General features: G+C 42.6%; 1 long non-coding RNA gene across 1 annotated transcript; it reads left to right on the top strand.

The window, feature by feature from the left end:
• Positions 1-12,939: 12,939 nt before the first annotated feature.
• On the top strand, positions 12,940-31,124 carry LOC309344082. Its single transcript, XR_014157611.1, has 3 exons — positions 12,940-13,028; positions 15,539-15,782; positions 31,055-31,124. It is a non-coding gene; the product is annotated as an uncharacterized lncRNA (long non-coding RNA).
• Positions 31,125-72,089: the final 40,965 nt, after the last annotated feature.

The following is a 72,089-nucleotide window of genomic DNA, read 5'->3' on the forward strand; positions in this document are numbered from 1 at the left end:
TGGTCAGGAAACCAGGCAAGCAAATATGAGCAGTATTTGCCAAGATTTATTTAGTCCACAAACATTATGTAAATGATTATATTATTTTCTGCATGATTTTTGATGTGTCTCTTCCATTTAAACGTATGGAAATGAACTGTGTAATTAATGCCATTAGTTTTGGCTCTGGCAGATGACATGACAAACAAGGTACGTAGGTTTTAGCAGAAGCCGAACTGCAGGAGAATTAAAAGAGTGCTGGTTGATATGAGCACATGATGGGATGGGAATCGCTGCTGCCTCCCTACACCCCTGTCAGAAACCCAGGAGAAGTACTGCCAGTCACTGTATACTACACATTACTGAGTAAGATGGATTAAGGGTCTAACTTTGTAAAGGCAGCTTCCCATGTTCCCCTATAGATGACATTTCATGCACCTGGCCTAAATATGTCTTAAAATTTCACAATAGTCCTTTTTAAATAGAAGAAGAAGAAAAAGAAGGTAAGATGTGCCTCACGTTTTAGTGTTGTTGGTAGCAGGTGAATTCACCTTCATCCAGGCTGTTTTATGAACATGTAATTCAGAGAAGGCTGGCTGCCTTCATGAATATTTCTGTGAGGTTTGGCTGAGTTTCAAGTGATACAAGGCCAGGCACCAAGTGAGAAGATTTATGGTTTCCAGGAGTAAGTAAGCAAACCTTGCTGCTTTCAGCTGACTCTTATTTTGAGGACTTTCGGTTCCAAACCCTATCAAAACAAAGCTTAGGGGGACAGTTTTCACCGCTGCAAAAACAACAAAAACCCATAATCCAACCTACAGGATGCAGAGCTTGGGCAAAATAATGAATAAAATAAAATGTGCCACAGAACACACAGGGCTGAATTAGCAGGGATTTACACAGCACTAATGATTATCATTGCACTGCAGGCTAATGATTATTTTAACAGAACAGATCATATGAAATATGCAGAAATATTGTGCATGTGAGGGTCCATTACAAAGAATACAAAATAATATTTGCTTCAGGAATAATATCAATGAATTAGAATCCAACTAGAATGAAGAGAGAGATACAGACAACTGCATAAAATAGGGAATAATATGCTTCCTGGAAGAAAAACTGGCTAATGTTTTTTGGTTTTGTTTTTCCCCCTTGTGCTGTCAACAACAGGACAGATTCCCCCCCCCCCCCCGTTGTTCTTACTGCAAGCAGGCCCCAATTAGAGTCAACAAGGCAGTGCCGGAATAAATGCTTTTAGCTTTCACAGTCCAAAAAGGCAGTGGACCTTTTCGCATGCTTTGAATCTCACCTATAGGGCACATGTCAAACACTAAAATGCCTCCATTAAGGTGGGAAATATGTGCATGTGCACACACATAATTTAAAGCCTTGAATAAAAATCCTATCCAAAAGTACCCCCAAGTATCTGCAGCTCACTACATTATTGTACCTGTCTTTTGGGGCAGGTCCCTTAATTTTGAAACCACTGCTTTCAACTTAAAGACATTCTCACCTCCATTTTCACAGTGTTCATAGCCCTGTGTTGTTCATCTAATCTGCATTGCAAAAGAGTGCAAAAAGGATTGTTTTCCAAATTCCCTTTCTGTATACAAATGATCCATCAATATTATTACCGTATTTTTTGCCCTATAAGGCGCATCAGCCCATAGGACGCACCTAGTTTTCAGGGAGGGGGGAATCAAGGGGGAAAAAATGATCCCCCCCCCGCAGCTCTGGGAGCAGCGGACAATTCCCCCACCTCATAGAAAAGCCCGCAGAAGCCGCGCACCTTTTAAAGAGTGTGTGGCTCCTGCGGGCTTTTTGAACCAGCTTGTGGTCTTGGCGATGGGGGGAAGCGCCGCTTTTCCCCACCACCAGCCTCAAAGCGGGGTCAGGGAGCAGCACGAAGGCGTCGTGCGCCTTCCCGCTGCCCCCTGATCCTCTGTGGCTTGCGATGGGGGGAAGCGCTGCTTTCCCCCACCACCAGCCTCAAAGAGCAGACTCTCCTGGCTTCAGCGAAAGCAACGCGAAGCCTCCGGAGCATGGGGGGAGCTCTCCCTCTGCGCTTCGGAAGCTTTGCGTTGCTATCGCTGAAGCCAAGTAGCCTGCATTCGCCCCATAGGACGCACACACATTTCCCCTTCATTTTTGGAGGGGAAAAAGTGTGTCCTATAGGGCAAAAAATACGGTAGTTAAAATGTTCAATTTTTACAGTTGTGGTAGCTTTCTTAATTGAGCAGGCATGAGATATATCTAACTTGTTCAGCAAATAATATATCATTATCTGTCTCTTGCTATATATGTTTATACTGCTACTGAAATTGGCATATAATTGTAGGATAGCAATACATTTATATTGATGCTCTTATTGTAGCACCATTTTTTTCATGATCTACAGTGCCTTGTTATTTTTCTGTGAATGCAAATAAATAAATATAATGAAATCTGAGCTAGTGGACTCATTACTGTATATCTTGGAAGCTATAAGAATGGGAAGACTGGAAGATGCCTATAACCTAACATTTTCAGGGAGATACATTTGCACAGTAAGGAGTCAGAACTGGTTGAAATGTGGCCACCTTTGTTGGTATCTCCAAAATCACAGAAAGTATTGTACTATAGGCTAGAGCACCAAACAAGGGGAGCCATCTTAAGAGAAAGAATGTGAGATCATTAGGAAACAGCAGCTCTATGAATGTCAGAATCTAAAAAAATGGAGTCTGCTGACGGGAGAGGGATGGAGGTTCCAGGCCTTTCATTTTTAGGAATAGTATAATACAGACACATGCTATGACATAATATTGTGTGCTTAATTTCATTTGAACTTTTGGAAGGGATAGTGACTGAAGCCATGACTCTCGTAGCCATATCCATCACGAATTCTTATGGCTTTATGCACTAACATTCTCTTAGTCGAAAGTACTGCCTCTGGCTTATAAAGCTCAACACCTCTTTTGCCATTTCCAAAGAAGCATCTATTATTTTAATCTACTAGGAATTCAAGAGAAAGCAAACAACAACAAAAAGTATGGATCTTTAATGGGATTGAAACTGGTGGCTATTTTTCTGGGATTGATTGAATGGGATCATTAAATCTCTTTTGTTGGCTTTAATAGAGAATGATTGAAAAATCAATGGATACATACTTCAGATCACAGAAACGATGACATGTCAAAATGTCACCAGGGATGAAGAGCTAATGATAGAGCTCTGAAGAAAATGGATAAGGTCTCCCTTTGACTGCAGCACTTGCCAAGTTGAAAACATGAAAGTTACTCACTGAACAGCCTTTTACTTTTTGAAAGCCTTCGACAATCATTGTGACTCGATGTATATCTGTCTCTTTTTCTTGAAGGAATAAAAATCATAAAGAAATCTCAGGAATGATGCTTCCTTGCCAATATGATGGTTTTTTGGGGAAGGGGGAAAGACAACATCTCAGTAGATGCTCTAAGCATCTTCCAACTTACACATGGAACTAAATGCAATAGGCAACAACAATAAATTCAGTGATGGGGGGAAAACAGACACATCAATTGATAGTTGATGTTTAATGTCCCCTTTCTTACAGTGTATTGTTGCTTGTGGCAGACATTCTCAACACATTATAAAGCAAGGTGAATGACGTAAATTTTGCAATACAGTTTTCTTTGTAAACACTCAAAGAAGCTGTTATTGTTGTTGCTATTATAATAATCAAGCCATGGACTGAAGATTTTGTTACTGGATACTTGGATGTTTCTCTTAGTGTGTGTGTGAATCACAGATATTTTATCTTATAATGAAGAAAAAGAAGAGCCATGGGGAGAAGGAGGAGGCCACCAGGTGGTAGCTAGGGTTTCCTGCAGGTTATCAGGATCTTGGGCCCTCCTGTCAAAATACTGTGCTCCAGGGAGGAAAAGACCTCTACGCTTCCATTTTGGGGGCTAGGGCACTACTGTGACTCCCGTCCATCAGGCCAAGTAAATACGGTATTAAGTAAATGGAATATGGGGATCAAAGGACTGGGTATATAGGAAGGGATTAGCAGTATATTCCATCGGCTGGGTGAGGACTGCAGGGCCTGCTCCCTTCCAGGGCCTTTTCCAACTGGCCCAGGGGGCGTGGCCCAGGCCCTCTCTCCTGGCTATAAAGGGACTCCTGCTGCAGTGAGGCCTCGGACCATCGGCTGGGTGAGAACTGCAGGGCCTGCTCCCTTCCAGGGCCTTTTCCAACTGGCCCAGGGGGCGTGGCCCAGGCCCTCTCTCCTGGCTATAAAGGGACTCCTGCTGCAGTGAGGCCTCGGACCATCGGCTGGGTGAGGACTGCAGGGCCTGCTCCCTTCCAGGGCCTTTTCCAACTGGCCCAGGGGGCGTGGCCCAGGCCCTCTCTCCTGGCTATAAAGGGACTCCTGCTGCAGTGAGGCCTCGGACCATCGGCTGGGTGAGAACTGCAGGGCCTGCTCCCTTCCAGGGCCTTTTCCAACTGGCCCAGGGGGCGTGGCCCAGGCCCTCTCTCCTGGCTATAAAGGGACTCCTGCTGCAGTGAGGCCTCGGACCATCGGCTGGGTGAGGACTGCAGGGCCTGCTCCCTTCCAGGGCCTTTTCCAACTGGCCCAGGGGGCGTGGCCCAGGCCCTCTCTCCTGGCTATAAAGGGACTCCTGCTGCGGGGAAGCCTCGGACCATCGGCTGGGTGAGAACTGCAGGGCCTGCTCCCTTCCAGGGCCTTTTCCAGCTGGCCCAGGGGGCGTGGCCCAGGCCCTCTCTCCTGGCTATAAAGGGACTCCTGCTGCAGTGAGGCCTCGGACCATCGGCTGGGTGAGGACTGCAGGGCCTGCTCCCTCCCAGGGCCTTTTCCAGCTGGCCCAGGGGGCGTGGCCCAGGCCCTCTCTCCTGGCTATAAAGGGACTCCTGCTGCGGGGAAGCCTCGGACCATCGGCTGGGTGAGAACTGCAGGGCCTGCTCCCTTCCAGGGCCTTTTCCAACTGGCCCAGGGGGCGTGGCCCAGGAACAAACTTTTGGAACAAACTCTTGGGAAGGGTGGGAAGTGTTCTGCCATTGCTTCCCGTTCCAGGGGCTTAATGTGCTTTAAAATGTCCTCAAGCAGTCGGTGGCAATTTAAATTTTTATTTCTTTTTTTCTATTGCTGGGGGTGGGTGGGATGGATATTTGGTTGGGGATTAATTTTATTATAATTGTTCTGTTCTTTTTTGTTGTTGTTGTTTTATTGGTTCTGTATAGTTTATGTTTTGTTTTGAAGGGGCTAGATCAGGGCTGCCTGGGAGTGGGGCCCCAGTCATCACGATGGCTTGGACAAGTTCCACAGGGGGGGAAGCACTGGGACATCCGATCTCGGTGATCATGGGCAGGAGGCGGAGTTACGCTAAGACCAGACCATGTCATTACCGAGGAGGCAGGTTTAGTCGTTGTTTGAAGACTATCCCTGCCTCCGGGTCTGGCCTTGACCGGATGGATACTGGAATCAACAGGGGAAACCTACATGACCTGAAGGTGTTGCTGTGTAATGCCAGGTCAATGAGGAATAAAACCACTGCCATCCACGACCTGATTGTGGATGGAGGACTTGACCTGGCATGTGTGACAGAGACCTGGTTGGAGGAAGCAGATGGGCCTGTCCTTGCCGCTGCTTGCCCACCAGGTTTCTCTTACGCACAGCAACCCAGGTCATGTGGGCGGGGAGGGGGGGTTGCAGTGATTTTTAGGAAGTCACTAGCTTGCACCAGGCGTCCTACTGGGAAGATCCAGTTTTCTGAGTGCATGTTCTGGAAGTTGGGCAATAGGGGCAGTACAGGATTCCTTTTGGTGTACCGACCTCCCCGCTGCACCAAGGATTCCCTGTCTGAGCTGCTTCAGGTCGTGGCGGATTTTCTCCTGGAGACACCTAGTTTGGTTGTCCTAGGGGATTTTAACATCCATGCCGACACGACCTTACAAGGGGCTGCTCTGGACTTCGTGGAAAGCATGGCCTCCATGGGGCTGTCCCTGAATAAGTTTGGCCCAACTCATAGTCATGGACATGCCTTAGACCTGGTGTTCACCTCTAGTGACGTGGGTGATCTGACACTAAGTAAAAGTGAAACAAAAGAAGTGCCATGGTCAGATCACTTCCTGGTGCAACTGGACTTCTCCGCGACCCTTCCCCTCTGCAGGGAGGTGGGACCAATTCGGATGGTCCGCCCCCGCCACTTAATGGATCCAAATGGTTTCCAGAGAGTGGTAGGGGATGCCTTATTCCATGTTGATGGCCTTTCAGCTGATTCCCTGGTGGCCCGCTGGAATGCGGAGTTAACCAGGGCTATCGACTGTCTGGCTCCGAAGCGCCCTCTCCGATTGCATGGAGCCCGGACAGCTCCGTGGTTTTCTTCGGAGCTGAGGGCGATGAAACAATCGCTGAGACGGCTAGAGCGTCGGTGGCAAAAAACTCACTCCGAATCTGACCGGACACAGGTTAGAGCTCAACGTCGAGCCTACCAAGTGGCGATAGCGACGGCGAAGAAGACTTTCTTCACCGCCTCTATTGCATCTGCAGAAAATAGTAGCAGGAGACTTTTTCAGGTGGTTCGTAATTTAACGGAACCACCTTTACCACCGGGGCTTTGTAAAGACCCCAAGATCTCCTGCAACGATTTTGCAAAGTTTTTTGCAGATAAAATCACTCATATTCGGAAGGAGCTAGACACCACCGTGGGAGCAGGGCTGGGGCGGGAGAGTGCTAGAGCTCTGTCTGGTCAAGTTGCATGGAATCGATTTCAATCCATTACCCCCGAGGATGTGGACAGGCTGCTTGGACGCGTGAAACCAACCACCTGTCCCCTGGATCCTTGCCCATCCTGGCTAATAAAAGCAAGCCGGGAAGGGCTGGGCGATGGGCTCTGTGGGGTGGTGAATGCTTCCCTCTGTGAGGGAGCATTCCCAGATCCGCTGAAAGAGGCGGTCATCAAACCGCTTCTTAAAAAACCATCTTTAGACCCGGCCAGTATGGCCAACTATCGCCCAGTCTCAAATCTTCCATTCTTGGGCAAGGTGATTGAGCGCGTGGTTGCTGAACAACTCCAGGCACGCCTGGAGGATGCGGACCATTTGGATCCCTTCCAATCGGGATTCAGGCCTCATCATGGGACTGAAACTGCCTTGGTCGCGCTGGTTGATGATCTCCGGCGAGCTAGGGACAAAGGTGAGAGCTGTTTCCTAGTTCTGCTGGATCTCTCAGCGGCCTTTGATACAATCGACCATAACATCCTTCTGGACCGTCTAGAGGGGCTGGGAGCTGGGGGCACTGTTATACAGTGGTTTCGCTCCTTCCTCCTGGGCCGTGTTCAGAAAGTGGTGGTGGGGGATGAGTGTTCAGACCCCTGGGCCCTCACTTGTGGGGTGCCTCAGGGTTCCGTCCTCTCCCCCATGCTTTTTAACATCTATATGAAGCCGCTGGGAGAGATCATCAGGGGGTTTGGACTGGGTGTCCATCAATATGCAGATGATACCCAGCTCTACCTCTCTTTCAAATCAGAACCAGTGAAGGCGGTGAAGGTCCTGTGTGAGTGCCTGGAGGCGGTTGGAGGATGGATGGCGGCTAATGGATTGAGGTTGAATCCTGACAAGACAGAAGTACTGTTTTTGGGGGACAGGGGGCGGGCTGGTGTGGAGGACTCCCTGGTCCTGAATGGGGTAACTGTGCCCCTGAAGGACCAGGTGCGCAGCCTGGGAGTCATTTTGGACTCACAGCTGTCCATGGAGGCGCAGGTCAATTCTGTATCCAGGGCAGCTGTCTACCAACTCCACCTGGTACGCAGGCTGAGACCCTACCTGCCCGCGGACTGTCTCACCAGAGTGGTGCATGCTCTAGTTATCTCCCGCTTGGACTACTGCAATGCGCTCTACGTGGGGCTACCTTTGAAGGTGACTCGGAAACTACAACTAATCCAGAATGCGGCAGCTAGACTGGTGACTGGGGGCAGCCGCCGAGACCACATAACACCGGTCTTGAAAGACCTACATTGGCTCCCAGTACGTTTCCGAGCACAATTCAAAGTGCTGGTGTTGACCTTTAAAGCCCTAAACGGCCTCGGCCCAGTATACCTGAAGGAGCGTCTCCACCCCCATCGTTCTGCCCGGACGCTGAGGTCCAGCGCCGAGGGCCTTCTGGCGGTTCCCTCATTACGAGAAGCAAAGCTACAGGGAACAAGGCAGAGGGCCTTCTCGGTAGTGGCACCCGCCTTGTGGAACGCCCTCCCATCAGATGTCAAAGCGATAAATAACTACCTGACATTCAGAAGACATCTTAAGGCAGCCCTGTTCAGGGAAGTTTTTAATCTGTGATATTTTAGTGTATTTCTGGTTTTTGTGGAAGCCGCCCAGAGTGGCTGGGGAAGCCCAGCCAGATGGGCGGGGTACAAATAATAAATTATTATTATTATTATTATTCCCCAACTCAGATTACAATCCAAGAATAATTCAGGGCTCTCAGTTGTCCATCCTTTGACACAAGCATTATTAGTTTCCATAGTTCCCAGGTGAACATCACCGTCATCTTTATATGATGACTATCCATAAAGTGAACTAGATTGTGCTAAGAAATATATTGTCTTTTTTCAGTTCTATGGCTACTGAAAGTGTACTTCATAGGCTGAACCCAAATTCCAAAGAGAGAGAGAAGGCTCCCTTCTGTTCAGTCTTTTCATACCCCACAATACATCAACTTTCAAGGAGAATTCTGCTTGTTTGGATTTTTGCAATTGAGCGACCTGGTCTGACACTTTTGAACTTTCTTGCAGATTGGAACACAAGTCACAATTGGATTACACATTTTTCTGAATTCATGTTCTGTGTGCAAAAACTACAAGCATATGTGTATTTTTACATATTTTACATATTTTATATTTTACATGAATGTTGCATGTAGTATACTTATTTTACTGGAGAATGCACTAAAAAGCACTGAAAAGTGTTTCTTTTACAGTAAAGACGTGCTACAGAGACATGCCAGTAAGACTGAAATGGAAGAAAATTAGTTGCTCAGCCCATCCTTGAATACTGTCTTTAAAATTTCCATCTGTGCACCAGTAGAGTGTTCTTTGGGAAAACATGAAAGACACAGAAAGATGGCCAGTGTAAAGTGAAGCAAGTCTCATTGAAACAATTCCAGTAGAAAAGAAAATGCAAAGTTAAGCCTTCCAGCACCTTTCATACCTGCCTGACCAAGTCCAATTTGTAGAGAGTCTCAACAGTAATAAAATCCAGGCTGGCCCTAATCCAGATACTGGCACATTAGAGCTACTGCAAAAGATGAAATCAAGTGTCTTTGATCTAACTTCTGAACAACACAGAAAAAGAGTCTTTAATAACTACATCATAAACTTGGCACATCTTTCTCTGGAAGACCTTCCAAAGCTCGAGAATGAATATCTTTTGAAATTATTGTTAAGATCTCTTTTGTATGTGCTAGTTTCTTGTTGCTAAAGGTTATGCTGTAGGAGGCATAAATACCTGCTATGTTTTATGTATCTGACTTGTTATTTGATATAAATTCTTTCCAAGGTATTTTTACCTACACAAAATCTTGAGGATGGATAGACTCACACTTTAAATAAATAAAATAGTTAGATCATTTTTAAAATGCAGAAACATTTCAAAAATCAATTGTAGAAGATTCTATGACATTCCCGGTGATAGTTTAGTAAGCATGAAACAAACATAATTGCTTGGCTCCTAACTAGGTGCTTGGAAATAGAACTATTCATTCCATTCATGGAGGAACTGTGATCCAGTGGAAGATCCTCCAACAGAAAGGAGATAGGCATTTTTTGCCAGTTTCCCCCTTACCTCCACTGCATTGCTTCTCATCCTATTCTAGATGGTCCCCCAATCTCCCAGAGCTGATTGGTTGGGGCATGGAAAGACCCCATTCCACCAGGGGCAGTATTCCATGGCCAGAACTATGCTCAGGGAACAATTCCACCAGCAGAAGATTAGATAGGATTAATTGTGTGTGTTTTCAGATGGAACGTGTCAGAGTACAGTTCTGGTACCTCTCAGGTGGACGCCATTGTGGGCCAGAATTTCCCCCACCTGCTTCCTGTTTTTACATACTTCTGAGAAGACCAAAATGAATATTTCAAGTCAAAATGGAAGCTGGCTAGCGTGTGTGAGTCTATACTTTTTCTTTTTTCTTTAGATCTATCACTCCATCTAGCTCCTAGTTGCTCTTATCCACCATTGGTCAAGATACAGGGCAGGGCCAATTCATATTTCCTTTTCTTCAATTTGTCTCCAGTGTCATGGTGGGGTTCTTTAAGTTTTCCAGCCAAGCCTTTACCGTTGCATGTGCGCACGTTTGTGCAAGGGCCTTTATGAGCTGCCCTAGCCATCTACCTGAATCTAAGAGAATGCGGGATGCAGGGTGCATTTAATTGACCTGCCCCAGAACCAGGAGCAACCCTCAAACAAGCTAGGATAGGGAGACAGCTTGCCATAATTTTTAGCTGTGATGTTGTCAAACCGGCATCCATTCAGGGCTGCCTCAAGTAGCCCGGTGACTTAATGTAACAACTTCATGGTGAGTTCTGGCACCTATTTTTCTTGGGGGGAAAGCACTGGTTAGGATCCAACCACTGATGTTCTTAATAAAATAATAATATGATAAAGTTTCAGAACTGTGATGCAAAATTTTGTTTCTCTTGCACCAAATGTAACTTGGGCACCAGTTGTGGTGTACAAACGTATTCACCAGTAATTAGTATGGCCACAAAGCATGTGCTGGTAGTTGCAGTCCCAAACATCTGGAGGGCAGCAGGATGGTAAAAGCTGCTTTAAGTAGATTTTTGTGCTAGTGTACCTCCGTGTGTGTGTGTGTGTGTGTGAGAGAGAGAGAGAGAGAGAGAGAGAGAGAGAGAGAAGAGAGCAGTTTAATATACTACTCCTGAAAGCTTTCTTTGGGCACAGTCCCAAAAATATGCCTGTATTTGTGCTTCCCTAGTAATCAGTCAAGTCTCCCCATTGTCGGCATGTCTAAATATTTCCCGTTTATCTCATACTCTCCACTCAATGGCATGTCTTCACGAAAGACTTCAAGGGCTTCATATCTTCAGCAAACACGCTTGTAATCTGTGGTCCTAATTTGGCTGCAGGCTGTGACAATTAAGGAAAGTATGATTTATACATGGACACGAGCAAAGTTGGGGCCAGTTCTGTTTCAAATAATGGAGTGCTAATACCAGTCATTTACCGGTGGCTATAATAGTACCGGGTCCCTTAAAAAATAATAATTGAAGGATGAGTTTTATTCTACTTAAAAGCCAAAGTGCCTGAAGAGAATTTGTTTAACTCCAAGCTTCCTTTTGGGCAAGGAGCTACACTAGCTGCAGGTAGCTCAAGAAAACAGTGCTCATGACTACCCACATCTAATTCATGCTGCAGTGTGCAGCCCTAAGGTCACAATTATTTCTGAATTCCACAACAAATGGAGACTTGATATGATGGCTAAAGCAGAATAGCTGGAGATTTCCCTCCCCCCTCCCCTAGCTACAACCCAGAGAAGTCCTCTTGGCTGAAAACAATATGTCACCTCTAATCTTATTTCCTTTTCCTAGCCTGTATTTTCATTAACCCACTTTTAATTTCATAGCCTGCAATCTGACACAGTACTCGCTTTGTTTCCAGAATAATTGTGTGTGACTTTACAAGGGGCTAAATTGATGGAATGGATTAGACCAGTCTGCAAAAGATGTGTTCCCCTGCTGCCCTCCCCCCCAAACAGCTGTTTTCCAAACAACTTCATTTGGGAAGCAGAAAAGAAACAAGATTTATTGAGCACTCATTCATAGCTTTACTTTTAAATAAATCCAGTATATCATGGACAATCTGTGCCTTTTTGTTGTTGGTACCCACTGCAAAGTTTAGACCTATAAAATAGATAAATAAATTGCCATTAATATCTGCCTGCCATTTGGTAATTTGTATATCAACATGCCTCCCAACATTTTGCAAATGAAAATAGGATCATGCTTGTAATACCCTCAATTCTTAATCTGAAGATCATAGTCGGAGTGATTCCCCCTATTGTTGCTCATTTCTTGAAACTTTTCTTTGTGTTTCTTTTTTTTTAAAAAAAAAATATATGAAATTGCTTCTGTTCCTCTGATTTAACAGCTAGGACCATGCTAGTTCTAGAAAAAAAGGACAATGCTGACCTACAACCTTTTAAAATATGCCTCAGCTGCTAAAGGAGGAAATGGAAGACAGTGCACTGCATAGTGTCTTAATGTTTATTTATTTTATTATTGTTTATGAGAATTATTTATATTTCATCTATTGGGATAAATCCTATCAGGGTGGCTTACAAGATAGTCCATCTGGGGCAGGTTCTATGGTTATCTTTCAGAAGCATCTTGAAACTCAGGAGTCTGGCAGAATAAGTTTGTCCTTTTGATGGGACTTTCCCCAAAGCACCAAAAAGTAGTTATCTAGCTCACAGATGGCCAACATGGTTGCATCCAGATTTTGTGGACTACAACTACCATTTTTCTTAATACATTGACCATGCTGTCTGGGGCTGAGAGGGGGTGTAGTACAAAACACTAGGAGGGCACCATAATGACCAACCCTGATCTAAGAGTTATGTTTCTCCTTCTGCTCACCATCATGACATTACTTGGTTTGAAAGTTTAGAGGATGGAGAAATATTTAAGCTATGTGTTTCAGCCAATTGGTTTCATGAAATTTATGGGAGTGGGGTTTCCTTTGTGAACACAGGACTTTATTTTGCCTTGGCTTCTCTTATTTCTTAGTATCAGTGAGTTCATTCTACTCTGATCAGCGGCACAATTAGATGCATGGATGCCAAGCTGTAACTATAACCTATTAGGAACTTAAGGTTTGCTTGGGTTTTTGTAGCATCTATAGGAAACAATGGACTCACTTACTAAAGAAAAGCATTCACTGTTAACTCTTTTGCATTCACAATCCCTGTTGCAAAGCTCATATATTGTTGAACCAGAATTGAATCAAGAATGACAGGAAGAAACTCAAAGATAAACAAAATATAACTGTTGGTACGTGTGTGTTTTGTTTTTATTCCCTGTGTTCTAAATGATTTTTTAATTCAAATATTGCAACTTACATTTGTTGAATTTTTTTTATTTTTTTTTTTACAAAACAGAGAAGGCATTCAATCACTGCACCAAGGTAAGGCATGCACCAAGTACAAAGGCAATTGAAAATCAAGCATTTTCTTACTATGGAATTCACAGGGTTCAGATTAAAATGATATTTGAGGATATTGTATTTCCAAAAAGAAGTTGCCTAGAAATAAACCATTTAATGTTTATAGGCCACCCTCAGGACTCACACAGCATGTGAACATTAAATTAATGAAGCTTGTATCAGCAGAGCCATTGAAGAATCTTAGCTATAGCACAATCCTAATTCTGGTGAATCAATTGGGGGTTTCCTCATTGACTTTAATGAGTGAAAAATGCACCCTGCACTGGTCCATCTCTTCCTTGCTAACAGTGTCTTGCCATCTATGAGCAAGTGTGCAAGCAAGGGTTTTGTATAGGGTGGAACCCCTGGGCAATGATTATACTCGCACACTAACAATGCATCCTTGCTTGTCAGATACGGACAGAAAACCTTTGCAGCACTAACACTTGCCTTATTAAAAAAAATAGCACTGATCTGTGAACATTTTTTTTTAAGCATCAAATGGTGCCTCCCTTTTGGTCATTCTTCAGGGGTTGCTGAAAGTGTTGATCTGGTTAGGAAGCATTGCCAAGAATAGGCTTGCAGGAGTTGTAGTTCAGTGACATCTGGAGGGTCAGTGGTTCCCCACACCTCTTCTAAATAAACTTAACTTGCCAGAAAGTAGCCAATTCTAACTACATTATCAGATACATAGCCCACAATATAACCATGATCCCTGACTGCTCCATCGAGTATGCTGTATTTCTGCTGATAGTGCTTATAACCTTCTAGTGATCCAAATTCAGTAACTGAACATTCCTTGTTGATGCTTACTGATACAGCTGGAAACTGTGTAAGAGACTGTGTAAGAAAGCTAAAGGAGGAGATTAAACACAAGCAAACTCACACCTGACACCTCAAGAAAATATGATCTGTTTCTGAATAAAAAGGACCCACAAATATGAAAGGTGACAAGAATCTCTTCCATATGAATCGGAGGAAGTAGGTAAGGTTTCACAAAAGCTGTTCTGAACATTTTCCTTCTCCTATTTGTAATATGCATGCACATGCTGCAAAAAGACAACATGTTATTAAAACCAAGCCTTTTTTTGGAAGAGGGTTGTGTACATGGGCCTTCCTTTGTGTATGTGGGTCTTCCTTTGAGGCACGTCCTATGAACAGACATGTATATGGAGGCAATGAGAGTAAGTACTGCCATAGCATAGCTCAAGAATGGTCATCTAGATATTGCTGAACCACAACTTCTATCAGCCCCAACAAGTAGTTCAGCAAGATGCGGGAGACCAAAGACTATTCCCACCTGAATTAGCTAGTGGGGGGGGGGAGATGAGAATCAGTGTGCACACAAAGAGAAAAGTGGGATAGAAGAGGGGTGGGAAGAGGGGAAAGCAAGAGATGGAGAAACACAAAAGGAGTAAATATACTAAGAAAAGATGCGACAGAAGGGATGGGAATGAAGGGAATAAGAAGGGGTGGATGTATGGAAGAAAACAAGCTGAGGAAAAAGGATGGGAAGATGACTGAGAAAAGGGAGGGGACAGGAAGGCAACTAGAGGACCAATGGGAAGAAGGATGAAGGAAAAGACAGGAGGAGCTTATTATTCTCTCCTTCCTCTCTCTCATACACATGGCAGGGACCTCTATTCTCCATGGAAGAGGCAGTTAGTCATGGTAAGGATTTTTGGGGGTGGCAAAACAAACAGGCTTTTTATGGGAGAAGGGGAAACAGTGCAAAAAAAGCAAGAAGTATTACATTATTGTAGGTGAGATTAAGAGAGGGCACCTGATCACCCTTTGTCTCTGACTTAACATTAATAACGTGAATGTGTGTGTGGTGATCTGTGTTGCCTATTAGTAAAAAGAGAATGTGGTTTTCGAATGTCGTGAGAAGGCGAGCTCTTTTATCTTAATTAGTAGGTTAAATACAAGGAAGCTCCTGGCCAGGATTCTTTAGAAGGAAAATGCATCCATACCATACCTGCCCATTTTACAAGTTTTAAAATATTCAATCCATTTGCCTTGTAAATATGGTTGTCATAGTCAGGACAGATTCTGACTTGGCAATCTCATAGGAACAGAAGAACTTGCCTTATACTGAGCCAAACCATTGGTCCACCTAGCTTAGCATTATCTGCAATCACTGGTAGAAGCTCACTGGGATTTCAGAAGGGGGTTTCTCTCAACCCTACTGTAGATGCTTGGAATTGGACCTCTTGCATGCAGCAGAGCAGATGCTATGGCCCTTCTCCAATAAAGGCATAAAGGCAACTCCGCAGTATAATAATTAACACAATAACTATACAAGTGTGTCATAATTGCTATGTCTTCAGAGCTCCTTTTATTCCATGTTAATTTAAAGGAACCCAAAGCCACTTCTCCAAGTCAATGCCAGCATGCCAATGTTGTCCATTCAGCTTGGTCCTAAATGGCAATGGAATTTCCAGATGGCCTCAAGCACAATTCTCCTCCGAGCTACAAGTGGCAGGCTGTGCTGTGTCAAACGTTTCCAACAAACGTTTGAACAAACAAGCAAACACTATGGGAGGATGCATACCAACCAGCATTCACCGTCTAACAAAGGAATTCTTGCTAACATTCAAGCAGTAAGTGAGCATTATTTACTGTTAGATTACAATAGAATTCCTGTGGTATCACATATTATATTCACATTAAAACCAAATGAGCTCATCGTGATTAATGTTACCACAATGAATGCTGGAGGAATTAGAAATGATTACCCACTCATTGTAAAGGGTTGCTGATAATTAGTGCTATTACACAAAAAGGTACATTTTAAGCAATCATCATAATTAATTCATTCTGCATTGTATTATGCAGTGCCGATAACAATGAGGTCTCCTGGTTCTTCCGTGGCTCTCACATGTACATCTGTCAACTCTCCTTTTGTAATGCCTCTCTCTAGATTAGTGTCAAGTGACAAACACATCAATGGTTACCTGTGGGGGATCATATCCTGTTTTCTCCTCTTAAATGTTCTGCTATAGCAGTTAGTAAATCATTTTTAAAAAATACAATAGGCTATGCAGCATAATCTCAGTAAATATGAATGCCTTTAGCTAGGGCAAACAAAGTAGCAATGACCTAACATTAATTTTTTTAAGATAAAAATGAAATACTTCCACCAAATGTAACTTAATCCAGAGGTGTTTGTTTTCATTTTATAACACTCTACGCTTCCTCTGAGGAGCTCAGAATGGCTCTGAGTCATCCCAGAACAGGTTCTGAGGGTGGTGGTGGTGATGATGATGATGATTTGGCTTCTAAGTAGTTTACATGATGTACCAACCTTTCAGCAAGTCTGGGTTGGGGTCAGCTTAAGGTTCCATCTGGGCACCTATATACACTGCCTTATGTTGTATTAAAGCAGGGCTCACCCAAACCTAAGGCAGGGTAAGATGGCTACTTCAGGCAGGGGGTGTTGAAGTGATCCTGCTGGCAACCTACCCAGCCATTTCCCTCTGTTGGATGGCAAGAGTTGTAAACACCATGTTGACCCGTCTTGTGCTTAACACCTTGCTGCTCTCAGGTGTTGTGGAGAACTCCTTCTTGACACCATTGTTGAAGAAAGTGTCAGCTGCCAGTTCACTTGGTTTCTATATACCAAATGGAAAGTGTCACCAAGTCCTTTGGGTCAGATAGTAAAGTGCCTTGAAAGGAAGTGGGATACAAACCAATTACATATAACACTATAATATCCTAGCTTGCTCAGACATATTGCCTTTATCAGATACAAATCCTTTTTGGAGTTTAGCAACTTAGGAAGCCACTCCAAACAGCATAACCACTGGTGTGTCATCAGACAGTCAGCAGTTGATGTAATATCCTACCACGCTCTTCCAAAATATTAATAAAGAGCAAGAAAGGGAAGTCCTATGACACATCTAAGAGGGCTTTTTAAAATGCAAGTGTTATGAGAATTTGCTTCGTAACAGAACTTACCACATTTTAATCAGAGCTGGGTATTTGCATGAGAGTTGTCAAATCGTGCCTTAGGCTGGGTTTCAATATGCCTTGGAGCTACAGCAGAACTAATGCGAAAAGCCCAGACTATTAGTCCATATGGAAACTCTCTCCCCCTTCCCCGGCAAGTGACAACTGATCTGTTTTGAGCAACAGCTCCAGCAGTATGGAAACAAGGCTTCAATAGCACCTAGAGCAGCTCTGTAAGGTGCTGTTTCAGTGACCATCATCCTCAGCCTTAAATGAGAGCTAAATCTCCACCTTCCATGACAGGAGTCTCTCCATTCAAAGTGCTCCTGCTTTTTCTTAAGCTGTTGACACCAACAGAGTAGGAGATAGTGGTGTTTCACTAAGGATTCTTGGATGGACTCAACTTTCCCTGGCCAGAGAGGCACTTGCACAATGGTCTGCTGTTACTCTAGGATGTACATCAGCAGAGGGCAATTGCCTCTCCCACTCTGAATCCATGGCTTCACCCTCTGGAGTCTGATTACACAGTCAGGACCACAACCTTCAGAAGACTTGGCTGACTCTGCCAAGAGGGTTCTCCTTCCACATGGTTCTTGATTTCTCATGTTTCCCCAGGTATGGGTTCAAACAGCCATGCCGCTAAGACAGCCATGCCATTGAGATAAACATAAGAGCAAGAGCCCACTTTTAGATAACACCACTTAGGTACAACATCATAAATTCAGAAACATTTTCCTAGTGACTACATGATTTGCCCTTTAGGTAGGTCTCCTTTGTTACTTAGCAGCATGGTATAAATCACTATTACAAATGCCCTTTCCTTGAACAACTGTCATACATTCCCCTCTTCCTTTGTGCTTTCTGACAGTTCCAACTTGCATAAAACACCTGAAAATCATGTTTTCAACAAATGTATTCACCTGTGGATGATAAAATGAAAGAGGTGGCGGCTGATAGTGCTGAATTATAGGGTGGTGTTTAAAAGCTAAAGAAAGATAAAGTCTTGAGGTCTGCAGAGTTCAACATCCATTAAAATGTCTATTTTCAATAAACCTAGCTAAAAATGCAATTCAGCCATTCCTTTTTAGTCATGTCCAGAATAGCATTGACAAGGCAACTCCTTGCTGGCATTGAAGACATTGCAATTTCACCCCTCTTGAATAACTTTGCATATTCTGGCATGATAGCGCAACAGGAAAGTGACATGACCTTCATTGCATCAATTTACAAGTGCGTAATATAGTTTAAATAGTGAACACTATATTCCTGAGAGCAATGCTCACTGATGGAAATGTTCCTGCTCTCATCTCACATTTAAAGGAAATGGGTTAACCTAACATGCTTATAGTTTCTCAAAAAAAACCAAAAACTTTCTGCAACTATATATAAAAAAGCTAGAAGCGGTTTAGTCATGCTGGCCACATGACAAACACCGGCTGTCACGGCCTGAAAAACAAGATGAGCGCTGCCCCCATAGTTGCCTTTGACTGGACTTAACTGTCCAGGGATCCTTTACCTTTACCTTACCCTGCTATGAAGCAATAAGTGCTCATTCCCCATTGCACATGTGGAACATACATGAGCAATTGACATATTCTGCATGCAATGACCTGTGCACGACCCTCTGAAAAGTTTAGACTTCTTTCTCCAAATAATCAGCTTGGGAAGGTGGGTATAAAAATTTGGTACTTTGTCTTGCATAGTTTTCATTTATTTTGATGGCACTTGTTTAGGAGAACTTCCCAATGGATACTATGTCACTAGCATTTTGCATGTTGTTGTTTTTTTAAGCATCAGTGATAAGCTCAGAGAAACAGGATACAAATGCAAATTAATATAAATTGTCCCATTAAACTTTAATTAGTTTAATGTAAATGCCCAGTGCGCTTCCATCGTCACAAGTCCCACTACAGCAGAGCATTTCGCGCAGCGGTTTAAGAAGGGCAGGAGAGGCAGTATCTTTTCAAAGAAGAGTCTTGGAGCATGCGGTTTGGAACTCAAAGATAAGGTTTATTTACAAAAACAAAAAAACCCGGCGAAGAACCACACATATCAGCAAACACGCCCAAAAGGGGAGAAGGGGAGAACAAACACACGGGAGATTATTTATACAAACTCATGTTCCTGGAAGCCTAATGACCTCCAGCTGCTCAGTGATTAGAGCATTTCTGCTACCTTTTAACCCTTTGATAGCAACATAAATTGCACACAATCTGGTGCTACTTGTATACTGCTCATGCAGTATGTTACTGTGTTTACTCTAGAGCTACAGGGGTACACTTTTCGCTTCAACCCTGACATTATGTCTTTTCCTTTGACCATGTTGATCATGGTTGTCTGAGGTAAAAGCACAAGGGTCTACTGTCAGGTAGGGAATGTGCATGACTGGGACACCTGCACAACTGAGTGCCACGATTGTGCACAGACCCACATACAAGCAAGAGCCAGCACATTGGGCTTTCACCAAGAAACAGACACTGAAAGACTTCTTCCAGAAATGGACCTTCATGGGAAAGTAGGGAACCATGCAACAATACTAAGTACACCAGCAAATAATTTTATGCACACAATCCCTATTTCCATGGATCACTTTTTAATTTTTGTGTGTGTATGTAGAGATTTCTACACATGAACAATATGATGTGGACAGGAATCAAAAATTGTAGTTAAGAAATATAATTTTGGGATCAAATCCCGGAAGGCAAATATTTGCATGAGGAAGAGGTTAGGGAATGGGGAATATTTCATAGACTCATAGTGTTGGGGTCAACTCCGTGCAATGCATAAATCTCACCTAAAGCACCCATTTGTTTACATAATCCAATGACCCTGGTTTGGATCCAGGGATAGATGAGCAGAACTTCTTTTTTGGTAAACTGCTTTTTATTTATGTAAAATGCTTTGAGGTGCGTGGGGTTTTTTTTTTTAACAACAAAGAGGTGTATAAATTTTATGAAATAAATAAGTAGCACTTGATTTGCACAATGGAACTTGTTGGCTCCCTCATTACTACAGCCCCCTGTATCCTACAAAGATGCTTCTGAAAGATGAAGGACCCTCCAGAACAGAGGTCGGGCAACCTAAGGCCCATGGGCCAGTTCCGGCCCATGAGCCTCCCAGAACTGGCCCATGGCTGGTTCCATGGATCGGTGTGGGGATTCCGTGGGTTTTTTGTGTGGAGCAAGCACCATCCCCCCCCCTGCCAATATTCCCCCCCTCCATCACTGCAGCAGAACCATGTCTCTCCTCCCTCCTCCTGGTGCAGCAAATCGCTGGCCAAACGCCTGCTAAGGTTTGAGGCCCTGGCCAATGGGCGAACGGTGGCTATGCGTGTTTGAGAGTAAGAAGGGGGATGGGCTGAGCCGGCCGAGCACATTTCCAGCAGCCCCTCATTGGAGCAAGCTATTTTCCACTGCCACTTGTGCCGCCGCCACTGCCACTCTGCCAAGCGTGGCTCCTGTGCCTTTGCGAGTAGCAAAGGCTGTCGACTGCGGCGGCAGAGGAATGAGCAGCCCAAAAGCATCCCTTTTGGGCTGCTCGTTCCTCCACTGCTGCTGCTGCTGGCAGCCTCTGCCTCTCGGCAGCACCCCAGGTGGGCAGGGGGACGGGTGGGCTGGGGGAGAGAGAAGCCCCTCTGCCGTATGCGCACACATGCACTCTGGCCCACCAGGAGATTTGTGGTGCTGTGAACCAGCCCACCCCCCAAAAAGCTTGCTGAGCTCTGCTCCAGAACAACATGTGATGGAGCTCTGGTATGTGTGTGTGTGTGTGTCCAGTGTGATGGGAAATTTTTTCCAAGCCCCTACATTATTTGATTCATGATACATGATTCATATCCAAGTTTGCTAGCACTGAAGAACAGGTTAGAAATGAATGGTTTATGCAGAGAAATTACTTGTTTGCAACACTGCCAGAAGTATATCCTGCTAATCTGATACATGGTACCCATCGCACTATGAATTGAACTGAATGAAGACACTGGATTTAGCAGAAGGGTAGTTGACAGGATGGCAAATGTACCAGTTGCACTGCTACTTATTAAGATCATTAGACATGGGTGCCTTCATTGGGGAGGCCTTTGGTACTTGTCATTCCCTCATCATCAATCAGCGGCAAATCCTCGTGAATCCATAATCTAGGTCTCCCAGGTTGATTCTAATAATTTTGCAAGGAGCTGCCAAAAATTACTTATTGTTCTGCTAATCATTGCTAATAGGAACAGAGGATGTTTTGAGATGCCCCATGAAAATCATACTAATTAGAAATGTCTGAATTCATACAACTCCTCAGAGATTAATTTATTCATCATAATCAGTTAATCACTTTTTTCCTTACATAATTAGACAGTGCCTGGTGGAAAGGAGAGCTCCTTTTGTTCTCCTGGAAAGAAGAAGACTTGACAGAATGCAAGGCTGAGACTGTAGGCTTGCCTATCAGTTCACATTCAAAGCCTGAACATGCTGATTAGAGCAGGTGCCTTTATTGCCCATTCTTCCAAAAATCAGTTTTTCCCCCACAGCAGATATGATTTTTGCTAAATAGAATGCACATTCTTCCTATTGGAAAAGAGATTTGCATTCATTCTTCCTTTACAGAGTGATGGAAGACCTTGCTTCCCAATGTAGGGTGTTTTCACACATTCAACATGTCTTCTTTCCTTCTATTTGTGTGCATGAGGGATCATCAATGGAGGGCAGCTAGTGGAAGAGATGTGTTGCTAAATGGAATGCATATTATAAACCAGGCTTCCCTGACCTGATGCCATTAGAACTTTCAGACTACAACTTCCATCCGCCTCAGCCAGTTTAATCAATGGCTAGGGATTATGGGAGTTGTAGTCCAACAGCATGTGGAGGGTCCTAGGTCGGAGAAGGCTATTCTGGACAAAGCAGCCAAGAGAGATTGAAAGTGCAATTCTACACATGTCTGGTGTAGATCCTACTAACTTCCAGATAAGTGGGCATTGAATTGCAGCCTGTAAAGAAAAAGCATCCTAGCATAATACGTTAAAACTATAAGGCGAGGGATTTTTATATTTAGGTGTATGTTTCACTTCGCTCTTTTACATGGCGCCATCACATAAACTGCCAAATCAACAATCCACCCATTTTCCAGCATGTGAAGTGGTGGGAGCATTCTATTTCAGGTAACAAACCTTACCAATGACTAGGTGCCATGTTGTGTTGCAGTGCTAAAGCTGGTGCCTTTGGCCTGAGGTTCTACCCTTCAGTGTGATCAAAACTTAACAGTACAGGAAAAGAACATTTTTTTTCTGTACCCATTGTGAACATATCATGCAGGCAGCAGTGGCCATAGTTTGAATATTACTAGCATTCTCTCAGCAACTAAAGTAATTCATGGAGACATAGTTAAGGACAGAAGATGAGGAATGCCAATGAAGAACAGCATTCAACAGCACAACAGACTTCCTCAGGAGGTTTGGGGATCCCCTTCCTTTAAGCAAAGGTTGGATGGCCATCTGTCATGGATGCTTTACTTGATATTCCTGCATTGCAGGGGGTTGGACTAAATGACCTTTGGGGATCCCTTCCAATTCTATGAAGAGCCACCATACTAGACTGAACATCAAATCCTTCAGAACAATCACAAATGAAGTTGTGAATTATGGCCCCATAAGGGAAATAGTTGCCCTGCACATTTTGACCTTTTCCATATTTATGCAGATCAAAATTTCTTCAATTTTTGTTTGCTTAAATCCCAGAGTTCTGTATCTGGGCCCCGTCAATGTCCTACATGGGGGGGAAATACACATGGATCATAAGCCCTGCTCTCCCATGTGAGCATATGGGAAAGGAGTTAATGGAGAAATGGGGGTTGGTAGAAGGAACTCTAATCCCCGTATTCTTCAATATCACCAAATGTTCCAACACCATGAATGGATCTCATAAAAATAAAGGACATCCATGTGTAAACTAACGCTTGCTTTTCAGACGGCTTTGTCTTTAGATAGACAGAGTGGCATACATTGAGGTTTCCTTAAAGGCTAAGTGGTAGATTATTTTTATTTTTCTCATCATGCATGCAGCTTCATCTGCATTTACTGCTGCAGGTACCAATATGTCTAGACCTCATCTCATTTACATGAATATTTAGGGTTAATTAATCCTTGCTCAATACACATTGTAACAAAGTTTCATTTGCAAACAAAACCAGCAAATGCCCAGTGTTGGCTACCTACCTAATGTTTTCATGCATATGGTGACATTTACTAAATAATCCTGAAGCTCCACTGGGAAACAGCAGTGTGTGTGTGTGTGTGTAGGAATGGGAGGGGTGGGTTTTTTTCCTTATAGATTTTTGTAGAGGAGATTTTTATCACAAGATCTATGCCTTTGTAGTGAGGAGATATGACAAGGCTCAAACACATACATTAGGGGGTTTAAGCTGCACCATGCCCATTCTTATATCACCACCACCATATGCACTGGCCACTCCAGCTCCTTTGGACCCACACATTAACCAGCAAATTGAAGGGGCATATATATAGGGTTTTACCAGAGATGTGCAATCCTGACTGACCGTTTCCCTGTCAGCTTGGAGTAGCTATATGCTCTCATGGCTCTTCCATGTGGCAACATGGTGCAAAACCCTGAGGTACAGGGTTGGTGCTTATGGAAAGTGTAGGCTTAATTCCATAAATCCCTCATAGGTGAAAAAAATGACACCATACCATTCAAATGAACCCTACTAATCTTAAGGTGTCATTGGAGTTTTCTTAGATAATCATTAGTAGTGATTAGATGTGTATCTACAAAATAGCGGCCTGTACAAGATGGAATCTGCTAAACTGGTCAAACCAGTCTCTTTGTAAGATAATGGCCTCAACTGGCCATGCTGCCTTGGAGACAACTGAGCTATGATGAGTGATAGACATTTCCCCCACTCCTTCATCTGGCTGAAGGCAATGTATTTTTCTGAATAGGAGAACTGGCGCTGTGGGTTAAACCACAGAGCCTAGGGCTTACCAATCAGAAGGTCTGTGATTTGAATCCTGGCGACAGGGTGAGCTCCCGTTGCTCGGTCCCAGCTCCTGCCAACCTAGCAGCTCGAAAGCATGTCAAAGTGCAAGTAGATAAATAGGTACCGCTCTGGTGGGAAGGTAAACGGTGTTTCTGTGTGCTGCTCTGGTTCACCAGAAGTGGCTTAGTCATGCTGGCCACATGTACGCCGGCTCCCTCGGCCAATAAAGTGAGATGAGCGCCGCAACCCCAGAGTCAGTCACAACTGGACCTAATGATCAGGGGTCCCTTTACGTTTATGCTGCATGTTTAGCACTGACTGGAAGATATAAAGAAAGAGGCTTCTTGCTCTGTGCATGCATGGCTATGTCCTTTGGCACCCTTCCCCCCTGAAAACTTAATGGAGAAGCAAAACCCGTTGGATTGTTAATGCTATGAGCCCTCCCATCTTATGTTCAGGTTGTATATCTCTCTCTGTGTAAATGAAACCATATATCTTAAAGACACCACAGTCTCCACTGACCTTCATTCCAAGAAAACCAAACTGCCACTCCTGAAGCTTCTTGCCGCTCAGAGATTGGGATGCATTCAACAACATCCACTATCTCAGTTTCTTGTCATAGGCTGGTCATGACTAGTAAAGAGCCCTCCAGCTCATGCCACTGCCCCAGGCAGCTCCCAAATAAATAAATACTTAAATCTTCCACCTTATGGAAACATCAATGTGCATTGTGTTTTTTAAAAGTACTAATGAGGACAGATCACAGCCTCACGGAGAAACCAATGAGCATCTATTACAGTTATGTATAGTTAGACTTAGTTCCAATACGGAACAGAGATCTGATTATTCATAGACTGTGATTGAATATCCTGATGTGGACATCAAGAACAAATATAATTCCAGTGCAATAGCTGAATTCTATTTTTACAAAGGATTTAATAGTATTTTAAAGATAAATTACATCTACGCAAAACGAATGAAAGTATGCTCATTTTCCACATTTGGATAAGATTAAAGTGTTTATTAGAATTTATTAGAACCATTAATTACTTTCATCTAATTTATTCTTCTTTTGTCTCTGAGTAGAAGGCGACTGAATTGGGAGAATTTCATGCATTCCTATAATTAATTACATATCAAATTTCTCAATAAGATTCCATTTTTTTCTTGTCTCAAATGGTATTGATTTTTTTTCAAATTACAGAATGCCAATATTAATTATGAAAACATTATGAGTTTCCATTTTATAAGCATTGCCAGATTTCATGCATGCAGAATGAGAGTTTGATGTGTGAGTGGGTGGTCCAGTGCAGAAAGTGTTGGGCAATGTATACATTCATATAAACCAATGTAAGATGTAGTTATGAAGACATTTCCCATGAAGACATTTCACTAAAGCTGTTGAAAAATATAAAAGGTCAGGCTGTTGCTGGAAAGCACCTGTTAATTTCCTGAAATTCCAAGTCTTTTTATGAGTCATGTTAATCATTATGTTGCTTGCTCCGAGGCAAAGATATGCTATGGGGTGAAAAATGTAGAGCTCCATTAAGTCTTACTGGTTAAGTAAGGAGCTATGTAAGCAGGTTTTTCCTTTAAAATGGGGCATTTAAGCCTAGATGAAAATTTTCCCTCCTGAAATCTCTCTCTACATCTCTGAAAAGGCATCCCTACATTATTTGAATCTGCGTTTCTAGTTCTCAGGTGGAGTGGGTGTTCCGAAATCCTGCCTGAAAGACTAGTGTGTCTATTTGTTCTTGTCCAAATATTTCAATTTTTAGGCTCCAGAGGTTCACATAATTTAGATAACACCCAGATAAGCACCCCAAGAACCTGGGGCTCATCCAGCCCAAACGCAGATTCTGAGCATGGGAGGTTTGTGGACTTGACTTCTTCAAAACAGGAAAATGAGAGACTTGTGTCTCTGTTAATCAGATGCTTTACTTCCCAAAACCTTTCAAGTCACATGGTTCCTGGTAGGTGTCGGGGGGTGGGTGGGTTGTGGATATGAAACTTTTTAAAAAATATATAACAAAAATAAATATATCACACGCATAATTCCATGCATTGATGTGAGCTACGGCATCATATTCCCATGTGTAAATTACTTCTCCCTCCCTCAACTAAATATTAGCAAATGAGCAACTGAAGAAGGAAATTATATATTTTAATCCCCATCTACTGGCATTGGCATTTTTTTTTGTTTTTCTTGTGGCTGCCATTTCCCCCTGCCTCCCATACTGTATGTCTCTAGAATTATGGTAGCGTTCTCACTTCAATTGTCTGCAACATAGTGCAGTGTGATGAGGTAAATCTTTCTCCTGCCCTCACTCATCATTGGGGCCAAGAACGAAAATGGCCACATCCAGGGAGCCTTATGATAAATTTGCAGCTGGTTTAGCACTTTTCTCAACACTCCACTCCCTAACGTCCGAAGAGAGCTAGCTCTGAGGGTAAGGGTGAAGTGAACATGGGAAAGATTTTGGTGGACTCCTCTTTTGAGCCCTTAAAGCAGGCATCCCCAAACTCGGCCCTCCAGATGTTTTGGGACTACAATTCCCATCATCCCTGACCACTGGTCCTGTTAGCTAGGGATCATGGGAGTTGTAGTCCCAAAACATCTGGAGGGCTGAGTTTGCCTATGCCTGCCTTAAAGGAATAAGACACCGTTGGCAAGTGCATTTTATTTTTGCTGTTCAATATGTTTGCAATGAAGTAATAAGCATTAACTGCAAAGGATGTGTGGAGGTATGATCTGGGCTAGTACATTGGAGATTAAATTTTGATAGATTGATTCTCTGCCTTTCATCCAAAGAGCTCAAGTTTTGGAACCACTGTCTTATATGATACAAAAACTGCTTTTGAAAATCTCCTACATTTCAAAAGGGTTTGTCTTGTGGCACATGGCAGCCCAGATCCCTTTCTGAGCATGTGGAACTAGTTGTGAGGGCCTTTTGACCCCAGCCATCATTTCTAACCTAAACCATTTGCAATATAAATCTGATATAATCCACTTGCAGTATAACCTGATATAATCTGCTTGGCAAGAGACTTTCCCCTTCTGTTCTTGTTTGCTATAGAATTGACTCAGTTGCCCCTCAGTTGCTCCTCAGCTGTATTCTGTATGACCCCTTTGTTCTGTGAAAAATGGTACAATTGAGATGCCCATCAGATAAATGATCGCAAACTGTCTTCCTGAACATTGCACTGCTAACTCAGGGTTAACATTTGCAATCCTAAATCTCTCCTGACTAGAACCTGTCAGTGAGGCTAAGCAACTGAAATATATATACTTGGGGTGCACTGACAGGTTGAATTATTGTCTTCTGTGAACTGATCTGAGTACAAAGTCAGTTTTGCTTCAGACTTCACTTGACTTTAACCCTATCCTCATGGGGAAAACTTGGTATTATAGCCTCCTAAACTATTTGGACCTTTATGGACATAATTACATTTACAGGATGGCTTCTGCGTTTCCTTTTAAATCTGACTCAAATACAGTCTGTTCATGTAGCTGTAGAGATTTTCCAGAAAATTCCTGCTCTGTGAGGTAATGGCTCTATGAATCTTATCATTTGAACACATTTTTACTTGCCTTATTGTTTTTGAGAGATAAATACAGCAAATCTCAGATCATTCAGTTCGATTGATGTTGCTGGACTTTCCACTCATTAACAAATAATTTCCAGATAGGGACAAACACTCAGAAGGCTTGATAATCCTTAACATTCCCACAATGCCTCTCTCTTTCTCTGAAATAATGCTGGCTATCTCTTCATTCACTGGATGAAGTGCTGAGCACCTTACAAATAGATTTAGATATGATAAGAGACAGACAAGTGTCTAGGCCTAAATTCTGGGCTTGAAATTCATGAAAGTTATGGAAAGTAAAAAAAAAAGGGGGGGAGAGAACAGCACTGAGTGTTTAAGGTTTTATTTCTGACAAATGACAGCCTCTGTTTTTCAGATATGTGTTATCTAAGCTAGTAGATTTTTAAAGAGCAGTTCTAAATGCAAGAGACAGGAAATAAGTAGGACAGTAGTCTGAAAAAGCAGCTGACAGAAGTTGAAACACAGCATTCAGTTCTGACATTGCTCCCCCACCTTCAATGAATTACCTTCACTTTCTGCACATACTTTAGAAACTAAAGCAAGAACTACTGAAGAAATGTGGAGGGGGATTGCCATCTATTTATTTTGAAGTATTTCTCACTCATTTTTCAACTGTAGATATTCAAAGCAAGTTACACAAATAATGATAAAAGAGAGAGCAAATAAACTGAAATATTGCCTACTATTGTACTTTCCAGAAACAGCTGCCGATATGTTTGTTTCAATGAACTTTTTGAGCTGGATGGAAAGGGCTCTGCATTAGGAGTTCCTTTTGTACTGGTTTTAAACATATCTTTACGGATGTTTCTGTACTGTTTTGAAAACTAATTATGAAAACTGTTTTTTATGATTTGTTTGTAAATCACTTTGAGGCACATGTAAAAGGTGATTGATAAATTGGTCAATAAATCACACAAGTGCACACTACTTGCCTTTTAATTTACGCAGTTTAAAAGATGGCTTACATTAATCAAAATCAAACTGGCATCAGCAGCAACTCTGTGTAACAATGGCTTTGTTCTGGCATAAAAAACCTTCTAAAAATGGTGTGAGTTGAACATCTCTAGGGGTTCTTTTCCACACTGGGGGCATCAATAAAGAAAAGGTCCCATATGTCTAGCAGCAACCATCCTCTGAATCTGTGACAAGCAGAGTAGGGCCACTGAATGAGATCACAATGACCAGCTTCATATATGGGAATTAGTTATCCTTTTCTTATTCCTGGCCTCAAAACCATATGCAGTATTAAAGACTGTGAAGTATTCTCAGAAACAAAGAAGCAAAGATCACCAGTGTTGAAGCAATGATTCTTCAACATCAACTTCATTGGACTGGACATGTTGTGCAGATGCCTGATTATCATCTTCCAAAGCAACTACTCTATTCCGAACTTAAAAATGGAAAGCGTAATACTGGTGGTCAACAAAAGAGGTTTAAAGACTGTCTCAAGGCAAATCTAAAAAAAAAAAAAAAAAGTAGTATAAACACCGACAACTGGGAAACACTGGCCTGCAAGTGCTCCAACTGGAGAACAGCCTTTACCAAAGGTGTCATGGGCTTTGAAGACACTCAAACTCAGGACGAAAGGGAGAAACGTGCTAGGAGGAAGGCACTCTTGGCAAATCCACACCGTGATCAACTCCCGCCTGGAAACCAATGTCCCCACTGTGAAAAGACATGTGGTTCCAGAATTGGCCTCCACAGTCACTTGCGGACTCATTGTTAAAACTGTTTATGGAAGACAAACTTACTCGGCTATGAGTGATCGCCAAAGAAGAAGAAGAAGAATTCTCAGAAATGCACAGGAAGTCAGTGAGAATATTTTAATACTGATGAAATGTGTTCAAATTGGCTCTCTCCAGTCAGCAGTTTGACTACTACATTTTACATTTATTGAAGTATGCAAGTACCCAAAGGAATCCACAGATATAACACATTGCAGGGCAGAGCAATCTTGACCCCTGAGCAGCTGCATGAGAGGGAGTTTCCATATGCCCAGCCCTGAACAGCTCTGTTAGCTTCCTCTTTGCTTCTGTATGCCTATATGATTATAGCCCACTATCAATCGTGAAATCTGCTAAAAGAAAATGGCCTCAATTCGCCTTCAGACTTTAAGGAACACAGAGGAAAACAAGAAGCCCAAGTGCCTCACACCTCCAGTTCCCTGGTCTTCCTTTTATTTATACATCTGTTCTGTCCTTGCATCAAGAGATTGCACATCTCAAAAGAGGAGAAGTTGCAACATTATGTTGTTGTTGTTGTTTAGTCATTTAGTCATGTCCGACTCTTCGTGACCCCATGGACCAGAGCACGCCGGGGACTCCTGTCTTCCACTGCCTCCCGCAGTTTGGTCAAACCCATGCTCGTCCTCTGTCGTTCCCTTCTCCTTGTGCCCTCCATCTTTCCCAACATCTGGGTCTTTTCCAGTAAGTCTTCTCTTCTCATGAGGTGGCCAAAGTATTGGAGCCTCACCTTCAGGATCTGTCCTTCCAGTGAGCACTCAGGGCTGATTTCCTTAAGAATGGATAGGTTTGATCTTCTTGCAGCCCATGGGACTCTCAAGAGTCTCCTCCAGCACCATAATTCAAAAGCATCAATTCTTCGGCGATCAGCCTTCTTTATGTTAGTATGAAGAAATGCAAAGGACAGGAAGTATGGGCTAGTGCGCTTCCTGTTCCTCTGTATCTCGTAACTGCAGAAGACTCTCTGAGTTATACTAGAATGAGAAATAAGCTAGGTAGTTTTTAGTCCTACAAATCATGTTTAAAAGACAATGGAGGTCATTCATTTCCCAGTGGAAAAGAATAACATGCCATAAGCTATTTTTGGTTCCAGTTTAACAATGTTAATTGAAATCCAAACTGGCAATAAGATTGCTGGAATTTCAAAGGCTGAAGACAAAGGTAAGATGTGGTGTCAACGTAGAAAGCTACGTGTAGCTTAAAATGTGCAAAGACAGAAAGTGACAGAGTATAATTATTACTCTAAAGGAGAAGAAGAAAAAAAGCAGTTCTTAAGGTTCATTTCAGGCATACTAATTTTAGAACACCAGTGAACAAGAAAATCTTCAAATGTCAGGCTAGTTAAAACATAAGTCTGCAAATTATGGATGCAATCCAACTACATTAAAATCAATGACAAGTTTTGCAACTGAATTAAATAGGAGGTATATTGAACACGGTGACTTTATTATTCCATTACCTAATCTGCATCTGTGTTTATTTACAGCCCAAAGTGATTACGCTCCTCATTTTATATGTTAGGGTCGTTAAAATTGTGTTCTTGTTGTCACTTGTTGGTTTTCTAATATGTGTTTGTATTTTCCTTTGAACAGAATTACCTGGAACAATATACCAGTCAAAACTCAGGCAAGAAACACCCAGTGAGTGCTTCAACATCTGTGGCTAGATTACAGAATACAAATGAAATGTATTTAAAAAACGAATAAAGATTTATTAAAATGCAGTGTAGTCTATTCCTTGGATAATATTATGACTATTACCAATAGCAGCTATTAGTTGTTTTGGGATAGAAGCTTCATTTTTTCTCACCTTGAAGTAGTCAATAATTCAGTGTAATCTATGAGGTTTTTTTGTTGAAGACCAAGGTAGAAGAAAATGGAGTATACCATATAGTGCCTAGACTAGTGATACTACTACTAATAAGAGGATAAATGACTGCTACTACTTTTACTTCTATTGCTACCACTACTAGTAGCAATAGGTTGGTAGCATCACATGAATACAGGAAATTTAGGTTTGCACAATAAAAGCGAGTTCTGCTGCCCAGGTGTAACAAGGCTTTTTGAGGTTTGGAGGGAAAATGTGGGGTCAATGAATGGTTCACAGGAAGATGCACAAATATCCTACATGCAAATCAGGATGATTGCTCATTGATGGTAAACCTCCTTGGAGACAAGCCAGAATGAATGCTTCAGAAAAATTGGATGCAGTCTAACCTCTGTGTAAGCTTCGTGCAAGCAAATCAGGATAAACAGTTCCTTGGGATGTGCCCTAAGTCAGAGAAACGCCCTAATGCCCTTGAATGCTTATATCCATACAATGTTTTATTTAAAACCATTAGGGTTTTTAGAATTAATACTGAAGTGATTTAAGGTTAGCATATATGGAAATTTAATATTTCCATATAAAAATACCTTAGAATGGAGTGGAAAAGTGGAAAATATTAAGGCTTTCTATACGGGCTTTTATGACTGTAGAATGCCAGGATAGTGTCTAATTTGTTATAGCTGTCACAAAAGTGAGAGCAGGTTAAAGGGTCACTGTAGCAACATGTTTGAGTTGACTTACTGGAATTTTAATCAAGACTAATAACTTAAAAGTGCTTAGAGAAACTCAAGTAGCTTAATTTTATTTAACACCAAGGATCTAAGGCTTTGAATCCCCTGCCCAAAATTAATATTTGCAGCATCAAAATTATGGAGGAGGTGGGTAGAGGTGAGACTGAGTCTGTTTACCATTTCCTGTGCTTCCCTCAGCTATCTTTTTAAGGAGCTACAACAATACCATTTCCTATCATAATGCACCATGTTTTTAGGTTTGCTGTTGAAACCTGAGTTCACATGTGTGCTCATAAGTATGTGTAGATAAGGACACATGGTAACAAGTGAAGAAAAAGGTTCAATTAAGGCATTCCTGTGTTAGTTATGTGAATAAGACAATATAAACAAAAAGAGAGAACCAAATCGAACCATTTGTTATTTATTTTTAATTGAACTGATAATGTCCTCAGCTACATGTGCTTAGATGTTTTTTCTTTACAGTACTTCTGTTGTAGGAAATGAAGTTTGGAACTGAATAATTTGTTCAACTGTGGGGATCTTGGAACGTACCAACTTCAAATGCCATAGAGGTATGTCATCACCACGGTACATTGGGGCTCCATTTTGTTTGAACAGCTAAGCTCCAGTAGCCACACGAGGAACCTTGGCCACAAATCCAGTCCACACTCCATTAAACAAACCATCGTCTGATCTGTAATTGACATAGCAGCAGATATAGGCCTATAAAATTTTAAGGGGCAGGCAAAGATAGACTCAGGCTTCCTCGGGTCAAGCAGGGATGCCTGTTCCTTTACCTTCCCACCTGAACATAGAGAGTAGAACTCATCTGTGAAATGAGTTTTGTTTGGAACTGACTTTATATGTGCGAATGAGATTTACTGAGCGTTACTTGTTAAGATACAGCTGCTCCCTGGATTGTATTGCTCTCGGAAGAAATGTGTGGTGCACACATGGTGTTGAAAGGCAAGAAAGTGAAGTATGAAATAAAACTGCTGGGATAGATATAGAATGATTGACGGCGTGTATTTTCTGCTGAGTGCAATCTGTTTGAGGGTACCAGAGAGATAAGAATGTGGTACGTAGTATGTAAAAGGGTGTTCTTTCTCTTGTACTCAATCACACTGTATTAACTTAAATAACATCTCACTTCCCTCACCCACCATGCACCACTTTCTTTTCACTTCCCAAAACAACACAAAACCATGGCTTGTACAAGAGAAATGTGGCCTTTTAAAATTATAAATCTTTCTCTTTCTGACATAGCCCCTCTGTTGGTGGGAAGAAATGTTCAGTGTGAGAAATGTTCACTGTGAATGTTCTCTATTTCAGATGTCATAGAAAGTGTGTTGTTGTTTCTTTCCAGTGTTTGGTATAGGCAGCATACAATTCTCTTTCAAGGAGAAATATTGCAAGGAAGTTGATAATTTTCTGATTAATTCTGCGAGGAAAGTAAGATGCATGTTTTCAGTGAATGGAACTCGTTTTTGCTCAATTTCTGTACCAAATATAAAGTTGTTCAGAGCCTTGACTGAAACGCCTTTGAAATAAACTTAGATGGCTACTGTAAATAATCACCAGTGAGGTGGTGGTAAAAAGTTTTCACTGAAATCTAGTGAATCATGTTGTTTTCAGTGCCAAATGAAGGGAATTTGCCTTTGTGTTACGGAGGTTCTGCTTATTTCCAGAGCTGTAAGAGCTAGACTGTTTTGTAAGGAACAGAAAAGCAGTAAACAGGTTTGAAGGCTGGTGTCTTTCTCTCATCAGAAAAGTTGGATGCATCCCATTCCCGTATAGTACTAATTAGTCTGTGGCCTCTTATTCCAGGCATGAAACAATCACTTTCAGATAAACCTGCAGGTGAAAGGCTTGGACTTCCTTTTTATAGCAGGCTTAAAATAACCACACTTCTTTTTTCTTGTGATAAAGCTGCTTTGCACTCTGGTCTCATCAACTACATTGGGATCTTAATTCCTTTCTGCCACATTTCATGTAATAAAAATCTTTTATTGTAGGCTTGCTTAAATGGCAAATTCTCAAAACAAGGAAATGGATGAGGTGGTAGAGGCAGGCCAGGCATAAGTACTCCAGAGGTGGACCAGAGTGAAGTTTGCTGGTCCAGTCTGATCTGTCCCCAAAAGCGGAGCCAGGCACCCAGCCCACCAGTGACTGGCGAAATGACTAGCAGGCCAGAAGTCAATTCCCAGGCCGATGCATGACCAATTTGGCGTTGCGCCAGCCTGGGAAAAGACCCCACTTCCAGGTTCCATGCCAGATCATGGTGGACATAGCTCGTGTCATCCTGCAAAGGTGTCCAATCCTGGAGGTACATGTCATTCTCAAAACAAGGCTATCAACATTCTGGACATTTTTGGAGACATAGAAGACAACTTCAATTTCTCAGTACAGTACCAGAATGGATTTATTTAGGGACTAATAAGGGGCTTGTGGAGTCAGTAATGGGGACTGAAGGTTCAGTTCCCCAAATTAGCTCTATTTGTTGTTGAGGTAAGCAGTCAGATCTAGAGGTCCCAAACCACTTTCAAATCTCTCATTGATTTGTTAACTTGACAGAATGGCTGTAAACCGCACTCAAACACATGGAACACAGTACATATGACTTTTCTGTACATATACACTGGACACAACTCTTTATATTTTAAGCCCCTGTTTTGTTCTTTGGATTGTAATTTCTTTTGAACTGGTTTTAATATTGTATGTTGAATTGTTTTCACCTGCCATGGGACCTCACAATAAAAGAAATGTTAGAAACAAGTGCAACAATGCTTAGCCTTTTGACATTTGAGAGGATAATGAAGTTTTGCAATATACAGTTGGCCACATATTATTAAGTTTTTTTTTTTAAAAAAGGCAGATAACTACAGTACGGCCACCACCCTGTGAAATGTTGATGCTTGCTAGAACTGCAAAGGTGGGTGATGAAGCTGCTTCAGGCGCTTTGCATTTCATTGTGCTAGTAGACAACAAGGTAAATGGTTTCATTTTAATGTAATACAGCCTTGAAGGTAGTACTGGGGAAATCTGGCTCAGGTTGCCTGGTGGCCTGTCTGGAAGAACAATCTATGATAGGTATCCTCTCTCCACCCCTGCTTGTATTTCTTTCCTTCTTTATTGGTTTCACCATTTTGTCAATGAGCCTAAAGCATATTTTCCCAAACTCTTAAAAATCAATAAATATCAGGACACCTCAACTGTTTCACCACATGCCAGTCTCTCTACCTCTCTCTTTCTCTCTCTTGCACACACACATACATGCACACATGTTGTAAAGAAGCCCATTCAAATCGAGATCCCCGTTTTTAAAAAACCATCACAGTGTGAACTACCTGCATTTTCTTTTTTAGCCCTGCTTTTCTTTCCTGAATGAAACAAGGCATTGTTACTTAGCAGAGCCTTTTCAATTTTGGATCTGCCAAGAACTGAAAGGACAGAGGTGAATAGTCTAGAGATGTAAAAGAGACAATTATACCAAAAAAAAAAAAGTGCCTTTTGAAGTTTCTTTTCCCCACCTTTTTCTTACATACATATTTTACTGTGGGAAAGGATAACTGTATATAAAAGCAATGGTAAGCGAAGCTCAATTAGGATAAATGAGGATTAGGACAACTATTCTGCTTTTTCACTTTCAGCTGAAAAAGCAGGACATTTAATACTGTATAAGAGAACAAGGAAAACCTGCTGGATCCAGCCCATGGTTCATCTAGTCCAGCTTCTTGTTCTCACAGTCGTCAACTAGATGCCTGTGGAAACCCCACAAGCAGGACCTGAGCACAAGAGCACTCTTCCTCCCATATTTCCAATAACTGTTATTAAGAAGCATTAATGCAGCTCTGGAAGCCGAGCATAGCCATCATGACTAGTAGCCATTGAGAACCTTATCTCCACGATATTGACAAGCACACAGATAGCCGAGAGCATTCAAGGGGCCACCTACATAAGAACATAACAATAATCTTTAAAAACAGAACCTCTGGATGTGGTTGGAGCTCTTTGTTTTTCTCTTTACACAACTCCCTGTTCTTCTAGGATGACATGGAGGAACATGTGTATGAACTGGTAGATCCACGTGGAGGCTGTACCTGTGACCACTGTGTTTACACAGTCAGAGCCTGGAAAAAATACCCATAGAAACTGAGCAATGCCCACCAATTGGGATAAAATGTTACGTTATAAAGCCTGCTGATGAGTTTTAACTTCAAATAACTGCGTATCAAAATGAACTGAAGCTCCTGCGTTGAGCCTCCAGAAAACTAGATTCTGATGCTTCATAAGAAGTTGGCTACTCTCCTTTCTTTACTGGGGCATTCGAGAAGCTGCTGATAGCTGACCCCAGTGTTACATACTGTGCATGTAACAGATGGGCTTCTGTCAACCTGCTTGCAGGTAACAACTCATACTAGATATATAATACAGTACTGTACTAAATCGGGTCCTCCCTTAAAGAGGGCACGTATTGCAGTGAGACCTGGACAACCAACACCCTGTGTTGTGGGTGGGTACAATTGGTAAGCCACAATGCCCGATTGGTAGGTGCTTCAAAGCTGGGTACAATCTGGCCAACGGGACACAGTTCAAACAGTTCGAGGGACCTATTTATGCCCATGCACGTGACCCAGAGTTTCCTCTTTCGGCGTGTGCATTCAGAACACCTGCCCACCTCTCCCTACTTTTAGGGCTTGTTGCACTTGACCTTGCTATCGTGTGTCATTGGGACAGGGGCACGGCAGGAATTTCCCCTACTTGGTTGTTTTGCTGTTGCCATTTGGGCTTCACCTGCCACGTAGCACATCATCACAACTTGTAAGGTTGCGGATAGGCTCTGGTTCAGGTGATAGGGATGGGAGAATGCTCTCGCCATCCCTATATGTAGGGTATTCCTTTAAAGGAATCCAGGGACTCAATGGTTTGGTCAACCCCTGTAAGAGGGTTGTGCCTGTGCCTGAGTCCAGGGGGATATTTGGGTTGCGGAGTTAGCCCGTTCCTGGCTTTCCACTTATCCAGGTGTTCACCCTTGGCTGACCTATGCTACCTGTGTTGGGTCAGCGCTACCTGTGTTGCAGGGAGCTAGTCGAACCAGAGCCTATGCAACCAGTCACTTTCTGTAATCAATAATGTTGTGGCCTAAATTCTGCCAAAAACCAAACCAAAATTTTGAGTCAAGTGTGAATTTATTTAGGGGGAGGTTTCTGGGTCTGAACATGCAAGTTGTGTTGTTGTGGTGAAGCACCAGAGCTGCAGTCTAAAGACTCTTTGTAGGGCCGTGATGTATTTTCAAGCTCTGCCTACTCAAGTCAGCCACTAGGTGCTCCTAGACAGGAAAAGCTATAGAGGACTTCCTCTTTTGGTTAAGACTGCATGAACAACAATTTGCACTCTGGTTCCACTGGTTTTTGTTCTGGCTTCGTTCCTTGGCTTAAACGGTTGGCTTTGTCTTTAATGTCTGAATATTTCCATGTTTTAATGGTTCTGACTCCTGTCTGCTCTTGGGCCTAACTCCTGGCAAATTCCTGACCTCTGGTTCCTAGCTCCACACCTGTGTCCCAGCCCTGTCATGATGCTAGTTGCACAGTAGAAAGGGGCTTGTTTAAGTAGGAGGCAAAATTTATATTTGAGGGTTGCAAATGGTTATCCTATTTGGTTATATAAGCAGTTGCCAAAGACAGAATGAAAATGGATGTGTAGCATGCTGCGTGTGTAGTCCTTTGAAAACCAAACTTAGTAAAAAGGCAAGTGGATTTTCTATAACCCTCTGGAGAATACTTAATAGATTTCCCCCCCACTTGCAAATAAAAACTGAAGTACAAAGTCTGATCCAAAGTTGGTTAGTGAACTTGCAAGTAACCAGACATCCATGCAATTAATTCGTCCTGATGTCAATTCATCCCAGTGCACATATCTTCCATCATAAAAAATAATAATAACTTGATCTCTTCTTTTTGTCTCCTTGCTTCAGTTCACCAGAAGTTGTGAAGTTAATAATAATTAACAATCAATACCAATCTGGGAGACAGAGTGGAAAAAATAAAACTAAAATTGAGCCATTGTGTGGCATTATCCGTCTGACATGATGATGCATGCTGTATTGAACCATGTAATGGTTCACAACCAATGTAATAGGATGACACTGACAAAATTGTATAGGGAACAGACTTATTGTAATTAAATTGCAGCTTTCAGCATGAATATCATCCATCTAATACACAGCCCACAAAGTGAATAGAAGCATGCAAACATGATTGTAGTGTTTACAACAAACTAATCAAGGCTTCAGGCTCCCTGTTAGCAGTAATATATCTCATTGTACAAGTGAGCAGCAACTTCCTGCAGTGTTCTGCATTCTGACTGCAGATGTATGGGAGGCCAATCTAAATAAGTACAACTCACATCAAGTAGCCACAAATAATTCAGAAGGAAATTGAAATTGCATTCATATTATTTTAACAATTGTAATTTACTTTTTTAAAAACACACACCAGGGCTTTAACATCAGTCCCTCATTGTTTGTGTATGTGTTTGGGCAGGGGAGCTATGGGAATACAGAAACACAAAGGATGGAAAAGAAGGGAACATCAGTTGTTTATGCAAATTGGATCTGGCAGTAGAACTCCATTCCTTCTAGAGTGTGATGCTTACATTCTTCAGGTCTGCTTCCAGGAAGAAAAACGGCAAGAATACTCGTATTAGATTACTGTAATAGCATCAGAAGAAGTACATGTTTTCCCAACTGCAATTTCCCCTTCTTTCAGTGGGGCTTTCTCTCAGGTAAGTGTGTATAGGGCTGACACCTCCTATTACACTGGGCAAACTGTAACAAAGACCATGCCTGATTTTAAAAGCAGGATGGTTCATGCATGCACATTTATTTCTTGCCCATAGGCCCCCTAGCATGGGAGGAGGAAAAGGGGACACTTTATCCAGCCCTGGGCATCTAGTCCTTGACATGGGCAGTAAGTCCATAACCAAAAGAAAAAGAAAATAAGGCTATATTGTTGTACATCTCGCTTGAGGATATTTGCACAGACGTAACTCCTTGTATTTATGTGGGGTGCCCAAATCATGTAGGACAATGTGGGACTTGCTGGTAACAAAGAGAAACAGTGCTAGAACATTAGATATGCTAGCCTATGCCTTCCAAGAAGAAAGTTGTATAGGAAACTCTAGTAGGTTGAGAAACAGAGGGAAGTGTGCGACCTTATATGACATGCCTTCCTGAGAACTTCTTTGAATTCTTTAATGCTTGATGACATTTTCTATGCACAGGGAAGAGGTACGAGTGGGTTGTGGCAGCAGACTTTTAGCAGGAAGGACAAGGATAATAATCAGCAGGGGTGCCAAGATCTCAGGAACCTTTTTGCGGATGAAATTTAAAGGCTCCAGAATATGAGAAAGTAAATATGAGAAAGGCTCCAGAATATGAGAAAGTAAATATGAGAAAGTAAATGAAAGTAAATAGCAATTTCCAAAGTACACGTAAGAACTGGCATGAGATCCCAGGAACAGGGAACAAGATCTAATAGGCATTTGCCTATGGTCTCAATAGATAAAACAGTTGAGGGAGTTGGGTAATGTTTAGCCTGGAAAAAAGGAAAGTGAGAGGAGATATGATAGCAACCTTCAAATATCTAAAGGGCTGTCAAATAGGAAAAAAGAGCAACCTTGTTTTCTCCAGCTCTAGAGGCTAGGACAAGAACCAATGAATGCAAGATACGAGAAAGGAGATTCTGACTAAGCATCAGGAAGAACTTTCTAATGGTAAGAGCTGTTTGATAGTGGAATAGACACTTTCAGAAGGTGGTGGACTCTCCTTCACTGGAGGTTTTTAAGCAGAGGTTGGATGGCCATCTGTCATGGATGCTTTAGTTGAGATTCCTGCATTGCAGGGGGTCGGGCAAGATGACTCTTGGGGTACCTTCCAGCTATATAATTTTCTGATTCTAATTTGTATGCATATATACCATTGTGCGATGCCTTCTTGTAAGTAGAAATTGGGCGGCCAGGAGCTTAGACAAGGATGTTTAAAGAAGCATAAACAAATAGGCTTAAAGAAGGACAGCACTGAATCTTTCTGTTTTTAAATAAAGGCCATTACTGGGGTGCCTGTGTTCTAAGTTTGTATTGGACCCACTAACATGATGCTTGAGAACTGCAAGATTGGGTTTGGAGGAGAGTTTAGGTCAATCTGTATCTTAAGTGAATTGACACAATTCACACCTCCTGGACCAACACATAGATTGGTAAGTAATTTTCCTTTGGATTTTGCAATTCTTTTAATTTTGCAATACAGTTCTCAGCCCAAAAAGAACCAGAATGAATGAAAACAGCTGTTACAGGACAGAAATATGTACACTGAGATAAAAATACAGATTTACTATAAATATGTACTCAAATGTGTGTGTGTGTTTTGCTCAGATTTGGAAACCAACAATTCACAGATTAATGTGGAAGTGGGATGCAAACAATTTACGAATGAACACATGTGAACTGGCATGGACCAGAAATAGACTGATCCACCCATCCCTATAGAACATTTGACTTAGCCCTGTACATTAAGCAGTGCCATTGAAGGAAGTTCCAGAGAGTGCTCATTCACATGTGCAAGTTGTAGCAGACATGCATGCCATGAATTGGGCCAAAATGCAACAAGGACTTGCATATGCAGCAGGTTTGGGAATGCAGGTAGCAAAAAGAACAGCTCAGTAAACAAGACAACTGGAGCAATACCATTGCAGCAATCTCCCCCACCCACCCACATTATCTGTGAATGTTGAGAGTAGTATTAGAAGCCAGCAACTCTCTGCAGTTGTTAATACAATTAACACCTCAAATTGCAACCGCACATTCAAAATGGCAGTAAGGTGGTTCAGCAGCTTTATTTATCTCAGCAAATTTTTAACACATTAAGCCCAACAGATACATACTATACTTCTATTATAGCAGAGAGTAATTTTGTTTAATAGATTTGCCATCTTCTCGATCCTGGCCAGGTAATTTAGTTTATGCTAATTCACATTTGACTTAATGTTTTCTTCACCACAAGTGGGGCCTGCAACAAAATGGTGCAGTGTGAAATTCTTCTGTTCAGGAATCCAGCCAGCCATGCCCTTTTTTCCGGAATACAGTGGTACCTCGGGTTAAGTCCTTAATTCATTCCGGAGGTCCATTCTTAACCTGAAACTGTTCTTAATCTGAAGCACCACTTTAGCTATTGGGGCCTCCCGCTGCCGCCACGCCGCCGGAGTACAATTTTTGTTCTCATCCTGAAGCAAAGTTCTTAACCTGAGGTACTATTTCTGGGTTAGCGGAGTCTGTAACCTGAAGCGTATGTAACCTGAAGCGTATATAACCCGAGGTACCACTATTCCATCTTTCCTGCATTCCACTCTTCAATCCCTGTTCCTGACCAAGAGTCATTCTGCATCTTAGGCCTCCTGAACATTCTCACTTCTCCCTAGGTTGTTTTTAGGGTTTTCTTCCACTTAGAGTTTTCCCTCATTCCTCCCCACTTTGTTTCTTTTTTGTACTATGGCAAATCTTTGGATGCCCTCAAGCCTGTGAATGCTACCCTAATGTGCAGGGATGGTGCTGTTTTGGCTACATAAGGACTGACAATTGGAGAGTGGTTTTGCTGTTAGTATATGCAATGCCTGTACTGAGTAACGACAGGAATGGAGTGAACAGCTGGCAGCTTAAAAGGCAAGGTGCTGTCTTTATGCGATCTTGATCTGTGGCATGCCACATAAAGATTTATTATGTCAATGCCTCAGTGATCTATTTGCAGTGGTGCTGCATTGGAACAACCAAGGTGCTTGACCTCAAATCCATGGATATCCCACTGCAATCCAAGAGTACCACTGGAGCTACAGCTGAAGGACCCTAGTGAGTAATCGCCACTGCCGTCATCTCTGTTTGCCCCCTACATTTCACAGCCAAAGGATCCCACCGGAATTAGCACATTGATTTATTGAAAACAAACATATTGATTTTGCATTATGCTTCTCCCAGCTGCCGCTTTCCACTTCCTATTTCTTTTTTGCCTTTGCTCTCCCTTCAGAAGAATATTTCATATTCATATCCCATCTCTCGGGGTGCTCTTCAAAGTTATAGTCTGCATGCCAGTTGCTTTTAGCTTCCCTTTCCAGCATGGGACGAGACTTATAGGCCTCTGATGATGTCCGCAACATATTCTCCTATGACTGAGCCAGATAGATAAACAGGGTCAATGAGGGAGGGGAGAGAGAGAAAAGGGAGAGACAAACGAGCCAAGATCTTAAGAGCTTCTTGGTCAAAAATAAAATCTCCAATGAACATTTGAGGCAGCTCTGCTGATGAGTCACTCCACGATAATGGCTGTCTTGACTGAAATGGGTCATGTCACAGATTGCAGACAACATGATGCTAACTAATAATAATGAGGAGGAGGAAGAATAAGGAGGTGGAAAATTGCCATCAGGTTACTGTGACACAAACCAAACTCTTGAAAATAATGTTTCAAATGTGATTTTGATTACATGTGCTGCAAAGTGGACTGCAACTGTGCATATAATAATCAAAGGAATGCATAGCCATATGTGCTGATAATGCCAAGGTGGCAGGTTTAATCCACGTATGGGGCAGCTGCATATCCCGGCATTGTGGAGGGCTGGACGAGATGATCCTCAGGGTTCCTTCCGACTATGATTCTATGAGAACAAAAACCCTGTAAGGTTCTTGATACCATTTTAATAGGCTTCAACCCAACAGTATCTTCAATGAGCCATTGAGCTCTTAGATTGCTGCGTTATCTGGGCATAGGAGGACATCAAGTAATGGATGAGGTTAGTGTGCAGTCTAGAGAAAGTCAGAATGTGCACAAGACTGGCATTCTAGGGGGAAAGGATAGATAAATAGCAATGTACAGAGACTACCCATATGGCATAAAATAAAAATATTCTCCCTTCCAGTCGATGTGCAACATGCCAGTTCACTACACAAATAAAGAAAAATATGAGAGGCTTAAGTTCTCTTCCCTTATCTCTGTCCAGCTCTACCATGCCAGATCATACACAACACTTCTCGGACCACCAACCTTCTGGTTAACAAGCAGATGTACTGACCCATTGCGCCAAGATTTGCCTTGCATTGCAAGGAATGTTCCATGGCAACCCCTGCTGAGTTGATACTGGAAAAGTAGATGGATTGGACACACAGTTATTCAGCAAAGCAAAGTGCTTCTCATCACAGAGGTTCCCCATCATAAAAAGTAGCCATTAATAAACCCATTTTCCACATATCTGTCCATTTTTCCCAACAGCCATCTGCATTGCTATTTTAAACAGAAAGCACATATCCTAATGCAAGCTGGTTTTACACACACACACACACACACACACACACACAGCTGGTTCAGAATATTTATGTAAATGGTCCTTGTTGCAACTTCCTAGTCTGTTTTGGAGCAAGACATTCACAGCCACAGTGACATTCATCGTGCAAACAACAACAAAAACATGCAAACCACAAGGTCGAAAAAAGTTATTCAGAGCAATATCGTGCAGCAAGTGCATCTGATCAAAGTTATATTCCCCAGTTTTCTACTTAAGAATCCTAATTGTTTCAAGCTGAGATAGTTATTGTGGGTTTTGTTTGTTTCACAACTGAAGTTAAGATACAAGATCATAATTACATTGAATATAAACAAAACACTGTGAAATTATCCAGCTTTATGAAGGGGGGAGGAACCCCAAGTTCAGAAAGTAGAAATAAGATCTTGGTGGACAGCGGACCTATTTGAAAGCTTGAGATGCTGTCAAAGCCCAACTGTGTGCAGAAATTGGACTATACCTTGTGATAGCAAAAGTAAACGCAAACCTGAAACAAGGCAAATTCTTTCAGAAAAAGTAAGAAGGTACACTGAGATGTGACATAGGTTAAGTTCATAAATCCTTGGTTCAGAATATTCACTTTGGGTCCCCCACTTGAGGGTCTCCCATACCAATTTAGGCTTTAATCTGAGAGATAACTTCTCCTGCAAGCAGTATTCTCTAACACAATGCATTTTATATGCTATTTTCATGAATATATGTATTTTAATGTGCACTTTCCCCTAATATATATGTGTACATTATTTGGCTGCAAACTGCATCACAAAATTCAGAGAAGTACAAATTCCAAAACTGTGCTTTGGTTCACATAGAGTTTCAGATAGTGCAAATCAGGTAGGTTCACATTAAAATCCTAACAAACCAAATTTCTCCCCCTCCTTAATCCTGTCATAGCAAGAATGAAGAATGAAGAATGATTTATTGTAGTCAGAATGTGCAGCCTCTAGAAATACAAATGCTGTGCACTTTAGACATTTATCAGCAAAAGGTTGAGGTCAAACCTGGATTTCCCCTCCCTATACATAGAAACGAGGGGCCTTTGCATTCAATGCAGACCCTGAGCAGTTAGGTAACACAACTTTTTGTCAACTTTCAGTAGGCTGAACCCTTCACAGGAAAGGTGTTTCATTAACTAGGGTCTGGAGAAAAGGTCACCTTTTCCCCCCACTGCGCTGCCTATGGATATTCAAAAAGTCGTTCATTGCGGGAAATCATGAAGAGCATATTCTACAACTGTAAACAAACACAAGTCTGTTTGTGATGATTGTTAGAACAAAACCTTTGCTAATGTTTTTTAAAAGTCTTCATGCAATAGCCATGGTGCTACTGAAACTCTGTGGCACAGGAAAGAACCCAAATAAAGGGCATTCTTGGATCCAAAAGGTAAAGGAAGAAGATATTAATGGAGTGCACACAGTTATTTTTAACCACATATCTGGAGGAACTCTTCTTCTTCTTCTTCTTCTTCTTCTTCTTCTTCTTCTTCTTCGGCGATCACTCATAGCCAAATAAGAATCTCTTCTACAAACACAGTCTTAACAGTGTGTCCGTAAGTGACTGTGGAGGCCAATTCTGGATCCACACATCCTTCTTCAGTGGGGACATAGGTTTCTGGCTGGGAGTTGATCACGGTGATGGTTTGCCAAACGTGCCTTCCTCTTAGCATGTTTCTTCCTTTCATCCTGAGTTTGAGCATCTTCAAAGTCCATGACACCTTTTGTAAATTGGAACGCTCTCTCTCAGATTTTTTTCAATGAGCTTGTGAAGTTGTTGTGTAAGTTCAATTCCATCCACTTTGAAGACTCCGGCAGGTATCCCATCAGGATACCTGTATTGAAGTATAATCTTGATAGCCATCATGGAACATATTAATCGGTGATCTGTCCAGCAGTCATCAACACTCGTCGTAGCTCTGGTAAGGAGCACATCATGGCAATCTTCAGCTCAGACAATTACATAGAGGTGTCAGTGGTTCGACTGAGGGTGCCTCCCTGATGTTTTTAATTTGATTTTTTGTCAAAAGGGTTTGTTGGTGATAACAAGGTTGTGTGCTTCACATATATTCAAAAGTAAGATTCTGTTCTGGTTGCTGTTGCCAATTCCTACTTTCCCAATAGTCCCAGACCACAGATCAAATCTCGCCCAACTCTTGCATTAAAATCACCCTGGAGGATAATTTTATCCTCCTTAGGCATCTCTGATAGGATGGCATCTAGCTGAGAATATAATTTTTTTCTTTAATGTCTTCATTGGTATCCAGTGTTGGAGAATAAGCACTTAGAATAGTAGCCTGTTGGTTTTTGGTGAGTTTTATTTGAAGGGTTGAAAGTCACTCATTAATGCTGGTAGGTACTTCTGACAAGAGCTTCACAAGATCATTTTTGATAGCAAAGCCTACTCCATATATCTGATGTTCTTGTTCAGGTATACTTTTCCAGAAGAATGTGTAGCCTCCTTTTTATTCCTGCAGTTGTCCCTCACCTGCTCTTAGAGTTTCTTGAAGCACTGCAATATCAATGTTCAAACTCTCTTGCAATGATGGCAGTCCTGCGTTTGGGATACTTATTATCTGTGTTATCCAACAAAACCTGTATATTCCACGTTCCAAAGTTCAATTTTCTTTTATGACCACTGGGTGGTGACCCCACTGGGCATGGCAATCCAGTCAGGGAAAAAGGGAGGCAGACTATGTTTAAGGCACCTTTTCTAGCCCCTCCCCCTATTTGGGGTAAGCATAGTGGATCCTAAATAGGACTGCTCAGTCAGGGATACAGTTGTTGAGCTACTCAACTGCCTCATTCCTTGAGTCAGAACGACTGAATCTGTATCCACCAACCATGTGTCAGTTCATGACTAGGGGCTTCCAGATTTCACAGTCCTGCCCCCTTTACCATTCGCCAATCGCCATGAGACTTTTTTGGGGTTAGGTTTGGGATGGGTTTTTGGAAGATGTCTCTGTGTGAATTTGTTTTATGTGTGTAGATCAGTGCACGCTGACCAACGCACAGTCTTCGCAGTAAGGCTCTGTTACGATGGCATGAGTATCACAACGACCGGTAGATTCTTATCTGTTGCAGCTTTCACCTGCCTTCACAGCCATTGTAACAGACTGCTTGTTACCTTCTGCCTGTTGTGCCATTTGTCTATCTCCTCCCCTTTGACCTTACCGCCTTGGGTGACCCTGCTGAGACTACGAGATTCCCGAGGGCTTCACTCACAAGGGTCATAGGAATGTGCAAGCCTACTCACCATGACAAGGTGATGATCCAGCAAGTGAGAGGAGCTAATAGATTTGCAGGAAAAACACTCGGAGATTTAATACTTTGGCTAAATAGACCAGAGTGAAACTTTAGCAAACATACCGGAGGAAACAATGTGTGGTACTCAATACCAGCCATACTCTAGAGTAGAGCCATTGAAACGGATAGATATGATTAATTTTGGTCGTGTCTACTTTGAGTAGGACTTAGTCGAATGCAACCTTCTAGTAAAGGGATGAAAAAATCATTTTATTCTGCTCTCTCTTTGTTTTTAATTGGATGCAGTTTTTATCTATATCATTTTAACTGGGATAGTTGCTGATGTTATAATCCACTCTCAGATCAGCTGATGAAGGGTGGGTTACAGATATATTAAATAAATAAATAAATATGATCTGTTTAATTTTTTTACTATACTTGGGGCACTTATCTCTTAGGACACAGGTTAGAGCTCAACGTCGAGCCTACCAAGTGGCGATAGCGACGGCGAAGAAGACTTTCTTCACCGCCTCTATTGCATCTGCAGAAAATAGTAGCAGGAGACTTTTTCAGGTGGTTCGTAATTTAACGGAACCACCTTTACCACCGGGGCTTTGTAAAGACCCCAAGATCTCCTGCAACGATTTTGCAAAGTTTTTTGCAGATAAAATCACTCATATTCGGAAGGAGCTAGACACCACCGTGGGAGCAGGGCTGGGGCGGGAGAGTGCTAGAGCTCTGTCTGGTCAAGTTGCATGGAATCGATTTCAATCCATTACCCCCGAGGATGTGGACAGGCTGCTTGGACGCGTGAAACCAACCACCTGTCTCCTGGATCCTTGCCCATCCTGGCTAATAAAAGCAAGCCGGGAAGGGCTGGGCGATGGGCTCTGTGGGGTGGTGAATGCTTCTCTCTGTGAGGGAGCATTCCCAGATCCGCTGAAAGAGGCGGTCATCAAACCGCTTCTTAAAAAACCATCTTTAGACCCGGCCAGTATGGCCAACTATCGCCCAGTCTCAAATCTTCCATTCTTGGGCAAGGTGATTGAGCGCGTGGTTGCTGAACAACTCCAGGCACGCCTGGAGGATGCGGACCATTTGGATCCCTTCCAATCGGGATTCAGGCCTCATCATGGGACTGAAACTGCCTTGGTCGCGCTGGTTGATGATCTCCGGCGAGCTAGGGACAAAGGTGAGAGCTGTTTCGAAGTTCTGCTGGATCTCTCAGCGGCCTTTGATACAATCGACCATAACATCCTTCTGGACCGTCTAGAGGGGCTGGGAACTGGGGGCACTGTTATACAGTGGTTTCGCTCCTTCCTCCTGGGCCGTGTTCAGAAAGTGGTGGTGGGGGATGAGTGTTCAGACCCCTGGGCCCTCACTTGTGGGGTGCCTCAGGGTTCCGTCCTCTCCCCCATGCTTTTTAACATCTATATGAAGCCGCTGGGAGAGATCATCAGGGGGTTTGGACTGGGTGTCCATCAATATGCAGATGATACCCAGCTCTACCTCTCTTTCAAATCAGAACCAGTGAAGGCGGTGAAGGTCCTGTGTGAGTGCCTGGAGGCGGTTGGAGGATGGATGGCGGCTAATGGATTGAGGTTGAATCCTGACAAGACAGAAGTACTGTTTTTGGGGGACAGGGGGCGGGCTGGTGTGGAGGACTCCCTGGTCCTGAATGGGGTAACTGTGCCCCTGAAGGACCAGGTGCGCAGCCTGGGAGTCATTTTGGACTCACAGCTGTCCATGGAGGCGCAGGTCAATTCTGTATCCAGGGCAGCTGTCTACCAACTCCACCTGGTACGCAGGCTGAGACCCTACCTGCCCGCGGACTGTCTCGCCAGAGTGGTGCATGCTCTAGTTATCTCCCGCTTGGACTACTGCAATGCGCTCTACGTGGGGCTACCTTTGAAGGTGACTCGGAAACTACAACTAATCCAGAATGCGGCAGCTAGACTGGTGACTGGGGGCAGCCGCCGAGACCACATAACACCGGTCTTGAAAGACCTACATTGGCTCCCAGTACGTTTCCGAGCACAATTCAAAGTGCTGGTGTTGACCTTTAAAGCCCTAAACGGCCTCGGCCCAGTATACCTGAAGGAGCGTCTCCACCCCCATCGTTCTGCCCGGACGCTGAGGTCCAGCGCCGAGGGCCTTCTGGCGGTTCCCTCATTAAGAGAAGCAAAGCTACAGGGAACCAGGCAGAGGGCCTTCTCGGTAGTGGCACCCGCCTTGTGGAACGCCCTCCCATCAGATGTCAAAGCGATAAATAACTACCTGACATTCAGAAGACATCTTAAGGCAGCCCTGTTCAGGGAAGTTTTTAATCTGTTGTATTTTAATGTATTTCTGGTTTTTATGGAAGCCGCCCAGAGTGGCTGGGGAAACCCAGCCAGATGGGCGGGGTACAAATAATAAATTATTATTATTATTATTATTATTATTATTATTATTAGAAATGGGATTGCTGGTGGTGAACCAAGAGAGCTGAGCAGAGGGGGCACCTCCAACCTATTCCACTTCCCTGCCAGTTCAGTGTTGGATTGCTCTCCCAGATGGTTATTATGTATTTTGTACAAATCCAAGCAAAAACGGGCCATTCCAGACATCTTTTAAAATTGCTTGTGATGCTACTTTCAATACACTTTGCCCCACCAAAGCTTTTGGGACTTCCAATCAGTGCATAACTCGTAACTTCCTACTTAAATCGCATAAACTTTAATACTGTAAATGTTCTGGTTCTTTTTGCCCTGCTATTGCTGCACTACAGCCCCTCCAGACAGCAATAATGTGGTAGCACTGGAGAAGCACCTCAGAACAAACTAAAGCAAATAAATCTACCAGTAATGCACTATTATTGCTTCAAGAACACACCCACAATAAAACACTGGTCTGGGGAAATGCAACACTCAGCTTTCTCTTTATATCGTACATGGCACTGTTTTAGGATTGTTGTTGTATGACAGATAACACAGAATTTACCCATTCGATATAATTGCAAGATGAAAGTGCTGCCCATTAGTGGCCCATTTGCAATGCTGTAACATTGTTAATTGTGTGTGTGAAAGAGACACACACACACAGAGAGAGAGACAGAGTATTCCAGCTTTTATCTCCCCCCCCCACACACACTTCAGATCGAAGCCTAAATCTTATTTTACTGTTACAGCCACAACATGTTTCGATGACAAGAGAACTGTCAAATTCTGGCACAATGGGAAAGCTTTTAATTAAACAGAAAATGGGTTTAGAACATTTCAGTGACATGGAACAATACATCTGACTCTTCGGTTTGATACATTTCCTAAGGATTATGAGTTCCCTGTTCTGTAGCACATGAGTTCCTGATATCGTCAACATTCTTGTTTCCTTATTGATCTTCAAGAGAGTCCCTGGTAAGCAAATGTGTGCATGCCTGTGTTTTTTCCCTTTGCTAGAAGAAATATCTATGTCACTAGAGGGCAGCCATCATCTGTTGGAGAGCGAGACGAGCTCTCAATGGAAACAGAGGCCTGACTTCAGATACAGAGGGTGTGATTCTGGATCAGTGGACTGTGTCTCAGCTGTACTAATTTTCAACAGAAGTGATTATCAACATTTCAAGTTTGTGCCTAGGGATCATCAATATAGCTGGCTTAAAAAAAAACCCCGCACAGAGACAGAATACAGGAAGAAAAAAAAAAGCTTTTCTTTTCCAACTTCTACACAGCACTCAAAGTCAACTATTTGGATCTCTTTAAGATTAAATTAATGTTGCCTGTCTTCATCACTTCTCCAATTCTGCTTGTTTCTTTTTGGTATGCAAAACAACAGTACACTAATGATTTTCATGTAAGTCTTTTGCTGCCAATTTAATTGAAATATACATGGCAAGTAAGATCACAAATGTTATGCTCTGGTATGACACTCTCTTTAGCTTTAGATATGTCCTTTTTTGTCATACTGTGGAGCTGGGCAAACTAATATGCTGAGTAAGACTACAGCTTTGCATCACATATGGACTGTGATTTTATGAAATGATATGATTCAATGTGAAAGCTCACTAGCATGAAAAAAGTGTGCATATTGTACTTCTACTACTCTGGAAATCTTGTTAAAAAATCTATTTAGCTCAGACATGGAAGTGTTAGCATAATCTATCACTGTGTCTCTTTTCCACAGTAAAAGCTTTAAAACAGATGAACTGCAGAATTATATCCTGGAAAGGAGAGAGGAGGTTTGACATAATATTTAGCAGCATAATATTTATGCGAGGATATTGACAAAAAACGGATAGTGTGGTTTGCAGATTAAACATATTTGGGAGCCCAGAATATAATCTGGCACAGATCCCTTATTTCCTTTCTAGTTATGTTGCTGGATCATAGTCTTGGATTATCCGTCCAACATTGATTCCAACTTAATTTAGCTTTTGAACCTGAGACAGAATTGCCGGGTGGCATGCATGTGATCTCATTTAAAATTAAACTGTGGCACATCTGCGAAAGGAAATAGTTTCATAAAACACAAAAGAAGGTCCCAAATATATTTGACATAATGACAGGTTTAAAAAGCACAGGGTGTGAGAACAGATAAAAAACAAAGGAACCCGCACATGTTCAATGAAAGCTTATATTTGACAGATCTATTTATTTATTTTTTAGAACAATTCTGTACTTTTCTGTACCATTTGACAGGATGATAATGCTGCTTTGCTATCACAACAAGATACTATCTCCATTTCAGGCACATAGTAGGCATGTGCCCATATGTGACACACTGCAACTTCTAAATCCATCCGTCATTCCACATAGACCCTCTCAGGTGTTAAGGTCACCAGAAAAGGGGGGGGGGCTCTCTTGGTAGATCTACCACCTTTGGAAGTTTGGGGGTAGGCAGCCGGGGAGAGGGCCTTCTTTGAAGTACCCCTAAGTCATGGAATTCATTCTCCACACAGGGGCATCTGGCACCAACGTTGTGTAGTTCATGTTGTATGTTGAAGACATATCTCTTTATCCTGGCCTTTGACAACTTATATTTTTTACAACCCACTATATTCTTTAAGTGGCATTTCTTTTTAAATGTTTTTAATATTGTAATTTTTTCCATTGCTGTTATCTGCCTTGAGACCTTATGGTGAAGGGTGGGTAAGAAATGATGGTGATGATGATGATGATGATGATGATGATGATAATAATAATAATAATAATAATAATAATAATAATGCCTAGGTTTGGCTCCCTGGTCTAAGTAATTCAACTGCCACAGAAGGTTCTAGATAGATTCCTGTTCCAGCACCCGATCATCAGCCCAGCTCAGCTAATATTAACCAGAATTATTGTAGTTGGCTGGTTATAGGGGGGTTCTTTCCCACAGCTGAATACCCAATATAAATATCACTTCTTATTTCCAGTAACAAATCAGAAAACCAAATGAATATCATTAAGTAGCCTGGATTAGAAAGCTGAGATTTGTCTAAAACAAAGCCTCATCAACTGCCTCCTCTTGTTTTTATTAAGACAAAATGTCCAATGCTGTGTGCTGGAATACAGCACTGCTATTCTTGGATGAGGAACCAGAGCTGAGATGTCTAAATATCTTGAGGCAATAGACATGTCAGATTTGTATACATTTGCCCAGTGACATGTTTTCAGGACTGATTTCTGTACTTAAGAATTGGGGGCGGGGGGGTGGGAGATGGTGGTGGTTTTATTTCTTCTCTGTGGCACAACAGTTGAACTTTTCTATTCAACTGGTATACAGTGTATGCTCAAATGATTCACACTCCGAAGGGAACTGTATGGACAAGATGCTGGAGCCCCTTGACGCTTTCTGATGGCATCCACCTTCAGTGATAAAAGGGGATACCTGACAGGAATTAACCTGAGCCTTTCTGAGCTCAGGGATTGCCTATAGTTTTTTCCTGTGGGGATTTAACGAAAAAGAAAAGAGAGGCAAACTGTGGTCCAAAAGGAATTATGTGAGCACCCTGGACACTCTGTATAACCTTTCATCTTATCCCCCCCTAGACTGATAGCAAACAGCTACTCTTTTGTAATCCACATCTCTCTTGGCTCCCACACTCCTTTTGTAATAATAATAATAATAATAATAATAATAATAATAATAATAATTTTTATTTATATCCCGCCCTCCCCAGCCGAAGCCGGGCTCAGGGCGGCTAACAACAATAAAACAGTACAAAAGTACAGCACAAACAACACTCTAAAATCATTCATTATAAAATTAATTAAATTCAAGGCCAGAGCTCCACGAAGATTGCCAAGGGAGGGAGTCAGGCTGTGCCCTGGCCAAAGGCCTGGCGAAACAGCTCTGTCTTGCAGGCCCTGTGGAAAGATGTCAAGTTCCGCAGGGCCCTAGTCTCTTGTGACAGAGTGTTCCACCAGGTCGGAGCCACAGCCGAAAAAGCCCTGGCTCTAGTTGAGGCCAGCCTAACTTCTCTGTGGCCTGGGACCTTCAAGATGTTTTTATTTGAAGACCGTAAGTTTCTCTGTGGGGCATACCAAGAGAGGCGGTCCCATAGGTACGAGGGTCCTAGGCCGTATAGGGCTTTAAAGGTTAAAACCAGCACCTTAAACCTGATCCTGTACTCCACCTGGAGCCAGTGCAGCTGGTATAGCACTGGGTGAATGTGATCTCGAAGTGAAGACCCCGTAAGGAGTCTTACTGCAGCATTCTGCACCTGCTGGAGTTTCTGGGTCAGTCTCAAGGGCAGCCCCACGTAGAGTGAGTTACAATAATCCAGTCTGGAGGTGACCGTCGCGTGGATCACAGTGGCTAGGTCAGGGCGAGAGAGGTAAGGAGCCAACTGCTTAGCTTGGCGGAGGTGGAAAAATGCCGCCTTTGTTATAGCTGCAATCTGCGCCTCCATGGAAAGGGAGGTGTCGAAGATCACACCCAAACTCTTAATGGATGGTGCTGGCACTAATTGTGCCCCCGTAAGAGATAGGAGTTGCCCCCCCAATCCCATATCATCCCGTCCCAGCCACAGGACCTCTGTCTTCGAAGGATTTAGCTTCAACCGGCTCCCACGTAACCATCCAGCCACAGCTTCCAAACATCTGGTCAGTGTGTCTGGGGCCGAGTCAGGATGGCCATCCATCAACAGATAGAGTTGGGTGTCATCGGCATACTGATGGCAACCCAGCCCAAAACACCGGAGAAGCTGGGCGAGAGGGCGCATAAAGATGTTGAAAAGCATCGGGGAGAGTATCGCACCCTGGGGCACTCCACACACCAAGGAGTGGCGTGATGACAATTCCCCCCCAAGCGCCACCCTCTGTCCCCGACCAGAGAGAAATGAGCGCAGCCATTGAAGGACTGTGTCCTGGATCCCAACGTCGGCATGGCGGTGGTCCAGAAGTTCGTGATCGACCATGTTGAAAGCTGCTGACAGATCTAGAAGAATCAGCAGCCCCGACCCGCCTTGATCCAGCTGTCTACAAAGATCATCCGTTAGGGCAACCAGAGCCGTCTTGGTCCCATGACCAGTGTGGAAGCCAGACTGGAATGGATCCAGAAAGCCACCAAGCTGTTCAGCAACTGCTCTCTCAATCACCTTACCCAGGAACGGAAGATTCGAAACCGGGCGGTAATTGGATAGATCTAAAGGATATAATGATGTTTTCTTTAAGAGCGGGCACACCACTGCCTCCTTCAGTTCCCCTGGGAATGTCCCCGTGCCAAGGGACAAATTGATGATATCCCCCAGGAGGGCCCGCACGTCGTCTGGACACGCTCTAATCAGCCAAGATGGGCATGGGTTGAGAGGACAGGTGGTGGGCTTTCCAGCTCGGAGGAGTCTGTCCACATCGGCTGGGGATATCCGGTCGAAGTGGTCCAATACTGGACCCGAAGACAGTCGAGGGGCCTCCAGTTCCTTTATTGTATCCAAATTGGCAGGGAGGTCATGGCGGAGCAACAAGACCTTCTCGCAAAAAGCTCGCAAACGCCTCACAGCTGTGTGTCAAATTGTTATTTAAATTTGGCTGTCCCTCAAGGGACGTTAAAGACCTGATTATACTAAATAATTGTGCTGGGCGAGAGCTAGCGGATGCAATGGAGGCCGAGAACTAAGACTTCTTAGCAGCCTTCACCGCCATCTGGTAGGTTTTCATAAAAGCCCTATAAGATGTTCTTGAGGCTCCGTCACGGGCACCCCGCCATACTCGCTCTAGCCGTCTGAGGTCCCGCTTCATTTTCCGGAGCTCCTCGGTAAACCAGGAGAGCCCAGTTTCTGCAGGGTCGCAGAGGGCTCTTCGGTGCGATCTCATTGATGGCTGCCAGGAGCTGGATATTCCAGCCCTCAACAAGCTCAGTCAATGAGTCGCCAGGGGGAGCAAGGTCCCGCAAGGCTTGGCGGAATCTATCAGGGTCCATCAGCCTCTGCGGGCGAGCCCAAATCAGCTCGCCACCTAAGCAGGGTGGGGGTGGAAAGTCAATCCTGGCTTTCAGAGCGTAGTGATCAGACCATGGCACCTACGCCAAAGATCAAATCCAGCGTCCGGCCTGCTTGATGTGAGGGGCCCGAAACAAACTGGGAGAGCCCTAGTGTCGCCATGGAAGACACCAGGTCCAGAGCCTGTGAGGAGGGAGTGGCATCAGCATGGATGTTGAAGTCCCCCAATACCAATAGGTTAGGGAACTCCAAGGCCCAGCTGGAGTTATCGTCTTCTGCAGATAAAAGTTATGATGTGAGTTCTCCCTAATATATTCATCTACATACATGTAGTGGGAAATGTGGACCTTTCACAGAAGCCAAAAATACATATAATAATGTACAGTAAGCATCATTGTCACAAGTCCAAGAATCGATTCATCAACAAACCATAGTGAGAACAAGTTCCAGTTTCTAGTTCTATGGTCTGTTCAGCAATCCTTTGCTGCAGCTAATTTTTTACTGCCGTGTCACACTGTTGGCTCATGTTAAGCTTGTGGTCCACTAAGACCCCTAGTTTCTTTTCACATGTACTACTGGCAAGCCAGGTGTGACCCATCTTATATTTGTGCAGCTGGCTATTCTTTCCCAGGTGCAAAACCTGACATTTGTCCAACGGAAATGCATTCTGTTAGTTTTGGCCCAGTTCTCCAATCGGTTAAGGTCATATTGAATCCCAATTCTGTCTTCTGTTTGTCATCCTTGTTTGCTAAGACAAAACAAAGAGAAACATGGCAATCAGTTGAAACCAAATAGTGTAGTGTCACCTAGTACTTTGTTGATCCATTAGGGAAAAAAATTGAAGTCCACAGTTTTGTAATACCCTTGTTAGAACCAACAAATGTTCCCAAAATGTCTTTGTTCATAGCAATATGGACTAAGATATCCACTTAAAAGGAGATGAATACCTATTTATTCCTGAACCTAAATAGTTAAGCAAGCTACTTTGGGCAGTGGCAAATAATGATTTAAAGTGCATTATTTTGTGGGGGAGTAATAATAATGATAAATCCAAATAATGAAACTTCTTCCCAAAATTGTGTTTCAGGAGCTAGTCAACAAACACCTGTTAGAGACTTTGCTAGTGATGGAAGGAGTATTTCCATCCTAGAATGTGAACTAGTCTATTAATCTCTAAAAAAAACACCCTGATGGCGATCCTGGAAAATACAGAAATAACTAACACAGAAAGTTAAGAGAAGTAAGCAAAAAAATCCACTTCCCACCATAAAAAAGCTAGAAGTATTTCTAATCATTCGATGATTGATTTTACTGACAGAAATGTAAAGGAAAATATACTATGTTCTTTTCCTCTTGTGTTAAGGAACTAAGCTCCCACACATCTCCAATTTAACAATAATCAAAACATTTCCTTCTTCTGAAATTTAAAATAGCAAGGTGGCCTGGGGAATTAGGCCAGATCTTCAAATCAATTGTTTCTTACCCAGGAAAATCGTACTGACCTTGTTAAAAGATGTGGCAGACAGACAAAAGACTTCGCTAACATTTCACTGCTGTGATAGAAATCCTGGGTGTTATCCAGCCCAAAGTTAAGCACTTTTGAGCCCCATTCATTTCATCAATGGGGAAATTAGCACATGCTTAAATCTCTCCTACCGTAATCAGTACTACTGAAATTGTTTCTTAGTTGCACACTATTCAATGCAGCAAAAATTGAGATGACTGTTAAACTGTCTTTCTGTCGCCTTCATTTCGATTCCCCATTGCAAGAGTGTCCATTTTGATATTTTAAATTTGTAAAGGTTGCTTTGGCTAATGCTCTCACTCTCTGACGATATCAACTTGAAGAATAGTGGTACGGGGGCAGGGAGCTTTGAGGAGCACAATACGAATGGGAGAGATTTCATTTGAAACATCCAGATAGACCAGGAAATACCTAAATGTACCCTGCAGTAAAAGATTGTGAGGGTGTATGCCACTTCTATTAGCACTTACAATGTATTTAATCCTGCCCTCAATTTTCTCTGGTTCAAATAATCTAGAAGGAGGGGAAGTAGTGGATTGCACTGTGTTTCCATGAGGTCATTTTCAGTACACATTTGCCCTGGGAGGGGTTGAAGTAGGAGGAAGCTGACAGGGTCCTTGAGAAAGCCCATATTTTCTGACTTTTCACCCGGGGGGGGGGGGCCTTCTTTCCAAATACTTTTAAACCTGAAACATGTTTTCCCTAACCATTAAACTAGCATCACATATTGATCATGATGGCATCATGGTACCATGTAGCCAAACTGATTTGTCTGGGTGATCGAAGAGCAAAAGGAAATTCATTCTTGTGAATGTTGCACTATTCATTAAGGCCTTCGCCATGAACAAGCTCTAGTTGGCATGCTTAAACGTAAAGGTAAAGGGACCCTGACCATTAGGTCCAGTCGTGGCTGACTCTGGGGTTGCGGCGCTCATCTCGCTTTATTGGCCGAGGGAGCCGGTGTACAGCTTCCAGGTCATGTGGCCAGCATGACTAAGCAGCTTCTGGTGAACCAGAGCAGCGCATGGAAACGCCGTTTACCTTCCCGCCGGAGTGGTACCTATTTATCTACTTGCACTTTGAGGTGCTTTCAAACTGCTAGGTTGGCAGGAGCAGGGACCGAGCAACGGGAGCTCACCCCATCATGGGGATTCGAACCACCAACCTTCTGATTGGCAAGTCCTAGGCTAGCTGAGGAGAAAGGAGATCTGCATTCTCAGCCACAAACTGCCCCACGTGAACTGCACGTGACTGGATCCAGAAGTGGAAATGTTCATCTGGAATCCTTCGGCAATGGCCACACATCTCCTCTTCTGCCAACATTCACCCTTCACAATCCAACACACTTTTACAAAGGGATACAAACAAATTTGGTGTAGGGCGTTCCGCCCCCTGCGAAATGTGCCTCTCCATTTCTGCTCAATGCACATGATAAAGGAATTCTTGTTATGTTCTGAATCTCCATGGCATTTTATTCTGGTTTCTAACAACAACAACAAAATTCTCATGAAGCTGTTTTGAAAGTGAAAAACCAACCTTCAAACATAATCTACCACTGAACTATATTAGTGTGGATCGTTTCATGACAACATTTTAGTGGGCTCTGAGTCAATTTTTAACGTTTCCTCTCAACCAATAAACTAACTGGAACAAAGCGTAGCTCTCTGATGCTCATCTGGTGTTCTCAAAGCCATGCAGTCAGTTTCCAAAAATTTGAACTGTACTTTCTGATAAAAATCAGCAGCTCAGTAAAATGCATTTCAAACACACTCAACAAACATTTGTTTAGTTATAGATAAGAGACATGATACATAAAAACAAATATAACTTAATATTTTAAATACATGGGTGGATTTGGGCTTGAAATGTCTTCATAATATGTGCACATGTGGGGGGGATTTGGGTTTGTATAGGCTTACTAAGAGCAACCTGTGTCAATGCAACTTGGTATATACTGACCTATTTCCCTTTCTGAATACACTTAATGAAGTTACCAGCAGCCATACCTTTCCTCGGTCATGGAGTTTAAAAAGAATTAGCAACGGCTACAGCACCTGTAGTAAATAAGCACTGATTCACTGTGAAACTCCCATGTGCGATACTAATTTCCCTTTAAAATGCTTATATATTATCTCATATGTAGACTCTAGTTTTTTGCTATTTCTGTTACAGTAGAAGGGCATTAGTTCAAGCCCTTTTGTCACATTACACACATGCACATGCACACACAATTTCCTCCTACACTGATGTAATTTGATGTTGGCACTTATCCTTAAACAGGCAGAAGGGTGTTGCTGTTGCAAATACAATAGAAATATATAGAATAGAAAACAAAGATCACATGAGAACAAATGAATCAGTGCAGAAGTTGACTGCAAAAGAATCATGGTTTTGCACAACTTAAGGAAATCTTCATTTTTTATTAAGTGGACCTCACTGCTGAAAATAAGATCACTGTTGCTTAAGATGAAAGAATGGTTGGCAGGCAAATTCTGGAAGCACTTTCAGGGAACTAACTACTTTTAAGACCAGAGTGGCTAGTATGGTGGCCTAATGCCATGCAGTCGCCCTTCTAACATCAGCATCACTGATGCTTATTGGGCAGAGCAAGGGACAAGACAGATCAGGACAGAAAGGGCATGCCACTGAGGTAAGCAACAGCGACACCAGCATTGGAAGGTTGTTTCAGAAGAGCTTCCCAACCATGCTAGCCACTCCAGCTCCCAGGAATGGGTGAATCCAGTGCTTTTTTTCTAAAAGAAAAATAATGCTTGGGGTACTCTCATTTTGACTCAAGAAAATCACCATTTTATAGTTCAAATCGGGGAAAATAAATATAGTAAATGGACAAAAGTACAAAGCTTCACAAAGTGTTTAGGGGTATGTGTCCCCTGTGTCCCCCCCAGAAAAAAGCACTGGGTGAATCTATGCCTGCATCCAGACAACATTTTATTCCTTCTTCTGGACATTTCCTTACTTGTTAAAGTCACCTGTAACAGGTACTGCAGCATAAAATGAACATTAAGAATCGGGACAGAAGCAATGGCATTGTAACCAGCAAAACTAACCCAATAAGCCCCACAGCTGATGTTAATATGTTTTCGCCCATATTTCTGCACTGTTTCATTGCCACATTAATCTGATGTATGTGCACTTATGTAGACATTTGGGTGGCCCTGTGGTCTAAACCACTAAGCCTCTTGGGCTTGCCAATCATAAGGTTGGCAGTTCGAATCTGTGCAACAAGGTGAGCTCCCATTGCTTTGTCCCAGCTCCTGCCAACCTAACAGTTCAAAAACAAACCAGTGCGAGTAGATAAATAAGTACCACTGTGGCAGGAAGGTAAATGGTGTTTCTGTGCACCCTGGCACTCATCACAGTGTCCCATGCGCCAGAAGCGGTTTAGTCATGCTGGCCACATGACCTGGAAAAGCTGTCTGCAGACAAACGCCGGCTGCCTCAGCCTGAAAGCAGAGATGAGTGTCGCACCCCATAGTCAAATTTGACTGGACTTAACCATCCAGGGGTCCTTTACCTTTACCTTATGTATATACACACACATTCTTATCCCTCATCATATGTGATTTCTGGGTAGGTCACAACAAATAAATAAATGCAGCTTCAAAACCAGAATCCATGAAAAACTATTACGATTCTTCAGTCTATGCATAATATTATACAAGGCTTGATAACAGAAAGTAGCCTTCAGTTTGTCCTGAAGAACAAATAGAGAAGCAGCTAACCAAAGCTCAATGAGGAGAATCTTTCATAGCCAGCGTGCTACTGCTGAGAAGGCCCTCTGGTGAGTCTTTGATTTTTTAACCTCAGGGTTAACAACAACAACTCTTTTTTATGTGGGTACCAACTGCAAAGAGCCAAAACTGTACACAACTATAGCAATTTTCATCCTCACTCAGGGCACCATATTACCAAAGTCCACCCCTGCCAAGAGGTGTGGATAAGGGCATTTTATATAAGAATTCGTCAAGGTAAAATTCCTCAGGCATACCCAGTTAATTTCACTTGTTTCATGCAGGTATGAGCTTTGTAAAATGAACATTTCTTTACTACTATATACTTAAATGGCTCCTTTTTATCATGCAGATTACTCTGCTCTTTGCTGAGCGTTTGGGTGGCAATCTTAGAGCGGCTGTGGACTTAAAGAGACATTCTGGGTCCATAACTGATTGACAAGATCAATAATTTTAAGATCAAATTCTAGCAGCACTCTGTTTTTGCTTTAATCAGTATCTTTTTGGTTCATACCCCTGCCTACAGCTAGATCCTGTTTTCCACATGTTGACACAGCTTCCTGCTGTGTGCTGTTGAAAGAATGAGAAGGCAAGATGGAGAATCAATTTGAGGGTGTGGGGAAGCTTTCATTGACAAAGCTTTACTGTAGATCAATGGAATCTGCCTAGTTAATATCTGTAGTAGAGATTTTTCTGATCATATGCTTTGAAGTAATCAGGTCAGATATATTCTCCCTCTCCCTATCATTCATTCAGTGATCTTTAAGATCAACCTCCATTTCTTTGCATACAGATACACACACAAAAAAACCCTTATTCCATCATCACTTTAATATATATTTTTCTTCATCATAAAATACAGGGCACCACTTACAATGCTTTGATATACAGAGAATCTCTAACAGGTTTGAAATACTGCAGCATTAATTAGAAGATTTTGTCCTCTAGCAAAGTAGACCAATCAAATCCTATTTATCCACTGAAAAGCCTAATCACTGTTATACTTCCCAACTCAGTACTTGGGTGATATATTTGTTTGATTCGTATTGTGCCTCTATCACTTATTTGTTTGAACAGGTTCCACTACAACCATGGAATGTACACAGGCGGCTGCAAAGTACATGTATTTGTTTTACAGCTTTATTCAGATATCTGATATTAATTTAATTGGGTTTCACTACATTTGCATTCCTGCAGTAATTAGTTGTTGAAAACTCTTAATAGCATCAAGTAAAAATGTCGCTGATTGCTTTTCTTAAACACACACGCACAAACGTGTGCATGCACATGTATATAGCTTAATATTTATAATAAAAGGAATCTCCTAATAGTGATTCTAGTAACTGATCACATGGGGTGGTGAAGAATGCAGTGCATGTTCCTCAAGATGAAATGTGCAAGTAAATAATTTAGAAACTGATCTTAGCCCTGCAGCTAGCTGAGAAGAGAAAATGAATAATCTAATCCACATTCCCAACTGAACTTTGACCTAGTAGTACTGCGGGCTTCAATGCCTCAGCTTTGAAAACTCCTTTAACTGCTTAGACATAATTTCTACATTAAAATTCTGCCTTTTGATTTTATCTTTTCTGATGTATGGAGGCTCCAAGTGTAATGGCTTAAAAAGTCCTATTGGGAAAACAAAATAATGAAAAACAGCTTTTGCTTGGTACCAACCTGACTTACTAAAATTGGTTCGGTCATCTGGCCTTTTCTGGCATTCTTGTGACGCCAAGTACCACTGAGGTAGGTGTTGCTTGCCCTCATGGTGTAACTTACAGCATCAGCTTCTATAAGACCACTTCTGAGTCACTTCCTTAAGAAAAATAACTACTGAAGTCTACGGAGGGGTTACTTTTTGTTAAGCATTGAGTTTTACTTGGCTGTGTTAGTTACGTTGCTGGCAGAGGTGGATTGGTGGCAGACATGACTGGTTCAGTCACACTGGGCATGGAGCCTCAGAAGCACCACAGGGGACACCGGTATTATTATTACTTCTTGCGGATCTTCGAAAATCTGCTTGTGGGAGCAGCATCAAGTCCATCATAAATTGTTCCATGGTAGCACCCTATATCACACATTTCATGGAGCCTATAGTCAGATCTACAGATGGCTTCCCTCAAGGAATCCTGAGCACTGGCATTTACCCTGCACAGCGCTACAATTCCCCAAACCCTTAAGAAACTACAGATCCCAGAATTCTTCGGGAGAAGTCACATGCCTTAAATATATGGTGTTGATGCAACCGCAGATTAGAGATCCATGTATTTAACTCTCTTTCTTGTAACATTTCTCCACTGTGATTTTTCCTTTCTTATGTCATTTAGTGGGAACTATCAAATCTTACCATGGGGCTTACAGTCACGGATAAAGGCCTCCTGCACAGTACTCAATTAAGTCTGGGATGTTAGTCATATAAAATTCTCAGCTATTATGAGCTTGATCCAAAGCCCCTGAGCCTCAGTAGAAAATTCTTGACTATGCAGAGACCGGATTATGCTATATTAGAAGCAACAGTAAAATACAAACTATTCTGAGAGAACATGCATTAAACCTGCTCTTTGGGCCTGACCCCCACTTGTGAACAGGAGTTAAGTACACTTTCCTCCTAGACTCAACCAGCTTATATTACCAAAGTAAGAAAACAAGACAAAAAACTTTCGATAATAGTCTAATTGGCATAAAGTTGTCTCAGCTCATCTAAGGCCATGCCTGCTATGACAAATAGATCCAAGCAACTTCTAACCCTGCAGAGCAGGACAGACTAAAAGTACTATTTGCTACTTACTCCATCCCTTCCAATGCGATGTGGCCCCAAACTGAAACACCATCTTCCAGGGCTGTACTCCCATACAAGGTGTGTGAGATTGTGGACCAGGAAAAACACACCCCTTTTTTGGCACAGCACCCAAAAATACACATTTTGGGACACCATGCAAGATCATGGACTTTAAAAAGTGCTTTTTCAGGGTGAGATCTTGGCTCAAAATTTCATGAGAGCCCAATGCCCCCAGTGGCCACTGTGCTCTTGTGGGGGGAAATGGGATGCCCCAGTTTTGGGGGGCAGGTACACCTGCCACCATCTCTACTTTTAACCCGTTGTTTGAATGCAAAGGCAATTCAGTCTTACAGTTTATGAGTGTTATTTGACTTTATTCAAAATAGACCTAGGGAAATTAATGAACATTAGTAAGTTAGGTCGATTAATTTATCCGTCTACTCTAAGTAAAACTTAATTGAATGCCAACCTAGGCTTGTAGAGAATGATGGAGCCTTTTTACAGGAGCAGTCAATAGCCTAAATGCTGCAGAGCTGGCTGTCCAAGGGAAACCCAAATTGCTCTTTTCTCTGCTCTTTAGTGTTCAAAGAGCAGCTCCCCCCTGGGGAAAACAGCAAAACAAGAAGAAGTGTGGATAAGTCCTGAACTGTGAGAATACCATCAGTTTCAAAGTTTTTCTAATGATGAGGTCTAGAAAGTTATTTTCTTCTAGAAAATAAACCGTTTTTTACTGAATCTACATCCACCCAAAACCTTTTCCTGCTTTCACCTTCAGCTATAAAATTGGTGCTAAATATTGTAGAGTGGCTGGTAAAACCCAGCCAGATGGGCGGGTTATAAATTATCATCATCATCATCACACTGTTAGGTAGCAGAGACTGGGTCGCAAGGAGCTTATAAGTATGTCCATTCTAATGAAAGTGCACTGAAGTGATGCAATTGATCCATTTTTTTGAGATAAAGCTGTCAGTCTCTGTTGAAGGATTATATTCAAACTATTACAGAAGACCTAGCAAAGTTCACTATGGTGTGGGTTAAAATGTGAATCAGAAACACAGATATTCAAACTCATACTTGTTCAGCTGTTGTCTCAAAAACCAGAAGTTCTTTGTGAGTGTTATAGGTTAAAAAAATTACTGCCCCTTGTGTAAACCACAGACAGCAATGCCAAGACTTAGATGTTTTTGAGTGACAGTTACCCTGTAACTGTAGAATTGTGTAACTTTGATTGAAAGCTGCAACACATGGGATTTAAATGTACTTGGAGAAGGGTTAAGAAGCAGACACAGGAACAGCTTGACACAGTTTGGAGATAGAAACTGGTAGCTGAAACTTGAAGGCAAAATTGTCTGTCTGGGTGGGAGGCTAAAACAACTCTGAATACTCCAGTTTTGCTCTCCCCACTTTCCATTATTGTTTGAGACACCCCTGTCTTGTCAATAAGGTGGGGGAAACAGCATTATTCTATGCATGTACATCTCCTTCCTGTCTCCCTCATTCTCTTTTAACAAACCCGTTCAGATGTCTTGCTTCTTTTCAAGCTGACAATATTCTCTTAACTCAAGCTATCCTGAGTGTAGAAGGGGATAGTGAACTCCCATCTTGCACCTTGAGAATGCAGCCATTGCTTTGTTTTTGTTTTGTTTTTGTTTGTTTTTAAAAAGGAAAATGCACATTTTCTTCCTTGTTTATGAGTCAACATGCCCCCGAAAGCTCAGGCATGTTTTCACACAACTGTTGATTTCTAAATATCAAGATGCAGATTTTCTTTTGTCCTATGCATAATGTATGAGACTTGCTCAGAAGGTGACCTTCAGACAGCTCAGCTACTGGATACCAAGAGAGAGAGAGAGAGAGCCCTTTCTTTATTTATTTCCCACCCAAAAAGGGCAATGTTAGAAAAGAAACCTCAGGGGGGGGAAAACTGCACTTGAGTTACTTCCTGCCAGAGACAAATTCACACACTTCTTCAGTCCAGCCAATTTGCAAATTGTATCTCTAATATTGATACCTTTTAAAGCTAGGAGGAGGAGGAGGAGGAGGAGGAGGAGGAGGAGGAGGAGAATAGTAGTAGTAGTAGTAGTAGTAGTAGTAGTAGTTTGGACTTGATATCCCGCCTTTCACTCCCCTTAAGGTGTCTCAAAGCGGCTAACATTCTCCTTTCCCTTCCTCCCCCACAACAAACACTCTGTGAGGTGAGTGAGACTGAGAGACTTCAAAGAAGTGTGACTAACTCAGCAGCTGCATGTGGAGGAGCAGAGAAGCGAACCCGGTTCACCAGATTACGAGTCCACTGCTCTTAACCACTACACCACACTTTCTCAGATGGCTTTACAATAGGGCTGGACAATTTCATGGAGGAGAAAGTTGTCAGTGGCTGTTAGCCATGATGGCTTTGCTCTGCCTCCATGGTGGCAGGAAGTAATTATTCTGAATGCCTGTTGCTGGAAACCGCAGGAGGGGAGAGTGTTCTTGTGCTCAGGGCTTGCTTGAGGGCCTGCTACAACCATCTGGGTGGCCACTGTGAGAACAAGGTGCTGGGCTAGAAGGGCCATTAGCCTGATCCAGTAGGTGCCAGTGGCATAGTGTGGAGGGGCCACAACTTTTAGTTGGGCAACATCTTGATGGCCACAGGTTCCCCCCTCCTGTGGTGTGGGCCATTTGGGAGAAGAGCCTGTAGGCAGAAAAGATGTGTGGTTTCCCCTCCCAGCTGCGGGGCCTGAACTATCAGATAGAAAGCATCTGGAGCCACGTGGAAATGAAGGTGATGACCCTGAGGAGGCCTCGGGTCTAACTCTACAGCAGTGTTTCCCAAACTTTGGTCTCTAGCTGTTGTTGGACTACAGCTCCTATGATCCCTATATAGGAGGACCAGTGGTCAGAGATGATGGGAATCATAGTCCAAAAACAGCTGGAGGCCCAAGTGCTTTAGGACACTGCTTTAGGAAAGGAAGGGACTAGCAATGCAGGAGCTGGCTAAAGTCCTAGACTACCAAAACAAAAATACAGCTCCTGAAAGGAAGTGAAGAATCCAGCTACAGTGGTACCTCGGGTTAAGAACTTAATTCGTTCTGGAGGTCCGTTCTTAACCTGAAACTGTTCTTAACCTGAGGTACCACTTTAGCTAATGGGGCCTCCTGCTGCCGCCACACTGCCGACGCACGATTTCTGTTCTCATCCTGAAGCAAAGTTCTTAACCCGAGGTACTGTTTCTGGGTTAGCGAAGTCTGTAACCTGAAACGTCTGTAACCTGAAGCGTCTGTAACCTGAGGTACCACTGTATTGATAAAACAAAATATGCCTCCATTCTGCACACCTAACAGAAGCCCAGTGTGGGAGGCCATTAGTTGAGAGTGAAGGAGGAATCTTGATGCCTTTTGTAGCAATTGTAATGTCCTGTGCTAGATGCTGCATGCTTTTTAATTATTTCTTTTATTTCTTGCATTTTTTTGTATCACAGTTTGAATTCCATAGAACCACCTGCATGGAACTCATAGAGTGCTGGTACTGCATCGAGTACAGTTTGAGAACCACTGCTCCAAGATATTCCTTTAAAATACCAATAAAAAACAAGCATTAAAGGCAAGCTTCATTTTTAAAAAATCAATATATAAATTCAGGGTTGAATTCAGTGTTGTGCTCTACTGCACAACCATTCTAGCATTTCAGGCAGAACAATACTCGTGTCCTGTTCTGTGCAATATTCAGGGCAGGGGGAGGTTCTCCTGACCCTCAGAGCTAGTTTCAGGAGGGGCAGAGGCAGGAGAGGCTGGAATGCCCCATTGTGTGGACTTCCGGGTTGGCGCCATCGCCGAATGGCGGACTCCCTCCGAGCTCCGGAGGGAGTCTGCTCGGCAGGGGCTGGGTCCTACCGCACCGGCGATGCGGGGACCCTTAAAAACCACGGCCAGAGGAGGCCGTGGACATGGAGACTCGGCTGGCACCGTTAGCGCCCTCCCGACTCGTGAAGGAGCCTTTTTAAAGGCTCCGGATCGGGTGCCGGGGAGAAGCGTGGTGCTTGAGTTCTCTGCTATCCCTGCCGAGCGCAGCCGCATGCCATCCGGCGGAGAGCGCTGACTTCTTCTATTGAAAATTTGGATCTAAAAGAAGAATCCGTGAGTAATTGGAATATGGACTAAAAAAAGGGGACAAATTTTTAAAATTTGGAGCGAACGGGGGAGGTGGAAAAAAGGAAGTCAGCCCCCCCCGAAATTGTAGAAGAGCCAAAACAAAGGAATGGATAACTAAGATCGAGAGTAACCTTATTTCACCGAATTAGCAACTTCGCGAGGGAAATTTATAAGATTGAGCCGGAGGAGAAAAGTGGAATTTGTATTAAAAAGCAACACCCCCCCCCCCGGAATCCCTGGAGCGATTCGTGAAAATGCCTGGAGAAGAGTAACGGAGGTTTTGACAGGTTTTGACAGCTGTCAAGGAGCTGTCAAAACGGAAGAATGTAACAGAGACTTGGTTATGGACTTTGCCGGTTACATTTGATATAAGTTGGGTATAAATTGTTTCAAATTGTTCAAATAAGGATAAACAAGCTATTTGGACTGGTGGATGGGCTTTGGAAGGGAACTTTGATACGGGAATCCACCTAGAGGAGCTGAGGGATATTGCATGTGTTTTTGACAGGAAACTTGTGCAGTTGAATAGAACTTTTAATCTCCTGGGAAACTGCAGAAATGGAACACTATTTTGTCTACAGAGGTCTACACACTACAGGAAACAATGGAACTATCTGTTGGAAAATGAAAGGATCATGATGTAATGTTTTGTTCCTGAACAACAAGCCTCTGCAGGGATATTAGAAACTTTTGGAGAAAGAACATTTCTGTGGGAGAACAGAGAAACAAAAAGGAGGAGAATGGCCGACAAGAACAAGGAAATAACAAGAACTGGACAGAAATGGGAAAGGGGATATTTGGGATATCCAGATTTGACAAGCTTATGGATTTAAAATTGGAGTTTTTACTCCTGGATATAAAAATCTGGATAGAAGAAATGGACCCTCTTCTCGTTAGACTTCTCTTAGGATTGGACATTCGTAATTTAATGATTGGACATTCGCAATTAATAAGACTGGCAAAGAATCAGAGGGATGTGGGTTTAACGCAATGTGGGAACTCCAGGAAGATATTAGAGATGGAGGGCTAGGAGGAACATAACAGGGAAAAAGGGGAGGGAAAGTTGGAATCCAAAGGTTGTAAAATTATTATTTAATTCTATGGGTTTTTTTTTTGTATTATGTTTGAAAGGGGGAAACTCGTGGAAGGGAATAGATCGATCTTAGGGGGATGGGAATTACGCTAAACTGGGTAATGGAGGATGATTGCAATTTGGGGATAAGAATTTGTTGAACCTAATTGTTTATTTGGAAGATTTGGAATACATGAGGGGGTGGGGAGGGGAAGTCCTAGTTATTGGAAAAAGTTTATAAATTGGATTTAATTTGTTTTAATTTGGAAAACCTTAATAAAAATTATTTAAAAATAAAAATGGAATGCCCCATTGTAGAAGCACAATGTTTCAACTGACAGGCTAGTTAAGTGAATTCTATGTGTAATGTTGTAGTCAATCAAGTACTACTCAGAGTAGACAAATTGAAATTAATGAGCCTAAGCTAGTCATGTCCATTAACTTCAGAGGGTCTGCACTGAGTAAGAGGAGCATTGAATACTACCCAGAAATCTTAAAACCATGTATACCTCAGTCACATGCCTGGGTTGGTTTGCTAGAACAAAAAAATATTTTTTAAAAACACATACCAAAAACAATATAGTGAAGTTGTTGGCCTGCTTGCAGCTCCAACCCAATTCTCAAAAGGTACAGGGTCACATCACATGGAAGCCATTGCTGCTGTAGCTGTTCAAAATAGTCCTTGTAGGAACTGCAGGAACATGTCTGAATCTTGATGTTGGGCAACTGCTGGCACTTCAAACCAGGCACTCTGTTGTTACCATTAACAAGTTTGACTTATCCTGGAAATTTCCAATTGGGGAAGTTGAGAACGTCTCTTGCTGTGAAAATCCCATGAAGAACAACCTTGCTGCTCCCCCACCCTGTGCCTTCAATTGTGTTTTGCAGTGTCAAACATTGAAGGTTGTCATGTGGGACATGCTTTTAGCAGAGGCTTTAGTTCAATTTGCTTGTCATTATTGAAAGGCCTGACCCTACCACTGAGGCATATTCAATTTGTCTTCCTATCGTAGGAGAGAGGGCTTTTTGTTTTTGTTTTGCTTTTCGCAAAACTTTCATGTAAAACAGTTTGCAAGGTATAAATCTGTTGCTGCTGCTTTAGCTATCTGCTGGAGGATGTACACATTAAGATAAATGGATTGTCATCATTCTAGAACTGTTTAGTTTCACATTTAGAAGACCATCTGTTCTCTGATGGATGTCCTTGCATATATTGGTAAGAAAGCTGTATTGGGGTTTTAAAGCATTTTAATAAATGCCATACCTAATTACAATATAAAGAGAGTGGAAAAATAACTTGCAGGAACTTTTTTTTTTTTAACGCAAACAGAATCTGATGGATAGATATAAATATCTGTTGGAAAAATGTATTTCACAATGGTTACACATTTTGGACAACTTTTATTCCACTCGAATATAGCATTATATTTTGCAAACTGATGGGCACAGAAAGAGGCAGACACATAAGCTGGGATTGAACTGGGCCATTTAGACCTTAAATTCAAATCAGTAGAAGGGGATGACTATGGGATGGGAACTAACTTAACTGTATAACTATAGCCACTGGGTGGCTTGCCCTTACCTAAGGAATTGGGGCATGGCTCCTAATTGGGAAAAATTCCTACGTGGCCCCCTAGTGGCAACCCTGAAGGGAGGGAGGATGGATGCTGCTGCAAATGTAGAGGCTGGAGGGAAGGCAGAAGCCTTGCCCTGCCCCCCCCCCAGACCACCTTAGAAATGCACCAATCGGTGCCAAGCATTTCCCCACTCTGCCCCTCCTGGCCAATGGCCCGAAAAGGCACCCAGCCTTCTAGGTAACATTAAGGCCTTTTGTATAAGGCATATTCAGGCATGTTTCTGCTTTTGCATTTCCACTATGGACACTGGGGGCATTAGAATATCTTTTTTTCTCACAGGAATGTGCCCTGGATATAGATGATGGTGTAAATGTGTGTGGAAAGCTCTGGGATGTAGTCTACTGTGCCAGTGCTATTTTTTCTAGAAAAAAAAGAGGTGCCGGAACTCACCATGAACACCTCCCTCATTCTCATAGAATGGCAATGATGCCCACCCGAGAGGTGCCAGAATGGGTTCCTGCGAGTTCCGGCTGAAAAAACATCCCTGTGCTGTACAAAGGTAATTATCACATCTAAAGTTCCATCCACTTTTGCCTTTTCTCCCTAACACCACTGACATGCAACCCTCAGAGGTTTCTCCATGACAAGAGGTTCCCCAACAATAACAGTCTCTCTGAGAGATTTCTAATTGCTAGTGTACAAATGCAAATGCTGGTGACTCAAAAGATTTGCTGTAAAGGTGAGGCAAAAACCAGGATTCTCAAATTCTTTTCCATGTTAGTTAGAGAAGAATCACTCCCGCCAGGGAAGAGCTCTTCCCACCCTGCCACCAACCCAGCCACCTGCCTGGAAGAAGCAAGGGCAGTAGAACTGCCCTGAGATCTTTGGGTGAAGGGTGGTATATAAATTTAATAAATAAAATAAACAGAAGGAAAGAATGTGGGATCTATCTTTTCATCTCTCTTTATATACCATTTCCCTGACACTTTGCCTGATGGAGAATACAGTTTCCTCAGAATGCCTGACAACGAACCTTCTTTACAAGAAAGGTTTATTGCATTTGCAGCTTTTTTTAATTGAAAGAAAAGATGCCTCAGGGAAAGGAGTGGAATGAAAATGGCATATAAAATTACTCATAGTGTGGAGAAAGTGGCCATTTCCCCCCTGCCCCCACTCTGTCCATGCTGGGCCATGCATAGCTGACTAAGGTTAGAAAGCAATCAGGACAGAAGCATTAGTCACAACTGAAGGACAAAGTAGGTGGCAGAACTGAGAAGCAAGACAGAAGGGAGGACAAACCAGGATGTAAGCTGGACTTTGGGACCGAAGACAACAGAGGATAAAAGGACAAGCTAGAGCTCAGAATGACATGGTTGATACAGCAAGTGTAACTGGGAACATATTTTGTTTAGAAATTGTTGAAACACATTTGGGAGGGCAATAGATTTGTATCTCTTGTTGACAAATACTCTGTTCTTTACTGCTTTTCATTGCAGTTGCCAGAAGCTAATCTGGTCCAATCACTGGTATGCACCCTGTTGTTTTAAAAGGGCTCCCTGATATGGTAAATTCTTAGCAATTATTCAAAATATATTTAACATCTGGCACATATGCTCAGGGATGAACTACATTTGTATGGTTATCAATCATGATAATATAGAGTTTACTGTATCATTTCACATTGCTCAGGTGGAGCATCTTTTACATTTGCTTCTCGGGACAACAAGAAGTCTATATTGCCCTGGATACTGAAGTTAGCCTGGCATGTGCAAAGTATGTAGATTCTACTAGTGGGGCCTATATTGTTGGGAAAGGTCAGTGGCAGGGGGTCTGTGTGGCTGGCTTAAGGTCTTAAGTTTAATTCCTGGTAGAGCTATTTTAAACATGGATGAGTAAGAGGACTGAGAAGTACCCTGAGATTCTAGACATGGTAAACAGTTTTGTATTAAATTGCCCTCGATCAAAGGCCTATATCCTGCAATGGGCCTCAGTATCAGAACTACCTAGGAGACCACCACAAGGCCTCTGATGACAGTTCAAAAACTTCAGCTGTGCAGAATTCAGCACCCAAGTTGCTCACCAGGGCAAGATGGTTTGAGAATATTACACTGATCCTGGCCCAGCTGCAATGGCTGCCAATTACTTTCCAGGTCCAATTCAAAGGGCCTACAAACCTTAAATGGCTCAAGACCACAATGCATCAAGGACCACCACTC

Source organism: Podarcis erhardii (genome assembly GCF_964252035.2).
Source record: "Podarcis erhardii genome assembly, chromosome: 6".
Classification (NCBI taxonomy): Eukaryota; Metazoa; Chordata; class Lepidosauria; order Squamata; family Lacertidae; genus Podarcis; species Podarcis erhardii.